General features: G+C 37.2%; 3 protein-coding genes across 4 annotated transcripts; 2 read left to right on the top strand and 1 right to left on the bottom strand.

The window, feature by feature from the left end:
- Positions 1-5912: 5912 nt before the first annotated feature.
- On the top strand, positions 5913-18211 carry LOC108671273 (ATPase inhibitor mai-2, mitochondrial). Its single transcript, XM_018158773.2, has 3 exons — positions 5913-6015; positions 16974-17115; positions 17764-18211. The coding sequence occupies exons 1-3, from the start codon at positions 5969-5971 to the stop codon at positions 17890-17892; spliced, it is 318 nt and encodes a 105-aa protein (XP_018014262.1). The 5' UTR covers positions 5913-5968; the 3' UTR covers positions 17893-18211.
- A 57-nt stretch (positions 18212-18268) lies between these two features.
- On the bottom strand, positions 18269-34939 carry LOC108671272 (ATP-binding cassette sub-family C member 4). Of its 2 annotated transcripts, none has more exons than XM_018158771.1 (25): positions 34848-34939; positions 34491-34647; positions 33627-33765; positions 33097-33207; positions 32863-32934; positions 32393-32527; positions 31755-31929; positions 31358-31469; positions 29987-30170; positions 29375-29531; positions 28229-28365; positions 27773-28026; positions 27293-27483; positions 26533-26679; positions 25986-26065; positions 22904-23054; positions 22587-22693; positions 22294-22414; positions 21726-21896; positions 21199-21326; positions 20662-20817; positions 20391-20480; positions 19993-20165; positions 19609-19738; positions 18269-19395 (listed from the first exon to the last, which is right to left on the bottom strand). In XM_018158771.1, the coding sequence occupies exons 1-25, from the start codon at positions 34888-34890 to the stop codon at positions 19018-19020; spliced, it is 3699 nt and encodes a 1232-aa protein (XP_018014260.1). In that variant the 5' UTR covers positions 34891-34939; the 3' UTR covers positions 18269-19017. The 2 variants fall into 2 exon arrangements, with proteins under 2 accessions (XP_018014260.1, XP_018014259.1); XM_018158770.1 differs by lacking the exon at positions 25986-26065 and adding an exon at positions 24918-24997.
- Positions 34940-55871: 20932 nt separating this feature from the next.
- LOC108671298 (selenoprotein M-like) lies at positions 55872-60216 on the top strand. Its single transcript, XM_018158807.2, has 5 exons — positions 55872-55949; positions 57158-57337; positions 57797-57867; positions 58570-58639; positions 59247-60216. Exons 2-5 carry the CDS (start codon positions 57221-57223, stop codon positions 59394-59396), a joined length of 408 nt encoding a protein of 135 aa, XP_018014296.1. The 5' UTR covers positions 55872-55949; positions 57158-57220; the 3' UTR covers positions 59397-60216.
- Positions 60217-60948: the final 732 nt, after the last annotated feature.

The following is a 60948-nucleotide window of genomic DNA, read 5'->3' as shown; positions in this document are numbered from 1 at the left end:
TCACGTCATTTGTGGACTCGAACAGTTGATGAACACAAAGTTGAATCTGTAAGACGAGACATATTTTTAAGAGCGCAAAATTGCCAACTCAGTTGTTTTCATGATGTAATGATAACAGAATAATATCAAACCGTGTACAAAAACATAGCGAGAGCTTGAAATTGTATTATTACCCATCGGCGGTTTAATTGCGTACTTTAGATCAAACGTAATTGTAAAATATTATCTATTACGCGCAAAACCATTCATTTAATAAATTCCCAAGTAAAAATTACTCTCTTTCATTTCTGTACACCCAACTTCTTCGATCAGATTTTCAAGTGTCAATCTCTGATTTAAAGAGAGTCGAGCTTCTGACAAGAAGTTCACTTCAAAGAGACACGGTGCAACTTACTTCGGTTTTGAGAGGAATCTTTGAGGCCATCTCTTACGCCTATAGTCTTTGGGTTGAGCAGCTATTACTCTTACAGTTCAATCGCAGTCACTTTTCCCACTAAAGTCGAAGCTGTTTATCAATGAAACGGTCGGACGAGCAATGTCTTTGATGTCAATGCGAGGGAAAAATACTTGCTGAGTTAGCATAACGCGTTTTCTAGCGCCGTCTTTTTCAGATATTCTGACTGGAGGATTACATTTGCTTCAATGCTCAGGAATAGGAAACTACTGTAATTGAAGGTTATTTTTTACACAGACGAGAATTCTTAATTTTGACATAGAAGAAAATTTCTTCAAATTTCTGGATGCGAAGGAGTAAGCTGTTGAGAAATTTTTTTTTGTGTGTTTTGCACATTTGATCGTAAAGGTTTTCAGAGAATTTCGATACAACGTCCTGGATAACTGCCACTCAACCGTGCATATTAACCGATCGATTCATTTCTCATTAACTTTAAGTAATACATATTTAGGACGATTCTTGTGACTAAACCCAAATATCACATGACAGTAAAACGCTGCATTTATAAACTAATACAATGCAGTCATCATTAAATAACAGGAGTATGGTAATTTAGAAATATTCATAAAATATTAAAAAAAACTATTTTGCAAACATGCATCAACATAAACTAATTAACTACAATTAACGTAGATTCACTTTTGCTACAAATGCTATCATTATTTGATTATTTAAAAAAATTATTATTATAATTATTTGACTATTAAAAAAAACTATTTTGCAAACATGCTTCAACATAAACTAATAACTACATCGTAGATTCAATTTTGCTGTAAATGCTATCATTATTCGATTGGTTAAATACCTCCACAACGAAATAAAGAGTCAAGTCGGAGCATGCATGGGGGGTGGTTGGGGAGAGGCTGCACTCCAGCTGCTTTATTGCTCTTATCTTTACGAGATCATTTCCAGCGTCTAATATTCAGCACAAATGAGGCTCTGAATGTGACGTGCAGTTCACTGCTGTGCGGCAGTGCCTGATGATCGCGCAGGAAGCGATTCAATAGCTTACTGAGTTAATCATAAATGAATGGTAAGCTCGGTCAATGGTTGAAAATTTAGTGCTGAACAGTTGAACAAATGCGGTCAAATGGACGAAAAGGCTTCGGAGCAAAAAAAATATAAATAAAAAAATTCACGCACAGTGTTTCTTAATTGAGAAATGTTATTGTGCTGCAGCACTAGAATACAGGTTCCTTCCAGGTTATTGTATCATCCGTTCAAAATTATAAATGTTACATTTTTTGTTTTCATGTATTAAAATGTAGCATCGAGTTTTGATGCAATAAATTAATTTGTGATCGTCGAGAAAAAATCAAGTATTACTTCAGACGAGATTAAGAATTAAACCATTTATAGAGTTTTAGTTGAGAGAATAGAATAATTACATTAATGGAGAGTTTTACATGTGAGTGCAAGAAAATTACATTAATTAGAGAGTTTTGGTTGAGAGTGTTAAAGAATTAGATTAATTATAGAATATTTAAGTCTCCCTGTAGGAGCGCGAGTGGCTCTATGATGGCGTCTGGAGAGTCTTGCTGCCGTCCCCAGACTTGCGCTGGCTGCTGGCGCGCCTTGTTTATGCTGATGACACAAGCCACAATGCTATTCCTACCAGAGTATTGAAATGACGGACAAGACAATTTGATTTAAGCCTCACAGTGCTATTCCTACCAAAATATTGAAATGATGGAAAAGACAATTTGATGTAAGCCTCACGATGCTATTCCTACCAAAATATTGGAACGAAGGAAAAGACAATTAGATTTAAGCCTCACGATGCCATTCCTACCAAATATTTAAATCATGGAAAAAACCATTTACTTACGAACTGATAGAAGTGATAAACGTGGAGTCACATTCATTTAGATTTTAGGATTATGACAACATTTATTCCGACGAACTTCGCAGGAAAGGAAATTATTTTTTTGGTTAATCTTCTCAATTACCACTAACAAGTTCAAAGAGAGCCATAACGTTACTTTCCGTTCATTAAAATACTGCTAGTATTTTCCTTACAATATTCCACGAGACATATTTATTTAATCCACGGTGTTGACACAGAATATTTCATGATTTCACGGCAGCTCAGGCTCGAGCAAATTAGCCTCCTGTTATCATCTCTTATTCAGAAACATTAAGATAAAACTTCAGTAGTCCAAGCTTCACTTAAACGAATTAAAATACAAAAATTGTTCGTGAGAATTAAATACAAATTGTTCGAAAAAAAGAATAAAATACAAAAATTGAGAATAAAATACAAAAATTGTTCGTGTTTTAACAATTTAAAAAAATTTTATTGCGCTACACTTTCATAACCTTCGCGTCGACAGATATGAGAAGCAAATTGGATTCTTTTGAATAAAAGCTTTTTGAAAGTAAACGCAAAACGGACCTCAAAGTCCATGTCAAATTTCTTAAGAAAATGTCCATGCTGACGCGACATTACTTGGTTTCTGCGGCATGATACAAAGCCACATTATTTGATATAAGGAACGATCAAACCATGGAGAATTTCATCTGCCATGAATAGAGAATTTCAAAACTGGACGGTAAGTTGTGAATATGCTTACAATTTCAGACTAAGATAACGCAAGAAATTGTGAGCAAAAATTATTTACTTCTGCTTACTTAATTTTAAGTTTTAAATTTTTCATTTGAACGAAGTTATAAATAATTTAAAATGCAAACCAACTGTCATCGAACCTTTTATAATTGAAATCGCTCCAAATGTAGAGCCGCATTAATTCAAACTTAGCTAAGGTAGATTCATTATTTTCGTTGCTGAACAAGTCATTTAATGACTCAATCATGTAAGAAAAATCAGGTTCAGCGCTTGTCGACAGCCATGAGCTCGAACAATTACCTTGAATTTGCATTGGAGACGAAGTGAGGCCATCACCATAATGGCTGAGTGACAGGCTGAGGGCGCCCTTTAGGGAATATCCCGGCGTACCGTCAACGCGGAGCATGATGTGCACGGTAAGGTTGCAGGTCCACGACATTCAGTCATGCGGTGATGTGCACGGTAGGCTTGCAGGTCCACGACATACAGTCATGTACAGGCTATTGGTCATGCGGCGATGTGCACGGTAGGACTGCAGGTTCACGCACCCAATATTCAGTATGCGCAAGATTTTGGTCATGCGATTACTGTCATATAGTGTTTTTCATCACAGATTTGAAACAAGGAATTGCAATTTTTCGAATTTAAACTCGCCGTAGCCAGAAAATATTGAGGTATTCGACAGTAGAGGCGAGCGTAATCGTAATGTGTAAAATGAAGACCTTTGGCTAACCCTTTGGCTTGCTGCTATTTATTTTCAAAATAAAAAAGCGTCCTCAGGAATTAGTTGAATAATCGAAGTTAGTTGAATCGAATGGGTCACTTACAGAGCCAAGAATCGAAGAGTGCGAGTTAACCTGAGCTCGATGTGCTCGACACGCCTGCAGCACACGCGTCGAGAAACGGATATTGCTTTGGGAACAGATGGCATGACCGTCGCGATACGCCGCGGCTTGTTGACAGTACACCGTATTTGCCTGTGGCTACGATGTAGAAAACAAAATTTCTACGAATGCGGATGTATGTTCGATAATATATGAAAACAATACTGTATACTGTAAACAATACTGTATACTGTAGGACTTTCAGTCCTAGAATGAGGTATACACGCGAGTTACCACCAGTTTTACACACGTAGTTACACGGACTAAGTACTAAAAAATGAAGAAGTTCCAAGTAGTACCAAAAGGTAGCAAAGCTCAGGTCTCCAAAAAAAAAAATTTTATATCAAATGAAATGGAGTAGTTATTATTCTAATATTTCAGAAACAACAACAGGATGGAATCGGCTTCCATACGCCTACAAAAACAACTAAACATGCACTAAAATTATGACGTTCGGTGAAAAAACTTCACTTTCTTTAGCAATCTCTTGATGAAAATTGACTAGGTATTTTCGTTAATATTGTAAGCTTATAAAAAAATTTGTTATGAATTATTACTCATATGATGGTTTTAGGTCTTGGGGCAAGAACAGTTATGGGCACATTCGAGCAAAAATAGTATTAATGCATGGTTGAATTTAACATTCCGAGGGTTCAATGAGAAGTCAGGTTCAGTTCATGCCCTGGCACTATAGGAGTTATATTGTCTGCGATAGCATAGGAGGCACAGTCGTAGGCCACAAATTTAACTATTAAATGAAGCCCTACAACCAAAGCCCAGCCTCTGTATGCAATAACTACCCTCAGCCTCAGAGCTACAAGTGAAAAAATACACGGAATACCGTAGGTCGTCAGCCAATATTTAAGATACTCGCTCAAAAGCAGGTACTTCAACAAGTGATCATGATTTCATGTTGTACCTGCTCCGCCATCCGCCTCCCTCAACTTCCTGCAGCAAATAAGGTTAGGTCCGCTCAGGGTTCTTTTGAGTGTAGAAATGTTGCAACGCGTGTAACTTAGGGCTGAACAGGTTAGGTCGGCAGAAGTTTCACTAGCTGCAATATGACCATGCTCAACTTGACATGCGAGTGATGCGACTCATCCACAGCCCACGGGACAACATTTCTTCTCGCTTCGAATCATCGATATGTGGAATAGCCTCCCCGATTACATCGTTGACGCTCCGAGTGTAAACGCGTTCAAGAACAGACTAGATAAAGCTATGGAAAAATATATGTTCAAACTTGAAATGCCTAGCACCATATCGGACCTGGTGGAAGTCTAAAGAGTAGCTATTTCAAACAATACACAGTTTGGAAAAGTTCCGGTCGAAGGACCTGTTTTTAGATCTCCTGTGGACAAGTCGCAAAAGTGCAATAATCGGCGACAAGCCACATCAGGACTACTCTTCAGCGCTATGGCTATAGCGCTGTATGTTTGAGCACGTACAGCGCTTTTGGTTTTCAGCAATTGATTTTATAAGCTACAATGCCTACTAGCGTGCTACCAAAAGAAAGGAATATGAACTGAGAGTGAAGTTGTGCTTAGCTATGGCTCTCCTTGTCAATAACCATCTCACCACCTTCCCGCATCAAATGATAAGAAGTTTTTGGAAAATTTAATTTGATCGGAGAGACGTGATAGGCAGGATGAATGGCTGTAATGTTTTATATATATAAAGTGGAGAAATGTTTAAGCGGTGACCGTATACTTACGGATCCTGTTACTAATAAGACATAATTGTAGCATAATTTAACGTCTCTAACAAGTTTGTTTGTTCGTGTAAGCGGAAATAAATTTATGGTTGTGTTTGATATTATGCGCTTCCAATACATTGGTGGCCCGTGTGCGAAAGGATTTGCTATTGTTCATCGGATTTCTATATTCGTAGTCGCAAACATAATACAGATTTAAATTCAAACGTTTAATGGCAATTGATGTAAGCAACTTGGTAGATTGACGTCGCGGCCGCTAACAATTTTGCTCATCAAAAGTCGTGAGAAGTTTCTTAGCTAGGGACGCAGCGGTTCGAGCAATAACATCTAAACAAAACCGGCCCTGTGAAATGGCACTCCGACAAATTATTCGCTTCCGTTTCAATTCATTTTCTGTGTGAGTATCGAAATTCACCTGGGGAAACATATGTAACATTAATCTATTATTATATTTTCACAAATTGCTATTTACTCTGTATTATGCACTTTATTCATCTGTCGACGTCGAGTGTCGATACAGACGATACTCGACTCGGGACTACCTAGGCTAGTCGGTAAGAACGCGAATGACTCGGTGCTAGACACTGCTAGTCGTTGGTCAATGGTCAGTTGTCAGTGGTCACCGTAATCTACAGATTCGATTGGCATTTGGTTTTTGTGTTTCAATGTTGTAGACTTTTAGTTGTGACTTAGTTAAATAAGGCTATGTAAAATCTTCTGAAACATTTTCAGAATTTTTGCTCTTAGTATATAGCTATAGTCTCTATAGATAGCAAACCTATTTTTTATCTATATGTAATAGCCTATGTATTAATCATTATTGAATGTTTATATATTTATTTAATCAATGTTGAAATTTGAATGTATATATTTATTTACATTAATCTCCGATTTATTAAGCTCCGAGTATGAACATCTTCAAAAACAGAATAGACGAAGCTATGCAGGAGCATATGTTCAGTCTTAGAATGCCTAGCAAATTACGGAGCAGGCAATAAGTCCAGCAGGCAGCAGCTATCTCAATCAATCGTCATTTATGGAAAGATCGGGTTCCAAAGGCCGGATCCCTTGTGAATCAAGTCACGAAAAGTTCAAGAATCGGCAACAGGCCATGGGCCTATTTCTTCAACGCCGACACTCAGGCTGGAATTCTAAGAATGGAAGTTCACTTATTAAAAAGCTTTCCACCGGGCCACCCTAGCTGAAAAGCTTTCTCATTCCCACAGTGCTCTTCCAGGTGAATGACTAATGTGACTATAAATGAAAAGGTGGATCAAAAGTGGACTGTGGACAAAATGTTTCAATTTTATACTAGTACATTAAATTTGTAAAAGAATTATTTAGATGTCACTTGTTTGATAGATATTTTTTATTTGTCTTTTATTTAATGGATTTTTTAAATTTTCCAGGCCTTTTGTTTGTAATGATCAAGTTTCAGTCAAGTATTTAGTTAACTAGCACTGTACATATACCATACTTGGGGGCGGGGCTTATGGGCACAACCAATCACAGCTTGAAAGCATCCCCATCAACCAATCACAGCTTGAAAGCATCCCCATCAAGTCAACCAATCACAGCTTGAAAGCATCCCCATCAACCAATCACAGCTAGAAAGCAGATAACATCACAATTCCATTACCCAACCACAGCTGGCAAGCTGAAAGGGGCTAAAATCACAATCCTATCAACCAATCACAGCTGGAATTCTGGAAAGGGATAGTATATGTAAATAATAGACTGAAAGTGTAAAGTTCCTGGCCTTTCCAAGCTTTCAGGTCCTGCTTTCCAATATGCTATGTATGTGTACTAGTTAATTTATTATCCCTCTAGAATTCCACAGTGCGTGACACTTCTATTCTATTCTATTCTTTATTCAACTTTCAAGAACAGTATCATGAGTACCATATGACACAAACACTAAAAATTTTCAATTTTTCACATGGCAGAGATTCTGAAATAATAGGGAAATTTTCATTCCCATTTATAATTTGGAATAATCATAGTGAAATTCTAGGAAGGGTCAAGGGAAGTACTTATGAAGTCAAGTTATGGCACTCTGCCTTTGGTCAAGCATTTGGCGACTTGCGGCGGTCTAAACCCTGCCCAGTCTAAACCCAGCTTGGTCTCTACCCCCATAGTCCAGGATGGAATTCTAATTTCGAAGGTTCATATATTATTTCAATCCACCAAGACCACTTTTTCTACCAAGTTACCAACATCGTTATTTGAGGCAAAAAATGAACTTCTTAAAGGCATAAAACACGTACGCTAACTTTCTCAGTTTCTATAAAGTACCTAATCACTTGGAAGTTGTAAGCCAAAAACTAAGCCTGCACCTTTCACTCAACAATTAAAATTAGTTAGTTGAAAATTTGTCTCTTAAATTGACCTCAATGAACTAAACTTCAATAAGTAATTATAACTATGCTGCAAAGCAGAGTTTTCCATCATGCACACTAATTCTAAACACGCAATTCAGAGTTCAGACGAGCAGAACTACATATCATGTTGGCTAACGTGCTACTGAATTAAACAGGTACCTAGCTTCTTTCCCGCTCCCGGTGCTGGCGGTGCATAATCTAGCGGGATGATCAATGCGGACGGTAACTGAGTCCAACTAATCATTCGTATACGTAGTGCAAGAGAATGAATAATTATGTTGTTTCTGATCAAACGAACGAAAACTTTTTCTGTTTCTGATTAAACGAACAAAAACTTCTGATCAAACAAACAAAAACTTCTGATCAAACGAACAAAAACTTCTGATCAAACAAACGAAAACAAACTTTTTGAAGATAATTTTGAAATCGTAACGTCTATTGAATTCTAATACGGATCGTTAATTTTAACGTCGTATTTCCAAAAATCAAGTATTGCATTTCTTTTAATTGAGAAACATTCTTTTACATCAAAAACAACAAATTTTTTCTTACAGCTCCTCACGAATGACGAATGAATGCTCCTCATATTGACAAATGATGATCTTACTCTTGTAGCTGAAAATTTTAAATTGAACGATTTTGTCATTTCAAAGACTCCATTGATTACAGAACTTTAGTTTTCAGAAGTGTATTCAAGAAAAGTTTCTGAAATAGTAGGAACATTTCCATTACCATTCTGAAATAGAAGCGTCATTTCCGTTCTTATATATAAACAGGATTAATAAAATACCTATCAAATCCATCCAATGTCCATCAATTTGTGATGTATGAACAACAATTTGACTTTGATTCCTATGATGCTCATTTTTACCGGTTGAAGCTGTAGAATTAAATTAAATTAAAAAATTAATTAAAATTAAATTTTACCAAGTCAAATTTTATTATTCAGTACCTACACTAGATGGTACATGCTGTAGAATTAAATTCTATTAGAAAAATGTTGAATTAAAAATCTGATTGTATTTTTTAAATTAAAAATTGATTTATATTAAATTAAATTGTATTATTAATGCACTATATGGTACGTACTCTATGTTTTATATAATGAAATAGTTTCCCATGTTAAACAATGAAAATTTTCTAAAAGACACAAAACGTTCGAAAACGCGGGATGGCAGACAAAATCATTCAGAATTTGAAGTGAATTTATTAAGATAAATTCAACATAATAGGGCAAAAAATGAAAAAAATTCAAATCTGGAATGTATAAATAGGTTTTTATAATTAAAAAAAACTTTCAATAATTTAAATCTCAGAATGGAATGTGAATCAAATCTATTTATTGTGAAATCAAACTAGACACAACCAAAACATAAGTGTGTGACACCGTCTTGTGATACATGAACATAGAAAACACAATGTGAACAAATGCAGTGAAAGAGTAGCAGTTTATCTCATAATTTTGTGTGATATCAAAAACTTTGTTGGTGTTGTCCAATTGTGAGAATTTTTTACGAAGCTGGATGTGTTTTTTTTTATTTTAGAACGTATTCATTGCAAAAATGTGTCCGCTAGCCTACAGATAAATGACTAGTTAACTTGATTAGTCGTTGGCTACACGGGATTGGATTTCAAACCACGCGCGATTTCGGAAGCACGGCAGTTTCTAATGAGCTCAGTTTATCAATTTTCATTGCAGTGGAAGGTGGTGTAACGCGGTGGTATGGTTGGTATTTCGATACGTTCTCTTATATTGACATGAGAATATATTACCTATACAGAATTCCACACTGCCCCAGACCCCAGTAGAGTTTCAAAATTGATTTTTATAAAAAAAAGAATTGAACTGTGAAATTACTTAATGACTTCCCTTGATTGCACTTGCAAAATGCCATCCATGATTGAAAAAATGACAATGACTCACTTGCATTGATTGCTGAGTCATCTTTCTGGGCCCAGGCTTCCCTGACTTCCGTCCCTGGTTTCTCTTTCAAGCTTTATGGTTCATGCCATTGTTGCAAAAGAATGTCGATAATATCACAGTCAAAAATATGCACAAATCGCAACTCCCTCTACAAATATGTAGAGTTTAAAAATTTATATAAATAAATCTGTAAAGATTTGAACTGGGAAATTTCTTAGTTGCTTATGTTGGTTCCACAATGATATCAATGACATATAAAATGACTTGCTTACTAACATTATCATCGGTTGAGCCTCAGCCAGTCAGCCATGTTTTTAGCTCCTGAGTTCAGTCCTTTCTTTCACTTTTACCTCTTAACTCATGATGTTAGAACTTTGATGTTTGAATGTTGACAATATTGTCAATATTACAATCAAAAGTATTCACAATCGGAAATAGGTTACAATATCACACAAAAAATGTTATTCACAAATGAACATTGATTGCAACACAAAACTGCTTCCATGCTGTGTTCAAGGCTTTCTTTACATATGGCTGGCTGGGCGGAGCCTGCAGTGGGGTTACAAAACAACACATATGAACATGTGGTTGCCTGTGACGTCAAACAATGCAATATTTTGCTGCACCACAAATAAATAAATCTAAATAATTAGTAATGGAAAATATGTTGCTGGAACACTTTGAGAGACAGTGCCTGAACAGAAAACTATATTATTATATCATAGGTCATCATACTGAACAAAACAGTAGTTCATTTGATTGCCACTGCTGGTGCTGGCATCTGTATGTGAATGGTGAACCTTATGTAGGTAATTTTAATTCAACATGGAATTATGGAAATACAGTTTCTATGATGAATTTTAATCATAAACATTTACCTAATGCAAGAAATTAGCAATCAATAATTCAAGGTAATTTTGTTAGTTTTGTACCAACCAAAGACTACATTAAATATGTATTGGCAACTTGGGCTCTCCCTTAGTAAAAATGTGCTGCAATCAGCTGTGTCAACAGAAGCTGCCAGAAGCACGATTTGTTGATCATTTTTTGATTTGAAATCAAAAGCTTGGTTTCAAGTCTTTTGGACTAGGAGTGTAAATTTTAGCCTAAAACCTATTCAAAGCTTTATCTCATGCATGGATCATTCTGTATATTTGTGAAATTCATTTACTCAAAAATTAGAGCAGGCACATATATGCGGTTTGCTGCAACAGAGGTGCCTTTCCAGCAGCTACAAATGAAAAAAGAAATAGGAAAATCTAAATTTATCGATTTTTTTTATCCAGGCGCTACCCTTAAATTGCTTAGAAATTTGTATGAATTTAATAAGAATTGGCATTGTTAAATAATATACCTAGATTGGGTATTACCTCTTCATAGTATAATTTTTAGATGCAAAGAATTTTATATTGATTCAATGATGTACCTACAAAGAATAATATTTATGCTCCTATGAACTATGGACTCTTAGTACTTGGGGAGTGCTTGCAGCCGGCCGCAGCTAGCAGCCTAGCTTGTAAGTCCTACGGTTGCCTAAGGCACTCTCCTGGAGTTTCTATCTGGTGAATATTAATTTCTTTTTCGGATCTCCTATAATTGATTTCACATGTACATATGAGCAGAGTGATACTAACAATGCTAATAAGTTATAATGGTTATTTTTTAATAGTGCAATTAATACAGTTCATGACCATTTCTTATGAATTAAGTTCATAGGAAATCAATTGAATATTTTTTGGTTTGGATAATCCATAAGCATTTAAGAAAGCTTGGATTGCTATTGTTCTTATGACTTTCATAACTTGATGCTAGCCATTTCATTGGACGGACTGCTTCAAAACTTTAACCAATCGGCCGCGAAGCGCCGACCGGCCGCAGCACGCAGCAGCCCGCAGCGGTTGAGTAGAATTCGTGGTGGAAGGTGTAGTGACCTGTGGCACTCCACTTATGACAGAGCTATCCAATTTCCCAAAAGGTCATTTTCTTTTATTTGTACTATAGAATGCCACCATGAATGAGATTCATAAATTACTTGCCAAATCCATCTATTGTCATTTAATTTGGAATAAATCATTCATTGGACAACAATGGAATTTTTCTACAAATGATTGATTAATGTAACCACATCAAACTTTAGGTGTTAAAATTACAAATGCCTCTTGTCATGACGGTAAAATTCATTGTGGAATTTTAGGAATGTAAGTTCACTTATTAAAAAGCTTTCCACACAAGGTGGAAAGCTTTTTTTCAGAAGTTAGATACAGCACTCTGCCAGGTGACTTAGAATGACTATAAAGTAAAAGGGAGATCAAGAGTGGACAAACTCTTTCAATTGTGTATTCTGTAGCGCCTCTGGTTTGTTAAAGAATTGTTTAGTCGTCTCTTGTTTGATTGATATTTTTCATTTTCCTTTTATTTAGTTGATATTTTAAAAAAAAAATTTAGGCCCTTTGTTTGTAATGATTAAGTCAGATTAGTTCAAGTATTAAGTTAACCGTAACCAGTACTGTGCTGGTTACTGGTATCAGTGGTATGTGTACTGGCACTCTGGCAGTACACGTACCATATTTGGGCACAACCATTCACAGCTGGAAAGGATGCCATCACAAACCTACTAACCAATCACAGTTGAAAAGGGGATGACATCACAATCCCATTAACCAATCACAGCTGGAAAGGGATATCATCAACAGTTAAATGTACACTGAACTGGAAGTAGGAAATTCCTGACCTTTCCAAGCTTTCAGGTCCTGCTCTCTAATGTGCTATGTGTACTGGTTAATTTAATACCCCTCTAGAATTCCACTATATAAATAATAATCATAAGGATGATGCAAAATAAAATGTATAAAAAATTTATTTTTTTAAAGACCACGTTTTTCATGTGGACTCAAAAGTAGAAAATAATTTTTCAGCAGCTACTGATCTCTGTTTGCTTTCATTCTCTTGGTCTTTTGTATTTCAGTTGAAATATTTTACAACATCTAAAACAAAAAACGTGGGGCGCATCTTCATTTAGGCATGCCTTAATTTCAATTTTGAATTCAACCACTATTTAGAATTTTTCTATCACTATTCGTTACTCCGTATACCTTTGATTTGATAGTGAGCTATTTAACGGTAAACTATTTAGATACTTAGTGCATTTTCTTTTCAAATGTCCTAATATGCCTCTTAAATTGATTAGATATAGTCCACGCGTTAATTTAAAATTCTCAAAATTTGATTCTTTTAAAATTTTCACATACCCTGACCTGCGTTATTCATGATTCATATCTTTACTTGCTTGAATTACTTATACACATTTCAAACTACCTATATTGGATGAAACATGATAAATCAATATACCAACAGTAAATAACAAAATTTGCTCAAATCAGATATGTCAGCAATACACTTATCAAATGTTCAATAAACCATCATATTCATCATATCAAGTAATCACCAAACAATTAAATACATATGCGCCCCACGTTTTTCGTTTTAGATGTTGTAAAATATTTTAACTGAAATACAAAAGACTAAGAGAATGAAAGCAAACAGAGATCAGTAGCTGCCGTAAAATTATTTTCTACTTCTGAGTTCACATGAAAAACGTGGTCTTTAAAAATTTTTTTATACATTTTATTTTCTACTTTTTAGTTTTTTTAAGTATTATATTTTCTCCTTTTTAGTCCGTTGCTACACATGAAAAACGTTGTTGCGAGCCAATTTACTTGACTTGACGTACGTATTGATGATACGCAGCGTATCATCGATATATGCAGTCTGAACATGAATATCCTCTCGAGGATGACGTGCATTTAAAGGTTCCCAAACTTCTGCTTGTGAGTTCCTTTAGAGTTTATAACTACTGCACAAAGGTCAACCATCCTACATAATATTCATTTTATTTCAGTTGGCCACGCAAATGCACGAAAGAAAATTCTTTTTGAAGTTCTGTAGAAAATTGTATTCGAGGGGATACATTGATGTTCCCGTATTTATCTGGGTGCGTGGCTGTAATAAAGAAAGGTTCGGTAATAAATACGCCTGGAAACGTGCAACAAATTATTGATTATTGTATTGTTATCGGTAGCTGAGCTTCCCTAAAAGTTTCAGAGTGCTAGCTAGCGGGAAAGTTGGTGAAATATCGATTGCAAGATTTGATCATCACAGACAGAGGGACACGAAAGCGAGCTAAGAAAAACGTGGTAAAAGGCTTTTAAACAACAAACCTTTTTAAATTTGGCATTGCTCAAACATACACAGGGATTGGGATATCTTCAGTTTTTCACTCTTATTAACTTGTTTGCATGCAATAAAATCTCATTATTTTTCTGTGATATTCAAAATTTTGTGGGTATTATTGAAATTGTGAGATTTTTTTTGCAATAGTTGACGTAATATTTTTATTTTAGAAGTTGAAATTGTTCAGTTGAAGATGAACAACTAATGATGATAGTCAAGAATGGCGTCACGGAGACCAACATGCAGTCGGAAATTGTGCAATGTCAGAAAAGCAGCAGCCTCTTTTAATCTTAGAGTACTGTCAAACAGTGTATTAAGGGATGGGCAGGGTAAATTGGGACAGTTGTCCCACATATCGTAGAAATGTTGTACCTACTGAACTAATCAAAATGCTGCAAAACTAAAAATAGTGACATAAAGTTGAACATTTTTATTATCTATTTAGCACAAAGCAAGTTAAGAAATCATACATTTACTTTCTTCAAAAGTTCACTGAAAAAAAGTGTGAAAAGTGAGATTCTTCAAAAGTTCACTGAAAAAAAGTGTGAAAAGTGAGATTTTGGAATAGTATATACCTCTGTTAAGGTCTGTAGCAAAACAAATAGTTGCCATATTATAACTCACATAGAAGTTGCATACAGGTGTTGGCTTAAAAACATGATTGACAGAATTTGCGTATCTCGTTCCGAGAAAAAAAAAAATAGTAGCCATTTCCACAAGATAGTAGCCATTTCCACAAGATGGGGAATAAGGGACACCCCCCAGAGGTAATAAGGGACACCCCTAAAAATTCATTTACAATAGAACCTCGATAAGCAAAGACTCCAGTTAACAAAAAAATCAAGAACAAAGAATTTTGATTACATCAGGGTGCGTACTGATCTTGGAAAATCTGGAAAGTCCTGAAATTTGATTTTTCATTTTCCAGGCCTGGAAAGTACTGGAATATCATTTCAGATTATGGAAAATACTGGAATTTGCAAATAAATAAAAAGAGGAAGTATTTTTCTGTGCTGCGTGTGTTAGCCCTAATTGCCACGGGTTGTCGTGTCACGCTACAACCTCGGGTGCAAATGATATCTGCATGCCCTTAATTTTGTTAAGTATTATTTAGGTGTCTTCTATTTTACATACGCTGCGATTATTTTACCAGGCATTGATATAGATTGTTTCCTATCAAATGCCGTCTTCAAATGCACAATTGTGAACTCGAATCCATTTTTGGAAATTATGAGAATGAAACTTGGGTCTATGTTACCAGACTGTAAGTCATTCACGTGTGCGTGTGCCTGAGATATCGCTGGTGCATGTGCAGCTTCAGCACTGGTGCACCTGCATCCTCATCGCTAGTTACTATCAAAATTTCTTTGTTCCTATAGTTTTTTATCTCATTGTCTGTAACTTCGTTGCCTGCCATTGAAAGAACTGCATGAAATGAAACGCATTAGCGGAGCGGGAAGCTCAAGTACCTCCCTGAAGTTCCAGCTAAAATATTATTGATCCAACACCAAGAATAGATATCAATTGAAGAGTGTCTCGACAGACAAGACTGTGAGATTCATGGTTATTTTTTACGGTGGTTAATTCCAGGCTGTAAAGTAGGGCCTTTCAGCTCGAGATATCGGCGTCTTTTCAAGCTCTCCATCAGCCACCTCGACCTTAAATCGGCGTCCATGGCCGATCATAAACTATGGCTCAGGCAGCCATGACCGATCATAAACCATAGATTGCTCGATCAGCCCCGCCGTCATCGCGCCCATCTTCAGCTTGTTTGGTTGCTATTGTGTTCTAATATCTATTGTGTTCTAATGCGATCTATTGTGTTCTAATGCAATCTATTGTGTTCTAACGCAATCTATTGTGTTCTAACGCAATCTAGTATGTTCTAACGCAATGTATTGTTTCTATTGTATTTTAACGTGATCTATTGCGTTCCAACGCGATCTATTGTGTTCCAACGTGATCTATTGTGTTCTAACGTGATCTTTTGCGTTCTACCGCAATCTATAGCGTTCTAACGCGATCTATTGTGTTCTAACGCAATCTATTATGTTATAACGCGACATATTGCGTTCTAACGTGATCTATAGCGTTCTAACGCGATCTATTGCACTCTAAAGCAATTTTATGCAACCCAAGGCAATCTAATGTAGCCTAAGGCAATCTAATGTAACCTAATGCAATCTAATGCATTCTAATTCAATCTAATATAACCTAATACAATCTAATGCATTCAAATTCAAACTGACACTTTCTACTGCAATCTAAAGCATTCTAATGCAATCTTAAGTAACGTAATGCAATCTAATGTAATCTAACATACCCTAATTTAATTTAATGCATTCTAGTGCATTCTAATGCACTGCAATGAAGTCAAGTGCAATCAAATAAGATCACAATGCATTCTAACACATTAATCTATTTAATTTACTGAAATTTAATTCTATTCAATTTTACTGAATTAGGGTGGCTTGAATTGGGCTGGAATGATTTGATTAGGGTTGAATTTGGTTGGGTTTAATTGAGTTGGCTGTGGTTAATTTATTCTTCTACTCGTCCAGTAAAGTTAGCTATTTGAACTGCTTTACTCTCACTAGCATATTAGTTTAGGAGGATACTATGAAGTATTGGTATAGATGGGGCCCATAGATAGCGTAAGAATGCTGGTGTGTTCTTGATTTATTAGCAAAAATTTTTGTTACATTCATTTTTTAATTTTTAGGGCTGTGTTTATTTTTTATTCTTTGAATTATTTCACATTCATCTATTTCCTATACTGAACTGTTATCACAAATACTAAATGCATATATATACTCTCAGGCTTGGCAGCCGAAGCATGGGTGGGGGTGAGGCTGGTTCAGGAGCAGGCAAGGGGGGTGGCTCGGGTGGTGCCATCCGAGATGCTGGTGGTGCCTTTGGCAAGAAAGAAGCAGCCAACGAAGAGCAGTACTTCAGGAAACTGGTATCTATCTAATTCAATGAACCTTTATCTTGAATTTCAGCGGCAGTATTTCTCAAATTTAACACAATAATTCTAACCAGGCATAGAGGTTATACAAAATCGATTCGATTCGGTACTGATGAGTAATGAGTAATAACAAATAATTTTCAAAATTGTCCAACGAATGGATTATGCAAATTTTTCAAAGTAGCCTAAACTCTCCTTGCATAAATTCCAAACGAAGAGGATGTTCAGTGGTGAGCAACTGTTATTTTGCAAATGAGTGTGTGCTGATAGATCATTCAACGTGAAAAGTACAGATGGTCATCAATGTTGCTCACACCAGTGCCATATTAGCCGGAGCCACAAAAGGACTGCAGGTTGAGACTGTAAGTTTTTTCTCAAAATTGTGATTGAAAAAAGTGTTTCATGACTACCGTTTTTTTGTAAGGAGACTTGTGTCTCTTGAAATCATGATCACATGATGATGGAAACGATGCCATCATTGATGCTACTTGATACAGTTAGTGATAAGTATATCATTCTGTTGAAGATTTTCTATCGATTCTACCGGTCACTGAAAATTCAGCACGGGCGTACTAATAACCAAATCAGATGCTCAGGAAGATCGCGTATTTAGTCGAATCTAATTTGCTTTGTTTCGTTCAGCAAGCCAAGCAGCTGAAGGACATGAAGGACGGTCTGGAGAAGGAGGTGAAGTTCCACGAAGAGCAGATCAAAGCCCACCAAGAGGCCCTCAAGCGACACAAGGAGAGACTTGATAAACTCGACGACTAGATCCCTGGCAAGTCTTCATGCATTCGTAACGCTGCAGTTGCATGTATGCAGAGATTTAAGATGTAAAGCTATATATTATTAAGCTCATTGTTAAGGGAAATAGTTGAAGAGCTTTTAGCATTACATAGTTCTCTGAAGGTAGAGTAATCGTGTCGGGAAGAACCCAAAGCCTTGAGCAGCGAATTGTCTCGTGAATGGCGCTATTCGCTTTCTTTCCCGAGCAATGACAAGTATAGTCGCAACTGTTAAATTGTTGTTGTAAATATTCAGGTCGGGCTGACATAAATGATTGCTGCATTAAAGTTTCATATTAACCTAATCATACTTATTTCTTCGTCCTTTGTGATATCAATTTATATGGAAAATGAGGACGAAATTTATGTTCAACAATATATTCGTTCCTTTAATCAAATATGAAGGCGCTAGGTTTCATCCAGGTCCACTAGCACATATTTGTATTTTAAACCGATTCTTAATTGTATCAAGAAATTTTTACAAATAATCGTAAGCGAGGCTATTCTCAGGTCCAATTCCGAAACATTGGCACCTATGAATTACCTAATACAATTCATAGTGATGAATAGTTATTTTACTTGACAAGATTATTAGAGAATCGCAAAAAGTAGAAAGCTTGACGTAGAATGCTCAACGCGTAAGACAGCAAGCTGACTCATGTAGGAAAGTAGGCATTTTCCAACTCAAAATTATAGCAATAATAAGCGCTACGCAGGGAATTCCATCATGTCTCAATTTGACCACATAATTAACACGTCGCGAAACTGATCACGTCCCTGAAGTCTTCAACGTCCACTGGTACCAAAACCAGTGAATCAGGCATATGGTAAAATTTCCTTTATTTTACGGTAAAATGTAATGGAGACTTAGTTTAACGTAAAACTGAAACTTTAACATCCAATAAGATTCACAAAGGTGTTGCAATATAATTGCCGACTTCTCATCCTTCATTTTCACATCGTCAGTATCAAAGTAATAAGAAGTAAAAGCGATTAACTATTAAAAATACCAGCCATTAAATGGACGGGAATTTATCATGGTAAGAAAAATATCAACAATCATTACACCAAAGATGAATGGACCCCGATATTTGTACGGCCTTAAATGTTTCTACAATTTAGTAAGCTCGTCGATAGACCCGTGACTGGCAGACGCAACTTCTGGGTCAATTCTTGGGCTAGATGGCGCTATGGCCTCTGAGTCTTTATCGCTTCCTCTTTCTGACGTGGTTTTAATATGGGTCATGTCCACATCTTTTGCAGTTATTAAGCTTACAGGACTAAGATCACTGGCGACGCTAACAGGGCTACGGCCTGTTGGGCTGGTGCTGCTGCTGCTCGATCTCTTGCCATCGTCGGCGCTGGCCATCGAGAAGGCCGTTAACGCCAGGTTCCTTAGGTGTGATGCAGTGGATGTACCTGCCTGGCTCACCAGCTCAGAGAACACAGATTTCTTGTCCTTGAGTAGCAAGTGTGGGGCGTCGAACTCCTGGTTAAGGAATTAAAAATATAGACTGTTCAATGGATTATTTTCTATGTAGGTATATATTTTTCCATTTTATTCTAATTTGCTGACGTAGCATTGCCAAGTCGTTCCACGAGTGTCGATTTAACGTAAAATATTCTGAAGAACTACTATATAAAAACTGATATTCATTGAATTCAAGTTTAAGAATAGACTGCGAAAAAAGCGGCCTCTTACTTTGAGCTGGCCGGCGCTGAGCACCATGACTCTGGTGCTGTCCATGATGGTGTGGAGTCTGTGGGCGACCGTGAGCACCGTACACGACCGGAACTTGTCTCGGATGGTCGTCTGGATGAGCTCGTCCGTCCTGCCATGCGAACAATCACGTGAACCGCAACACGTGAGATGAGTTATGCACTCATCAGGCAAGATTTATCATCCATAAGGAAAAGAACGTATTATAGAATAATATTGCTTCACTATTCAACTGCGGGAAAACAATCGATCTTGAATTGAAACCCCAGACGGCAAATTAGATGAAATAAATTCTGTTCTAACTCGGACGCCGAGCAAAGAAAGAAAAACACGCTGTCGACACTCCAAAGTAAGGTAGTTTCTGACTTGGGGTCGACGTTGGCGGTGGCCTCATCCATGAGCAGGATGGGGTTATGCGAGATGATGGCCCTGGCGAGGCACACGAGCTGACGCTGCCCCACGCTCAGGTTACTGCCGCCCTCCGACACCACGTGCTCCAGCCCCCCGGGGGTCTCTTGCACTGCTTCCTTCAGCTGCACCTGCGGCCATCGCGATAAGAATTGCCTATAAGATCATTAAAGGCTTAAGTCGTACGACACACTCATTAGACGGTATTTTAATCGCTTTAATTCTTATCACTATCACACCTCATCCAAATAACACTCGTTGATTTCACTTAAAAAATTATTCGAGCTGTGTAACTATAGTGTGTAACTATAGTCGTACGAATCGTATAGCGATGTCAACACGGTCCATACACTCACTTCTTCGAGCGCAAGCCAAAGTTCTTCGTCTGAATGCTGAGAGAATGGATCCAGATTTTTGCGGAATGTATCATTGAAAAGAGTTGGATCCTGAAACAAAATAAGCAAGTATTTACATGCTCAATCATTTCACGGGTACAAATATTCTTATAAAAATATGGTTAGGAAAAAAATGTTCGACAAAGTGCAATACTGAGGGAGATTCTGCAACTAAACCAAACATTTATTCACAAGTATCAACGCTATGAACATAATTCGTGCGTGAGCAAACCTGGGGAATGATAGAGATGTTTTTACGTAGCGTGTGGAGGCCCAACTTGCTGACGTCAGCGCCGTCGATGATGATTTGGCCGGTCGGCTCCGTCAGGCGGAAGAGGCACGAAATGAGGGAAGACTTTCCGGCTCCTGTACGTCCCACGATGCCGATCTGGGGGCACAAAATGACATTAAAGCAGCAAGTATAATGATAATTTAACAGCGGAGGGAAAGAGCTCACATTAGAAAGAGGAGCCGAGCTAGCAATAAAAGAGGAGAATGATGAAGTCAAATGGTGGGGAGGTTATTGTATATAAACTCCCCACCATTTGAACATATATGTAACTTAAATTCTTAATGGAATTTGTATACATCTTTCAGATAAAGCGCAAATATTGATCGATCGGCATTGTGTTTAAAAAAATCGTCTAATAGGAAATAAACGGAAAGTGCTCTGGAATTTAGAAATTAACGCCCATTCAAATCGGGTTATGTAAAGCTGCCTCTAATTTAAAAACATTGCCGTGGCATAGACGTGCGCGGGGAAAGTCACCTTCTCCCCAGACGACACAGCGAAGTTGAGCTTCTTCAAGACGGGAGGTTTGGCTTCGTCGTACTTAAGGCTCACGTCAATGAACTCAATGCTGCCAGAACGCGGCCACTGCGGGTCCAGCTTCTTGTCTAATGAAAAAAATAGTTTAAATAAATTGGAAATGCAGACATTCAACACCTTCATAGCTTAAAATTACTGAGTTTTATTACATTTCTTTATCGTAGGCACTTTTATAAAACTTAGCGATTATGAAGAGCTTCAAAATAATACTTGAATATATATTTCAGGAAAATTGTAATTTTTATGCAGGCATCGCCATCAGCTCTATTTATTTGCAGTTAACTGTTATTATAATTCTAACTTAGATTTAAATGTTCAGAAGGGTGTAAGAAAAATTATTCTAGGATTTACACCCTATGTACATCGTAGTAAGAAACCGTAAAGAAATTCTGCTCCAAATATTTGCATTAGTTCCCTACATTTGAAGCATAACATGACGCAGTCAATGGAAGGTTTTGCACGCTTACCTTCTTCAGTGGTGAGTGGCGCCTCTGGTTCCAGTTTACTGAACTCCAGCACGCGCTCGACTGACGTCATCTGGTTTTCAACCTCGGCTGACTGACGCACTCCCCACTGAAACATTCCTGACAAGCTCATGGCTGACGATATCGCCAGCCCGACGTCTCCTCCCAGAGAATCTAGAACAATGGAACCATTCATTAATTAACAAACCCTAATTCACCAAAAATTTGAAAGTTAAAAAAGTTTAACAATTTACTATTTCTCTATAGGGAACAATACCGTGCCAATATCGCATAACATTAACAATTGTTATCCAATCATTTTTATTACATAATAATCATATATAACAAAAATTTTATGAACATAAAAATGCGACTGGAAGAAGTGAGGGTAAGATAAACAGCGGGTACAGCGGAGACGAAAATATTACTTGATAAATAATAATTAATAATTACTTGATAATAATCGGATGTTGCTCTTACTAAATCACAACATGACTAGTTATGAAGGCGTCGAATTCCACAATAGTCTACATGCTTAGTGTTTCCATGAAGGGGATGATCAAGAACTCACGGCTGTTGCCCAAGAAGCTGTACGTAACGATGGCGATGTAAAGGCACGATAAGCAATCCAAGTAGATGCCAAACCAGCGCGTCGTGCAGATAAACAAGAACCAGGCTGCGGAATGTACGTCCTGGGAAAGACGGAAACGGATTAACTTGCTTTGTGCATAGCGGTTTGTCAGTAACAACACTTAAATCAAAAGCTGACGGGACTAAAAAGTTTCAGTGAACATTGGCAGTTTTGGTCTACAGATGATCTTGGATACTGAATACAAGTAAGCACCACAAGTATTTTTGGCTCACTTGAATGTCATCGAAGTCCTTGGCGAACGATTCCTGTGCTTTGAAGGCCCTGATGGTGGTGAGGCCGTGCAGCGAGGTGCTCAGGTGCGAGAAAACTGGACTTCGGGCTGCACAAAACGCGAAACTTGAATTATAAAGCATTACGAAAATTTGAATGGTTAACCCGGTATTCAACTTTAGCCTCGCAATGCAACATGAACGGCAAGCTTACTAACTTTTCAATTCCGATTTCCTCCTAATCATGGGCCATCAGGCGTAGGCTAAATTTGGTGATATTTTGAATTATACACACAATTTTAATCGAAATCATTACTCACTGATGCCCTCAAGCCGTTTGATGTCTCTGGCAGAGCCAAGGTAGAACCTTCTGATGTACCAGAATATGCCGGCCAGAATGAAGGTGGGTATGAGCAGGTAAGGGTTCACAGAGGCAATGACAGTTATGATGCCCACAATATTGAGCGAGATCTGCAATCGGGAGCAACCGTCATACCAAGTGTAAAAATTAACCTCGCTCAAGAAAGCATTTTTAAGCTAAGAACCATCAGCAATTCTATGATACATTGAGTTAATAACGAGCAAGCCAGGAATTTTGACTGAATTCTATTTTGAAATCGGCTAGGTGTGTACAGCACAAAATGTAGTGCCAGCATGACGATTTAGCAAATGAAACATTGGATTTAAATGATAGTGGAAGTAATTCAAATTTGTATAGTCAAAAATTTAGAGGCTAAAAAGGGGCTAAAAACTATCAAGTGTTACGTTTTCGTAAGACTGATTTGTCAAAACAGGGTGCTAAATCATGAGACCATTGAAAGAACATAAAACGAGACCAAATAACGATGACTGTAAACAGCAAACTGTATAGAAATCCCATCATAAGAAATTAAACACAATACGTAGTAAAACGTGCAACTGAGGAGACAATCACGAATAAAATAAGCATAGAAATCAGACAATACAAAAGCGCAATAAGAAATTAAAAAGTTTATCATGCGTAAATAAGATTAAATACGAGCAAGCATAGTGTTTTGCGTTCATAACAACAGCAGCAAAGAAAAGGAAGCACATATTAACCGTAACTTTATAGTAAGCGTTTCCAAGTCCAGCTCCATGGTCAATTAAAAAATTCTAGAAAAAAAAGTCTATAAATTAGCAGAAAGAGAATGTAAAGGAGGCATTATTAAAGCTAAATTAACGAGTAAAACACTGGCAAGAGAAATAATCACAAGCTGACAAACTAAACTATTCACCATTTCAAGTGAATACGAACTAAAGGCGTCACTATGCAAGCTAAGTTTCTGTTTAAAAAAAAATGCACGGATTCTGAAGTTACCAAGTCGGAAACAGGAATTGTAATTGTTAAGTAGCAATCAGATACAAGTTTTTTTAATACACTAGATAATATAATGAATGATAAATTAAAATAGAATAATATAATGAGCGATATTATGAACCTGTTTTCGATCATAACACGAACGTTGTTCATTTCAGCACTGTGCCCCCGAGCCAGTATGCAAGACTATGTTGAAAGTAGTTCAAGGTTCTTATTCACGAAAAACCTTCCAAATTTTATTATTAATGTATTAATGGCAAATAATTCCGAATCAGTACATATAGCTTTATATGCGCACAAGACGTCGCGCAAATTGTATCCTAGACTGGCGGAGCACAAAGTGACAAGTTACCAACTGAAAATTTACTAGCGCATAATTACAGCAGCACTTTATCTGACGGTCACTAACCAATTTTAGAATCAACTTCCGACGTTTCCGACCTAAAAGTGTATATTTTTATTTAAAAAAGTAATGGTTTATTTGAATGCAGTCATTATTGTTACCCATGATAAGTTCATCTATATATAAACAAATTTGTCCTATTTTGATTATTCCAAGTTGCCATGTCTTTTACTAATCAATTTTTATTTTCAAACCTGTTCTCTGAATTCCGATTGCACTAATTGATTGTACTTAAATTCTGAGTTTAGAAATGACGATTGAGCTGCACTCCGAAACGTTTCCGGCGAAGATATGGTGAATATTTCGGTTATTTTTACTGCTTTGAATTTGTAGTTATTTTTATATTCGAACAGCCGAGTGATTTTAATGCAAACGCTTAGAATATTAGTAAAGAAAAGGGAGAAATATAATTCGCGTGCGATTGCATTCAACAAAACTTTCAAGATTGACAAGTAAACGTATGCATAAAAAAAGCTTGCAGGACTTTATGCAGAAACCGGAACTTGTGAAATTAAGAAAAATAATCTGAACAAGTTAGTTCATTTCAGATTAGCTTGAAGCATGAAAGAACAGAACAAGACAGGTTTCTTACACATAAAAAATCATAAAGGGTGGATGGAAGCAACTCATCCACTTGGCCCAAGTCTTTGCTGAACCTGTTCAGGATCTGACCTGCAATGAAACACATTTTCTAGCGCGATGCAACAGAAAATACTAGCACCGTTCAACTATGTTCAATTTTAGCTGAATAAACACAAGAAGAAAACCAGCACGTAAAATCACATAGAATCACATTTAATTCTCGGTTAAATCACAAAAAAAGCAGAAGCACAGCCAGTTGGGCGTCGCGTTCCCCTTGGCACTACAGGAGTCACATTATTAACTATGAAGCATTTGTCGCAATTACGTCGTAATGTCACAAAGTATCAACATTAAAAAAGTTACATCAATTGAACGGTTCAATATGCAATTTATGAACAAATAGCTAAGAATATGGTTGTAAGGAGTCATACGCACGATTGTTAATAGAGCAATAAAATTTTTAGCAAAATCATGAGTAGCTTTGCTTCATCACTCATATCCTAGTACGAATGCAACGCAACTTCATCCCTTCAGCATCCCTCCACCATTTGCCATACGGGAATAACTGTTACGAGTTGAACGCCACCACGAAGAATTAGTGGCGCGAATGTTCCGCTCGCCGATCTACTAACAAAACTACTTACAAATAACTACTTACAATTCTCAAGGATGTATCACCTGACTAGATTACTAATTCATCTATCAAACAATGTAGGATAAGATATGGCTCAACTGAGCGAACACAAACGAATGGATGGCTCATATGAGAACAGACTTGTGCGTCCAATGGCTCTTACTATGATTAAGGGTTTTGACACTAGCACTCTTATCAACAGTGTCAACAAATATTCTCCCACATTGAGGAATACGAGTATATTAAAGCAAGAGAGAAAAACGAGATCTTCGGAAGACGGAGAGCGGATAATCATGCAGCTAATCAACACTTAATAGCAATACAATCTTGTAAAGCCAGACAGATTCATCAATCAATGATACATCTCATTTGATCTAGAAGCCATTCTACAGAGGAAGACAAACCACATAAAGAGTAGATAGATAATCCTAAGTAGATTCTTACTTCAAAGAAATCCCAAAAACAAGAGGGCAAGAGATCGTCTATCTGGCCCAGGTCTTTGCTAAACCTGTTCAAAACTTGTCCTGAAAAGAACAATCAATTACTCAAAGCCTGAACATTTCTTTGCATGAAACAAACTGCATACGATCAATTCAAGTTCATAACTAACTTCAGTAGGAAAAAAATGGTGCTCACTAACATTTCATTATCAATGGCAAATATGAGAGTACAGCCTCATTAAATTTAGAGTAATTCAGAAAATAAATTTTATGTTAGAATATTACGTCCCAGCCGATAGAGCCAAACGTCTTGACGGACGACGGGGAACACCAGTTCCGATTGAAGGGGAGAGACTGGCCGATTGGATGCGTGTCGAACTATTGGATGGACACGATGAGCGGCTCACCGATTGGATGCGTGTCGAAGTATTGGATGGGGACCCTGAGCGGCTCACCGATTGGATGTGTGTCGAAGTATTGGATGGGGACCCTGAGCGGCTCACCGATTGGATGTGTGTCGAAGTATTGGATGGGGACCCTGAGCGGCTCACCGATTGGATGCGTGTCGAAGTATTGGATGGGGACCCTGATGACGGCCGAGAACATCTTGTTGTGTAGTCGCTTGGATGACGTCATGCAGATCACAAAGAAGAGGATCGTGCGGCCCAGCGACAGCAGGAATAAGCTTCCCACCAACGCTGTACCAACAATATCAATTATTGTTTACAATAAGGAGTTTTCAGAGCTTAGTAGCCAAGATAGAATAATCATAAATTTCAGCACAATCCGTGATTGTGTAGGACTGCAGGAATAAGTGAAACTAGCAGCAACGGAGCTTAAGGCGTATTTTATTGGGCACTTTTATTTATTTTTTAATATGCAATTTTTTACTTTTTATTAGGTATCAAGGTATGGTTTTTAACACACAAGCGTTTTATTTAAAAAAATCTTCGGCCAGCAGAATAAATGCAGTACTTCAGCTTAGCAGACGGACTGTCACCCAATTTGATGAAGCAGAAATACTAAACCAGTTAAGACAGTAAAGGTAGAAACGTAAGAATCAACGCTAAAGATATTCAAAACGAGAAATTGATTACGTTTTTGACATCTTCTTCACTGAAGTGAAGGTAAAAATTCATCACTTAAACCGTGGCGTTTAAAAAATGTACTGTTTTGAGAACATGATATCTGGTCTCTACCCATATCATCCACTACATAAAAACTGAATATATTAATTGCGGATTCAAATCACACAATTACATTAAACAAACGCAATTGAGGCTATATATACGTATATTACTGATTGCTCACAAGTGTAGACGATGATGTTGGTTTTGGTATCGAGGTAACCTGAGGGCAGCGTGGGCTCTGGCGGCGACTGCGTAGAGTTGAGGGTAGAATTGAGGGCAAAGTTGATGGTAGTATTGAGGGGAAAGTCGAGGGCAGAGTCGTGAGTAGAGTTGAGGGCAGAGGTGGTCCGTCGAAGCTGCTCCCCGTTGGTCCTGGATAGACACGGTAAAACATGAAAAGAAACGAGCAAAAGGAGCTTCGACCACTTGCTTTTTGCTGAGTTTACCTCATAGTTAAGAAATTTTAAGCAAAATTATGACCAAACATGTTTTCGCAGACATTGTCCTGTCTACCGTCAACTGTCCGAAGGCGCAGGCCCCCTGGAGGGGAAACGAAACAGAGTGGCCCGCCACTCACCAATAAGACAGCGTGGCCCGCCACTCACCAATAAGACAGAGTGGCCCGCCACTCACCAATAAGACAGAGTGGCCCGCCACTCACCAATAAGACAGCCAGTAGTCAGTGGTCGAGTAGAGCACTTGCGTAGCGACGCTCGCGAGCGCCAGCGCGAGGCACACCATCCAGTGGCCGCCATTAAGGAAATACTTGAGATAAATTTTACCGGATACCGAACCAGTGGAACGCAGTTCGGTGTACTTCTTATTTTCGGGTTTGACATCGTCAGCTTGTTTATTTTTAGACGAAGATTTCCGCCAATTTTCCTCCAAGGTTTCGGTCGTGTCGTCCATAGCATCCTGTTGGTGAAAATATGTGTGATTGATGAAGATAGCCAATTGTAACTAGTTAGTATTCAACATCGAGTACTCTTGCTGACGTACAACATTACAGAGCAATGACCAACGCGCGTACAAGATGGAGGTACAAACGTGACCTAAAAACGTGCATTAGTCCCAACACAGCTGATGAGTCACGTAAGTATACAAGATGAGTACACACATGAGTGTAGTCGAGGGATGTGACGGAGCCGGCGATGCTGAGAGCCGAGTCGTACATCATGGGGTTGTCCCCTTTCTTCCGTAGTGAGCTGCTTCCTATGGACCTGATGCTTCCTTGCCGGCTCAAATTCGACCCACCTGCATTAATTTTCGAAAGTACTTAACATTTTATAGATTTCCTGAACTTCAATAGACACATGGGAATATACAAATTATAAAATAATATCAGTTGAAAAAAGTCATTCATCAGTCATTGTTAAGTTCTGGCAGTTGATGTTAAGTTCTGGCAGTGATCGAGGACGCACGTAGTGTTTGCGGGTCCCAACTTTCTCACTTCTTACTATGCCGGTTTGACTTATCTCGCGAATTTTGTACCGAAACGATTTCAGTGAAAGGTTCAATGTTAGTGCAGTTCAATCAAAATTGTGCGAATAGTGAGAAAAACGGCTAGTACAAGTGTTTTATTCCCGACAAATTCTAGTGCGTGAAANGGTGGAAGTCTAGTAGCTTCTTCAAACTATCGCCAGTCATGAAAAGATCCGGTCAAATGACACGAGTTTAGATCTATGAACAAGGCACGAAATGGAAAAGAATCGGCGACAGGCCACATCAGGCCTACACTTCAGAGCCGACATCACTATGTTATGTTATGTTACTAAGTCACACTAACAAATAAAAATTTCTCCTTCACCCACATCAGGCAAGTCCTAAGGGGAGGCTCATCAAATTTTGTGCTTCAACGGCGAAAATCGAACCTATGAGCGATATTAACTTTTCTTTTAATTAAACAATAATTTCTCAAATTAGCATTTGGTTTTCACATCTTGTCAGTACAGGATGACCGAGTAGCTAAGACCGCCAAGAATTGGAGCAGCGAGTTGGCGGAATCGAAAGCCGTATACAGTTGTGAAAATTTTGGTCGAGATCAGAAAAGTGACCAGGTGGATAACAACCGTCGAAATGCTGCCATGGCTTTATCAACGCTTACTTGTGTCAGTATTTATTCATACTTTATTTACGTAGCAATAGGTTTTATTCACTGCTAGAACACCACTCTTACCACCAAAGAAAGTCTACGCCTCACAAACTCTGAACGGCAATGGAGATAATACTGTAAAATCAGGCCACGGAATGAAGAAAAACGCACGTCTCAACGCGTTGTGGAGGTTCTTGTTGCTGATGTGAGGAGGCAGGCAGATCGAGCCTGCGTTGGAAGCATCGTCCTTCTCCTCCTGCAGGAGCGACGTGAAGTCCAAGCCTTTGTTCACCAGCTGGTGGTAAGTCCCAAAAGCTTCACATTGGCCCTGAAAGAACATCATTCTTGTAATCTTTAACAGATAAGTCCCTATAGTGCGTGGATGTGAAGAGTTTTCAGCGTCAGCTATACGGTCGTAAATAAAAGTGGGAATTTTTTCTGCTTATGGTGTGGTGTGATTTGGATAACTTGACCAAATAAAAAATTTAGATTCTTAAATAAATTATGATGGCAAAAAATATATAAATGACGTGTCGATTTTTATACCGCTGCATTATCTTCATTTGTATATATGTTCTTCAAAATAGTGAATTATTAAGGAACTATGGGATTAATTTTTTCATTAATTTGACTCCTCTCAAAGCCAAAAATATTTCGATCTAAAATATTATATTTTAGACCGAGGTTATGCACCATTGGATGAGAGCGAATAGCTTGATAATGCTTGATACCTTCATGACTCTGACGATATCAACCTAGAGAACAAAGGATAATTTCAAGAACCTCATTGAGAACGAGGATGTTATCAGCGGCGCGGATGTACTGGAGCTGGTGGGTGACGAGGATGACAGCTTTCTGGCGCAGGTGGCCGCGGATGCAGCGGCGGAAGAGGTGGCGCCCCACGACGGTGTCCACGGCGCTCAGGGGGTCGTCGAGCAGCACCACGTCCCCCGACATGTACACCGCTCTGGGGTAAGACGTTCAATATATTGTACATGGTAAGAAGAATGTTTTCACTGATATTTATATGAATTGTATACATTGGTATAGAATTTATATTTAAACACCAAGAAGGTTGGGGGGTAACACATTCAAAATATTTTACATGGTAAGAAGAATGTTTTCACTAATATTTATATGAATTGTATACATTAGTATACCATTTAAATTTGAGTACCAATGTTTCACTAATATTTAAATAAATTTTATTCATTGGTAGGTATGTAATTTGAATATAAATACCAAGAAGCCTTTACCATAAATAAAAATCCAATCTTATTTTATTTATGTGTTTGAAGCCTGGCGCCATAAATAGCTGTAGGAGCTGTGCGAATAATTGTGGTACTTGACGTATAGGGAAATAACATACGTAAAAGGGAACATACTACCTGGACATGAAAATTTATTCAAAGTAGGAAAACAGTAATTTAAATTGGAATGCATACATTTTTGAATTGGAATATATAGATTCGTAAATTTAAATCTACAAATTTTTTAGTATTAGCATGTGTACAAATTTTTAAATTTGAACATATGTTGAATTAAATTGAAAATGCTAAACTGTTGCGCATTTTAAACGGCTAAAAGTTGCAAAACTGTATTTTTCAACTATACGTTGTGGACAACGCCGGGCTAACTATTGAAAGAAAGTAACTTTATCGGTATATATTAGAGTAATTTTATTGATATATCATGACAATTGCAAAATTGCACCGTACGCAATGATTTCGATTCCATGAAGCACAGAGAAACCGGTGTAAATCAGCCCTTCGCTTTGTTATGGATTTGACATTCAGAGAGGAATATTTAAAAAATCTGTCCATCCCTCTGAAATTTAGAGCAAACGTATTCACGTTGTTGTTGGAAAAATTGTAAAATTTGAAGACGTCCCCAGCTAAACGTCATATATATAAATTTAATGGATGCTTAGATGGTGGACGCAGGCATACACCGACCGGTAATCAAGTTTGGTTAATTTAGAAAGCATAAATATTAAAATAGCCGATCCTGAACAAGTTTACCGCATTGGGAAAGACACGAATATAATAAATAAGCTTATCAGATCAATGGTTGATTTTATATTAGTATTATAAATAATAAATACCTACGTTAATTAGATCAATAGATGGTTTAAATCAAGTTCCACAAACTAACCGGGCCAGGTTGATGCGCGCTTTCTGGCCGCCGCTGAGCGACGTGCCGCGCTCGCCCACAAGCGTGCGGTCGCCTTCGCTCAGCAGCTGCAGGTCTGCCTCCAGCCCACACACTAGCACAAACAATCCATCAACTCATACATAAGTCATAAAATATTTTGTTTTATCTAAATATGAACATATTTACACGATTATTCATTAAATTATTTATTTCTGGATGAATATGACAACTGAGTTTACGATCATTAATATCAGATGAGTAATTTTTACATGATTCTTTATTAAAATATTCATTTCTGGATGAATATAACAACTGATATTATGATCATTAATATAAGAGAGTAATTATAAACCATACTAAGTAATATCCTTCATACCACCAGAGCACATCTGCGTACCTTTAATGACCTCGCCGTATTTCTTCTCGTCGTATTCTCTCCCGAAGAGGATATTTTGTCGGACGGAGCCTGAGAAGAGCCACGGCTCTTGCGAGGCGTAAGCGATCTTCCCTTTGACGGCAACGGTGCCTTCGAGCGCCGGCAACTCCCCCAGGATGGCGTGTAGAAGGGAACCCTGAATGACAGCAACGCGAGTCTTTAATTAATGGCTGATAAGCAGTACTAGATATAAATAATAGAAATTAAACAGATAAATTAATTAAAAATAATAATGGCTCTGTTCTGGTGACTGACCACCTCCAAACCAGCCCATGGATGCGTGTTAAACGACAAGCCTCTCACGTCACAACGGAATATAACCGCCCAACAGTTTACCTCGGTCGTCCCCTATGCTCATGGTCCCGCCACCCGCCGCCTCTTGCAGCGGGTGGCAAGCAAATATATTACCTTTGCAACCTCGAGACCGAGCAACCTGATGTTGCTCCAGCTGAAGCTCCTGAGACCCAGGAGGACTCCAATTGCTCAAACAACAATTCCACTTTTCTTTCCAGTCACCCATTGTACACGTGTCTTCATTAGTTATTTACTGTGACACACTTCATATAAATTGAATTAATAGAGGAATAGTTATGCCCTACCTTGCCTGAGCCGACAGGCCCCACCACAGCGAGCAGCTCGCCCGCCTGGACCGAGACCGAGATGGACTCTAGGGTGAGGACGGTCGCTTCTTCGGTCCACTTCGCTGACAAATTCTCGACTTGGACGCTTGCGCTCTGCACGATAATAGGCAGAGAATTAAATATCAACACTTGTTTTCTATGATTGAAAGTAAAGAAAAATAGTAAACTAAAGAATCTAAATTTTAGTATTTGTCAAGTCTAGCCATACGGAAAAGAATTCGCTTTTATTCAAGAATGTACAACAAAATTGAATTTCCAACTCAAAATATAAAATATAACTCAGATAAGGTCGAACAGATAATACAGAATCCAATTATATTTTCTAAATTTTTGCCCGAGCATCAATGTATTAGTGCAATTCTACTAGCAATACTATGACCGTCAAGTGCCAACGAGGAAACAAGCGTCCGGCCAGCAGCTCCACGCACCTCATTAGGGCCGATGTCCTCGACGTGCTCAACTTTAAGTCCACTGCCAATCTCCTCTAATTCGAAGAATTCCTGGAAATGGTTAGACGGATGCTTTTATTTACAATTCCTAAAATTTAATAATATTACTTTCTCCCATCACAAGAGAAATATTAGAGAAACACTAGTTTTTTAACAACATTGGCAAAAAGATTTCTTATAAACCAATGTCGAGGTCAAATAAGCGGTTCTTACCTGTAGACGCCTACAGGAAATGAGCGTTTCAGATCCCATTGAGATCGCCATGGGGAAGAAGAGCGTCATGACGAGCCGCACGTTGTTCACTAGAGCGCTAGTCACGAACACCTGCCAACACACAATTTAGGATAGGAATTTGTTATCTAGAAGATCAGTCCTACGCATCTTTAAAATCTAACTAGAAGATGGCATATAATTTGCAGATTCCATGATCTTTTCTGTGCTTACAAAGAAATAACATCAAATTGTCAAATGTTAATCTGACGTTTTGACGATCTATTTCTGAATGAAAATCATTGCATTGTTAAGAATATGTGAAAGTAACTTTATTCGCACATCGATTACCGTTAATTTCTATGCGAAATCAACTTTATCTCGTATCTACGTGATCACGAACAACAGAAGCAGATATAATATATAATTCTTGATGATCATCTAGGTGATTACGAAAAACAGAAGCATATATAATATAAAATTCTTGATTATCATCTGCGAGATCACTAACAGAGGCAGGCAGATAAGCTTACCTTCTCGGCGGTGAGAGCGTTGCCCGTGACAACGTAGGTGAGCAGCGCGAGGAACACCACCAGCTTCGCGGACGTGAAGAAGAGCGACATGTTCACGGCACGGTAGTAGTTCGTGTGCATGATCACGTCGATCTCTGATCTGCACATAGTATCAGACATCAAATAAAGCATGCGTGGTATTTGAACTGTGATTTTATAATGACATAGATAGTGAAAAACAAACGAAATTATAGGTCTCTTGCCATGACATACTCTAGCACTCGCCTAACCCAAGTACTGCAGTTGACCGACCCTTCTTGATATCAAATTTGCTGGTCTGGTCTACCAAGCTTCCTTGCGAGTGTCGCACATGAAAGCAAGTTCGTTCAGTAAGACAGATGTATTGCATATGTGATGTGGCAAATCGTAGTTATTAGAGCTTACAAGTTGGTGGTCTTAATTGAATTATTTTCAGGGTAGCGATGCAGCAATAAATGTTACTGGCTGCGCAAAAATTCACGATCCAATTTTCCATCTGCACAGTCTTAGCAATAGTTATTGGCCCAAATGTGATTTACAACTTTTAATTGAGCAATGATAATTTCCCTAAGAATTATTCAGATTGTTTTTCCTAGAATATTACCATGAAACAAACAAACGCGGAATTATCGCAGAGATAAACGAAATAAATTAGATTATTTCTCTTCAGACGCACGAGATATCCCAGTATAAGAAATTTATTTCGGCCATGATTTACATTCTGATGTTATAAAGAGCTGTCTGATGGAAATAACAAGCGGCACAGCCTGCGAAGCAGCGGCCAGCTACAGTTACACGTTAGTATTGCACTGCATGCAAATATTACAAGACTAAAGTTTAACTTACTTCCTGAACTTCTTGACCATCTCTGCGAAGGGCAGCTCCCAGGCGTACATCTTGATGACGCGCATGGCGTTCACGATCTCGTTCATGACGCGCACGCGCTCGTCCGTGCGCTGCGCAGTCTGCAGCCGCAGCCGCGAGAAAATCTTACCCATGAAGCCTGTAATACAATACGTGCTATTTATCTTAAAACATGATAGACAGATTTATTAACATAAATTAGCCGAGTCGCAGGCATAACTAGTTTGAAGAGTAGTTCATGGGCTAAATATAAATCTTTGACAGACTGTGCTCAGTGGTTCACAACTGACTGAATTTACTAGCTAGCTTAAAGATTTTAGTAAGCACAACTGAACTCACTTTGTAGGGGAATGAAGAGCACGATGACGACGAGGCCTGCCATACAAGCCCAGCCTAACAGGTCCCACAGCAGCAGCGTCACGATGATCAGCTATAAGAGAATACAACTGCCATCAGTCCAGCCTCATTACTGTAATATTACAAGACGGAGTGGAGCGGAGGGATTATTATTTAGCTTCATTCTAATGAGAGGCAGAGTTAGCCGATAAATAAAATAGACTCAGTTTATTTGTTTTGCCATATGCTTGCTAGAGAATAGAAATACACAATTGGAATACGACTAATCCCATACAAAAAATAACATGTATAAAAAAAATTTTTAAAGACCACGTTTTTCATGTGGACTAAAAAGTAGATAACATGTATAAAAAAAATTTTTAAAGACCACGTTTTTCATGTGGACTAAAAAGTAGAAAATAATTTTTCGGCAGCTACTGATCTCCGTTTGATTTCATTCTCTTGGTCTTTTGTATTTCAGTTAAAATATTTTACAACATCTAAAACGAAAAACGTGGGGCGCATCTTCATTTAGACATGCCTTTATTTCAATTTTGAATTCAACCACTATTTCGAATTACTCTATCACTATTCGTTACTCCATATACCTTTGATTTGATAGTGAGCTATTTAATGTTGAACTATTTAGATACTTAATGCATTTTCTTTGCAAATGTCTTAATATGCCTCTTAAATTCATTAGATATAGTCCACGCGTTCATTTAAAATTCTCCAAATTTGATTCTTTTAAAATTTTTACATACCCTGAGCTGCGTTATTCATGATTCATATCTTTACTTGCTTGAATTACTTATACACATTTCAAACTACCTATATTGGATGAAAGAACATAAATCAATATAAGAACAGTAAATAAGAAAATTTGCTCAAATCAGATATATCAGCAATACACTTATCAAATATTCAATGAACCATCATATTCATCATATCAAGTAATCAACAAACAATTAAATACATATGCGCCCCACGTTTTTCGTTTTAGATGTTGTAAAATATTTTAACTGAAATACAAAAGACCAAGAGAATGAAATCAAACGGAGATCAGTAGCTGCCGAAAAATTATTTTCTACTTTTTAGTCCACATGAAAAACGTGGTCTTTAAAAATTTTTTTTATACATGTTATTGAGTACTATAAGTAGACCAGCAAAGTATCATGGATACCAGCATTATCTTACATAAGAAATTGGTTCAAGTCTTGAGGAAATTAAAAATGAACTGATGCTAAAAAATCTCTGGTTTGTCACTATGCATTCAGGCATTCATCAGCTTTACATCAATTATCAATATGTCATCATTAGTCATGTGTGTTAAAGTTAAACAGTGTTATTGTTATGTTCTTGAGTCATCTTGACAAAGTTGACATTGTCAAGTTCACAAGTTGTTAACTGATTTTCGGTGAAAACAACGCCGTGAGGTGAATTTTGGAGTAAAATTTGAGTGGTACTTTTAGCTACAAATAAATTTCTCCGAGCTAAAGCTTCCATCTCTTTTAGACGCACAAACTCCTACGTAAGCAAAGAAAAGAAAAACAAAAGTCAGCTGAACAGGTGGCAAAAAAATAAATAACGAGTATAACGGGAGCAAAGCAAGAGTGCCAACGACATGAACGAACAGGAAGAAGTTGTAAAATTTTATAAATTTTATATTTTAATCACTTAATATCAAAAGTTTCCTTTGAAAAAAGCAACTTGTTTGTGTTCATTAAGTATATCACTGAAATTCAATGTTTACAAAATGTGAAAGATAAGATTCAAGCTTCATCCTGGCACATTTTTAATTTATCATACTATAAAATATACTGAGTCGCGACAGCTGATATACTGATGTAATCTTGCCAGAATTTATTGTGTAACACAGATATATCGTGTTACTTATAATTATTTCCATAAAATTCAACAAAATACATCGTAGCTCCCTCCATTTTTTAAACATCCACAGATGTGGGATTTTACACATTAGGAGCCATACGAGATGTTGATTGACGGGTACTAAATTGAATTTCGAGAGCCCATCATTTGAATTTACTGATCGAAATACCTCGTTCTTACTCTCGGACAATTTTGCGGCCGTCTTGTTCTCCCTCATAGTGCGGTCCACCCGTTTAGGTGCTTGTACACGGGGACAGTACTGGCGGTAAGAAAATCAGAAAAATGTCAAATGTCTGCCGCTTGTCTATCCCGCAAGTAAGCTTAGATACGAGAAAAGTTTAAAGTGCCGCCGTGCCGGTAACGACTAGATATCGGCACCTTAAACTTGTCTCGTGTCCAAGCTTACTTGCGGGATAGACACCAAGCGGCAGACATTTGGCATTTTTCTGATCTACTTTTTAGATAGTCGGGCTTCCTGGCGTATCCAGCGCGGTCCATTCTTTGGGATGCGCCTCTGTAAAGATTCCGCGATTTTCTCTACTAGGGTTCGCACATTTCTTCTGCCCGTTTTTTCGTTAAGAGAAGCGTTATCCAGACAATGCTTGCCAATTCCGTTCGGTCCGCTTCGAATTCCACTAAGCCGTTAACGTATGACGTGCTGCCGTACCGTTTGCAGCATCTCAACTAATAACTTTTCACGAGAAGGCTCTTGCACAGACGCAGCATAATGAATCTCGTGTACAATGCCTTCTTCGTTGGTTATAATCGAGTCTAAAATTAACGACATCAATTCAGATTAGCTGACTTTCATCTCCAGTAGCGCAAATTAATATCAATACAGAGCCGTTTTAGTACTCCTAAACAAGGCAAATCGTAAGGGTACTCTCACTCTCACAATGGATCGAATTTAATAATCAGAATAGTTTGATCGTAGAACTGCTGTGTAGAACAATTAGCGTTTAGGATCCTATGTCGTTTTACGATCTGCGTGTAATGTCCGGTGGAAGACAACAGGCATGGAAATAGTCAACCTTTCATCGCAAACCGTCCACTTCAACGACTCGAGAAATTTCGTTAAATTAGCCATGTATGAAACCGGCTACAAAAATCTCAGCAGGAGTAAACATATCCACATTAAAGTAATCTACACCAAAAATTTGTTGGCATAGAAGAACATGATCAACAATGCGTCAAAACAAGAGTGTGCAAGGCTATCTATATCTATCACTTTGTAGAATCATAGGCGGCGTCCTGAACAAAATCTTTGTTTTATGCTTTTATTTTCTGAGAATTGAAATGAAACCAGTCAACTGCGCCATCCCTTTACTGAACTGACACAAGCAGCACACGATTGACGATACCGACGCTGTGTATCCACTTTACAGCTTCAGCTTAGTCCTCCTCCAGTGACGCCTCTTGGCGTTGTACCTGCAACAAACAAGCATCGTTAATTAGTATTATAACGAGTCAATGAGTGACGATTCAAAATTACAGCTGAATTAAAATCAAATGGAGGGAAATAATTATACAACCCATTAACAACTTTTATCAAGAACGTGCGGTACCCCATCTACTCATCAACAACACCCACCTGTCAAGCAACTATGAATAAAACCTAATTTCACTTACAGTGGGGGGAAATAAATATTCGTACACTTGAAAAATCGTATTTTAATGTATGTAAGTACACAAACTGAACAGGCGAAGTGATTTATATTATGTAAAGAGGCGCATTGTATTAAAAAATAGCATCAATAGAAATTAAATCTCAATGCAACAAAAATTAATGCAACATGTTAACTTCTTCGGGTCAAAAAAGTATTCGTACAAAACAACTTTTGACTAATATTTCACACCAGAACATTCCAGAATGTACTAGAAACATGTAGCACGTTCCAGTAATGTAATCAGTAACTATAGTTAACGTATTTTGCAACTACCAGATCATTCTGCAACTGCCCGTAGTACAAGAAGGTCTCAAAAATGGCTAAAGGTATTCTGTTGAGCTGAATAAAGGGTATTCAACCAAGTATTAAATAAAATAATGCGGATTTATTGTTTTGTACGAATACTTTTTTCACCCGAAAAGTGAACATGTTGCATTGTTTTTTGTTGCATTGAGATTTAATTTCTTTTGATAGTATTTTTGAATACTATGCGTCTCTATACATAATTTAAATCATTTTTCCTGTTAAGTTTGTGTACTTGCATACATTAAAATACGATTTTTCAAGTGTACGAATATTTATTTCCCCCACTGTATAATTACAATATATTCATGCCTGAAATTGCAATCACAGAAAAGATCAATCGCAACTTGCGACACACTAGATATTATAAGTCTTCTCTCGCGAAAGTTAACCATCGAATTTGCTTCCAATTTCTTTAAAAATGTTTTTCGTTCGTCTTGCGAAAATCATGTTTAGGAACTTCTCGCCGACCGTCACGACAGTCGTGTTGCCTCGCGTTTCGTGTCAAGAATGCCGGAACACTGTTAAATCTACCTCCAACCCCAACGAACTCGTGGTCACAATCATGAGATTTTTTTTTTTTTTAATGAGGAACTTGAAATTTTTGGTGTGGAGATACATTTCAGAAAAAAACGTATTATTAACAAGGTTTCTTGGTTACAAACGTTTTAATGGTAAAAAATCAAATGCAAGCTGGCTTTCTGAACATATATGTTCCAAGTTGTGACATAACCATGAATTCTAAGTAAAGTAATGCCAGGTTATTTGCTTTTCCAATCATCTTATCATCTCACTCCAACATGGTTCTATTCAAACCCAACAAGAAGCGATACAACATCGGTTGCATCATGGAGCATAGTTGGTCACCAATTAAATTTTTATATGAACGAAATCTGCAGAATATAGCTATAGAAATTTTATTCTGTGAAAAGGCACTATTCGGTGAACCCAGTACTCGTAAAACATAGCAGAAATAAGTACAAGACAGTCATCCAAGAATTGAAGTGAACTCACTATCGTTGAGAGTGAAATATATATATGTCTGCTATCTTCAAAGAAAACAAGCGTGTTTACTATAAAAAAAAAACAAGAATACTAGCAGCTTCACGCACATGTAACTTCTGAACACTAATACATTCAGCAATCAGGTCAAAATTGTGATCAGCAACTTACTTGATCTTATTGCCAGTCATATTTCTGATCCAAGGAGGAATAGGCCTGTTTTGCTTCATCTTCTTTGCCAGCTTCATCTTGATACGGAATGTCTTGTTAGACGCCTGCACATCAAGGGCAAAAATTAGATTTTTATCCATAAAGTTCACCCATTAGGTCTAGCATGGCACGCATGTCAGTTCAAATCACATTATTCTCAACAAAATGCTTTCTAATCAGACCAGTTGTGAGGGCAATGAGCCACAAGAAAAATCAAGTGAATGAAAAATACAGACATAAGAGGCACATCTGCAGCATGAGAAGCGATTCATATATGTGCCACTTATTTTCAAAAGTACCTAACATCAAACAAAAGAGCTAAATGGTCTTCAAGTAAAGATAACACAATTGAATTGAGAGTCTTCATTGAGACATTGACTGTCATCAGAGCATATGAATTATAACTCATTTAAATTTCTGCAAAGTTTGCTTTGAGCCTCCATGCTGAGCTACCACAGCAAGGATGTTAGATTGAAGCATGACGTGTAGTTCTGTTGTATAGAAGGCAGTGACAGACATTGTCATGAGAACTACGATTTGAAAGGGCATGTGGTTGCAGAATTTCTCCCTACAGCACCTCAAGATTTGGTACAAATTTTGAAACATTTAGTCCAATAATTGTAAGTTATAGGAAAAAAAAAACGGAATTTTTTCAAAGAATGCATTATATTTTCTATTTCCAAAATAGAACATATTCAATGGTCATGAGCATGGGTATAAAACTCAGCCCATTTTACAATTGGCAGATCAGATACTTCATATTTTTTTGAAGTTTTAGTTTTCAAATATATATTTGTGAACTATTGAACCAATTCACATATGCAGTTCCATAGGAAAAATTGTAGCAGAACATCTTCTCAAGTCAAAACCACTTCCACTTCTACCTGAGAATTTTATCCATGCACATCAGCCTGGAAAATTTCAGAATCAGCCAGAAACACCACTCCAAAGCGGAAATAGTTATGAATAGTGTGCTGACTTCATGGGAGTTTTTGCAAGGGCTAAGGAGTTGCGCTTGGTCCAGCTCTAAATTTTCTTGTGTTGGGGAAGAGGAATGAACACGATGGAAACTTTTCACAGAAAAGTACAAGGAAAATTTCACATTCATACAAGGAAATGCATGCAATTTTCTTATTTGTCTTAATTCAAAAGTTCATGGAAAAAGAATTGCAACCTCAAGGGTACTAATGTCGATGAGACAGCAACAAGAAACTTGAGTATGTGCCCTAATACACAGCTGACAGTAACAAAAAGTGAACAGCAAATGCTTCAGGAACTAGCCATACCAATTGCACGACCAGGGTAACAAGCCCCAATGCACTGCCAGGGATAACAACAAATTGGACAGCAAATGGTAACAGTACTAGCCATACCAAGATGCCAACAATTAGTTGCAGAGACTAGGGGAACAAGCCCAAATACACTGCAAAGAATAACAAAGTGGACAGCAAATAGCACTGGAACTAGCCATACCAAGATGCCAACAACCAGTAGTGGAAACAGAGAAACTAGCCCAAATGCACTGCCAAGAATAACAAATAACGAACAGTAAATGGTACGGGAACTAGTAGCACCTTGGCACAAAAGTTTGATTACTCCTGTGTATGACTGGATACATATTTCATGATATTTTTCAATTCCTAAGAGTACCATTTTGACTACACATTATTTTGATGAAGTTCTTTTGTTTAGATCAGTGACTAGTTACTGGTTGAATACATTTATTTTATGGTTGATATATGAAATCTCATTTGAATGTTGTAGCCGGGTGGTTATTTCAGTATTTTTCATTGCAAACCAAATCTGTTATTCATTTGTTCATTCAATGTATATGTTCTAATTCAATACCATACAATTCTCTTCATTTCTTCAGACATGGTGAAAAATTCCAATAATAATATTTTTCATGCATGTGCTTGATCAGTGACATTGTAACTAATAGAAGCAGGAGAATACTTTCATTCACCTAAATTGTTGCCAGAGACTAAAGAACCTGACATAAGCACTCCATTGCGCCAGCAACAGAATGCACCACAACAATGTGATATTATTTTGTTAGCTGAAGGATTTAATTTATGGATTTCTAAGTAATGCATAGACACATTTTCAGTTTGTGACTAACAAGAAATCAAGAAATCTCCTTGGCTGTGATATTATCAGTAGCATTAAGTTACAATAGTCTGCTAAGCTCCACTTGTCATCCACTAGCCCCAACCAAGTTTAGACTTATTTCTGCGATATGTTCATTATAAATTATTACTTGCTCCATAATTTATTTTCTTTAATGTGCAATTATTTTGTCAGAGGACTTTGTTTCTATGACGATAATTGTTATGATTTACTGTTTGTACATAAATAAGTGCTGTCAATCTATGATACCGTGATGATGGCTACGTTGCCATCTTGTGTGAGCAGGCTAGACACCTGCAAGGTAGATGTTCTATAAGAAGTTGATTATAACTTGTAGTTGTTGCCAAAAGGTTGATCTTTTCCTTACTAAGATTTCATTGATCAACAGGGTTGGTGATTTTTTTTATTTATTTGATTTTTTTTTATTTTTCAGCTTTTTGTCTCTTCGAGAGGTTATTTTTTATGTTGCAATTAGCCTACTAACAATAACAGTATATGGATCATAATGGATGGCTAAAAAGGGCACTTATTGCCTTCAATAATGGCTTACAGGCCAAGGTAGTGTTTACCACTTAGAGATTTTTGGGTAAACAATTATTGATAAGTCTATTCATTAGCTTTGTAAGTAAAAAAGTCACTAGATTGCTTTAATCGCAGATTCACTAGAAATTTAAAAGCGAAGAAAACACCACAAAAATTTAGCATATCTCTATTGAAAACATTTTGGAGGCCAGCTCTATTGTCAGTTCGATAAATCTAGAACACAGATGAAGGCAGAAAATTAGTTTGAAGTTAATAAAAAAAAAAACACAGAAGTTAAAAAACTAAATTTACAGACAAAGGGCAGAATAATAAAGTAAGTACCTATCTATTCACAATTTCTAATGGATAAGAACTATAGGCAGCATTTAAACTAGGCTCTTTAAAAATGTACAATGATTTCAAAATACGCAGATCGGAAGCATCAGAACCATAAGCTAAAACCTTAAGTCTGTGTCAGACACTGGAACGTTGCACTGTTCGGCGTGAGTGCGCACAGCCGAATGAGGAGGGTGCGATAGTAACTGCCCAGTCCTATAACTCCTCCCTCTATGCTCAGCGACCCGAGTGTAAAAGTTGAGTGCCGTCATCCCAACGTATGCAGATGCACATCGTGCACAACTAAATTTATAAACTAGGGACGATCGCATATGAGAAGGAAGGATACTCTTGGACCTACAAACGAACCTATTTTGAAATTATTCACCAGAAAGATACGAAGATTAATGTCCGGGAAGTAATACATAAACAAAACTTTTGATTCTCATGACAACTTTGGAAGCATGGCCAAAGTATGGAAGAGAACAGTAAACAACACTTCTACTATCAGGCTCTGGAACAACTTCCCTGTATAGCTTAGACATGAATTTCTTAATCTGGGTAAACACCAAGCCAGAAGGAAATCCATCAAGCGAGAAGATATTGCACAAAAATTCAAATTTAGAATGCATGGAATGGAAAGTCAAGCATATATGAAAGCCGCGGTATAATAGTGTTTAAAGCCCATTTAACTTGAATCTAAAAGGACAAAAACTAAAAAAAGCTGGTGCTTAGGCCAGTGAAAGTTGGTTTTCTGTGAACAGATGTTTGAAAATGGCCATTAGATTTAGTAATATTGCAGTCTAGAAAGAACAAACTATTGTTTGATTCAAGTTCCATGGTAAATTCAATAGAATTTTGTTGCAAGTTTAGGTAATAAAAGAAAAGTTTTACATGAGAAGGATGCTTGAAAATAAGAAAGGTGTCATTGATGCATCTGTTATAAAAAATTGGCTTAAAATCAGCAGGACAATTGGTCAGCCATGAAACCTCATGAAAATGGGTCGCCTGCCGAAGACCACCACTGCCCTGGATGTAATGGACCATCATGATTCCTGCCTTCCGGAATGTAGCCTTCAACACTTCAAGCCGTCCGTATCTAGGCCATGGGTCAAACCAGCCCTCGGTCGAACGGCCACTTGTCGAAGGACGATTAATTTTGGAACAGAACTATGCTATCTGAAACCTAACCTCAGACGCGGTGAACATGAAATTACGTAATTTAACGACACCTGGAAGTCATATTCGATCCGTGGCCTGGTGGTGCACGGCAGGTGGTGGTCAAGGCCGGAAGAGGACAAAGCCAAGTGGTGCACGGCTGATTGGTGTATGTCCGGAGAAATCCAAGGCGTTCGATTCAGGGCTTATTGGTGCAAAAAATTGGTGGTGCACGGATGCGCTCCCCATGAAAACACATAAAAATATTCACAAAGATTGGGCCGAGGGGAAGACCCATGCCCAAACCGTCAATCTGTTTGTAAAATTTACCAGCAAATATGAAAATTAAATTGAGAACTGATAATTCTAGCAGGGATTTAAAATCCCCTCATTCGGCTGTGCACACTCATGACAAACAGTGCAACATTCCAGTGTCCAACACAGACTTTAAGGTTTTAGCTTATAGTTCTGGTGCTTCCGATCTGCGTATTTTGGAATCATTGTATATTTTTAAAGAGAAGCCTAGTTTAAATGCTGCCTATAGTTCTTATCCATTAGAAATTGTGAATAGATAGGTACTTACTTTATTATTATAATTATTTATTATTATTATTATTCTGCACTTCTGTGTTTTTTTTTTATAAACTCTAAACTAATTTTCTGCCTTTACCTGTGTTCTAGATTTATCGAACTGATGATGGAGCTGGTCTCCGAAACGTTTTCAAGATATGCTAAATTTTTGTGGTGTTTTCTTCACTTTTAAACTTTTAGCTTTGTAAAGTTTGTGTGGAGCAAGCTAATGAGCTGAATATTGACAATTTAACTGGTTTCAATATACAAAAACACTTCAGGAATGCAGATCTTCTAAACATTGAACAGTCACACAACAGATAGGTAGCTGATAGCACAGTGCACAGCACTATCAGTACATCTACTAGTTTTATGTCCTATAAATCTACCAGACTCTACCCTCTATACACACCGACTAGTAGTGACTGAGTGACTGACTGCAATGTTCCCATTTAATTCAGGCAAATTAACCAATACCAAACATAAACTGAACAATAACCAAACAAACCTCAAACAACTTGAAACAAGACTTAAGTTATGAGAATAGCTAACACTGTTTGAAATAAACATGTGCACAATTCAAACATTTTATTTCCATTCACTGCATTCAATTATTTTATATATAGTCTTATAATTGTAATTCTTTTGTTTCTAGTTTCAAATTCACATATATACAGATTGAAATTAAATAATTTAATTATAATACCAGTACTCTTGTTAGGGTGGAAAAGCTTTCTAATTGCCTAAAACGTCAATACAATCTCAACCTCTCAATATACAGGGTGGAGCAGAAGCGATTGAGCAGTTTTAAGGTATAATAAAAGAGCAATGGTGGTACATAAAGAAGAAAGTTTATTTTCCTAGAGGTTAGCATAACATACCATTTAGAATACTTATGTTTTGAAAACAATATCTGAATATGGGGCTGTTAGCTGAAATACACTGTGAGAGTCATTCTCAGAGGAGGGAATAACCATGACAGTGAATTCTGATCGCTATGCTGTAATATTGCAAAATTTCTTGCAGCACAGGATGGAAAACATTGTTGAAAATAAAGCTGTGGGAGACGTGTGGTTCCAGCAGGATGGGGCTACAGCTCACACAGCCCGAATATCACCCAATGTTTTGAAATGCATGTTCCCGGACTCTGAGGGGTGATTTACAGTGGCCTGAGAGGTCACCTGATTTGAGCATTTTCGATTTCTTTATTTGGGGACATCTAAAAGAAAAGGTGTTCAGAAGTTGCCCTCACACCCTACCACAGCTAAGGGAACGGATTATTGCAGCAGAGGTTATGGAAACACCTCGCAATATGTGTGAACATGCTGTAGGAAACTTCCACGAACAACTCCAACAGTGTAATGCAGCTAACTAACACCATCTTCCTGATATTGTTTTCAAAACATAAGTATTTTAAATGGTATGTTATGCTAATCTTGGGAAAATAAACTTTCTTCTTTATGTACCTCCATTACTCTTATTTTGCCTCAAAACTGTTCAATCAGTTCTGCCCCACCCTGTATAAGCTAGCTAACACATTTAAATTGTATTTTGTAATTAATATATAACAAATAGTCAAATAGTTAAAGACTACTTATAGCCTTATAAGAATTAGCTAAGCTGCTAGCTACGTACAATGTATTGCACACTTGATGCCTCTGTACCAAAAACATTCAATTTATTGGAACCTAATACACACTTAAGGCAACAAGTTTATATTCATTCATAGTACATTTATACTAAACCATGAATAACAATACCTCAATATAATTTAAAGACTGCCACTCAATATACTTAAATATATGAAAAGATAAAATAGGTCGAAAAAATTGGAAAAATAAAAAAAATCATGATTTTTTTATAAAAAAATCAAGCGATTCAATCATTTTGATTTAATCATTGTTAACCCTGCTGTTATGTGACTCTTCAATGTTTAGAAGATCTGCATTCCTGAAGTCTTTTGTAATTGAAGCCAGTTAAATGGTCAATATTTAGCTCATTACCTTGTTCCATACAAACTTTACAAAGCTAATGAATAGACTTATCAATAACTGTTTACCCAAAAAAATCCCAAAGTAGGTAAACACCACCTTGGCCTGTTGGCCATTATTGAAGGCAATAAGTGCCCTTTTTAGCCATCCATTATGATCCGTATACTGTTATTGTTAGGTTAATTGCAACATAAAAAATAACACTTCAAAAAGACAAAAAAGCCAGAAAAATGAAAAAATCAAATAAATAAATAAAATCATGAAAAAATAAAAAAATCACAAATTTTTAATTTTTTTATTTAAAAAAAAAATTTTAAAATCACCAACCCTGCATTTTCCACGCTTGATATGAATGACACGTGTTTTGAAACACAAGTCATTCAAATTTGTGTTAAATTGTGTCTCCAAAATTGGCCTATTTTGGAGACACAATCTAATAAAAGAAAAAATTCATAGCTTTATCAATTTTACTTGTATTCCACTTATATTTATATAGTAAATTTCTTAAAAAAAAAAATTTTTTCAGCAATATACTTTTCTTACAGATCAGAGGAATCTTTTTGTGCACATACCCAACATTGTTAGGTAGGGTAAATGCACCATATTCCGACACTGTGGGTAATTCTGACATCCCTCAACTTTTTCCTTTGTATTAAGCTTGGTCTTAGTGCCACGCATGCGTAGATGGTTGAAATAGTGACGTCATACTATTGCACACAAGATTTCTGCAAAACACTAGGTTTAGCGGAAAATGTTAAGATCCGTAGAGCAAAAGTCCACGTCAGCTAGTGGAAACATCGAAACATATGAAAGTTGATAGTTGTCCTTGCTTTACTAAATAGTGATAAACTGTTTGTGTAGAAAGAATATTATGGTTTGAGACTTTTAAATAAGTCTGAATATATTAGGAATCCTTTAAGTATACTTTTATTTGCTGATTTGAAGTGGAAAATAAATTAATAGATGATTGATTCAAGAGACGGTTTTAGATACATAAAAACTAATTCCAACACAGGGTGTTGGAATAAGGTACAACACACAGGATGTTGTATTCTGACAGTGTCAGAATTACAAATTATGATTTTGAAGTGCTGTCAGAATTAGTCTCACAATATGCCACATTTAGTCACACAGTGTTGGAATTCAGCAATTTGGTAGATTTGAATTCTAAAGGCTTTTAAATAAATATGGAAACAGTTTGTGACATTTCATCATTGCTGGCGCATAGTGTGGTGTTTTGAGAGTGACATAAACCAATCAGAACTTGAGTTGCGCATACAGTGATCTATTTAATATGGGCATTTATTTCTTGCTACCTCCTTAACCCATCAACGCCGCTTGGCAAGTACACTTGCCACTTGCGAAAAATGAAATTACTACAAAACAACAAAAGTTGAGGTTTGAAATGGAGTCTCACGGTAACAAGACGAGTACCGAACGCATTCTGAACGAGTAACAGCGGCGTCAGGCGCTTCATGCCTGCTCAGTTGGCCTTGGAATTTGATAGTGTGAGCCATGGCGCTACTACGTCATAAAAAACGTAGGTTGTCACTTGTGTCAGCAAGTTAGAACTCACTACTATAGTGAACAGTTTTCTTAAGTGAATGTCCTAATGATATATATATGCAATTTTTTTATTCTTATATAATATGACTACTATATTGTGACGTGAATATAGGTGGCAAGTGTACTTGCCACTCGGATATAAAAGTAGGGAACCGCCCTTTTTTCCAGATACCAATGGAAAATTAGTATTAATTTGTTTAACTCTTATTCAAGGTTGTCTCTAGATGAAATTCATGACTTCTTCTCATTGCAAGACTAGATGCAGACGACCAATTTGAAGTCAAAGTAGCAATAGAGCCCCCAGAAGAAACACCTGAAGCTGCAACAGATCATGACAGTGATGCATCAGATGATGAAGTTATGTGCGATCCCAAGCACCTTCCGAGGAGAATTTTGCTTGCTAATGTTCTAAATAAATCTGTAAATGACGGTCAACTCAAAATTGTATCTAATCCAACCTCAACATCTACCAGCCATGGATCAAAACGTCGAAAAAGGATGATCTACACGTGGCATACAGATAAAAGCAAGATTGAAAATCTAGTACCGGATTTTAGCGATGCACCTGAGGAACAGTTAGTCAACGCCGCTGAAACAAATCCATTGGAGATTTTTGAGGAACAATTTTGGACACAAGATTATATTGAATTTTTATGTGAACAAAGTAGAAACTACGCTCATCAGAAAGGAATCCCTGTAGCGATGTAAATGCCGAAAACATGAAGGTATTTTTGGCCATTCTTATTCTCTCAGGGTACAATAAGGTTCCTCACAGGAGACTGTATTGGAGTGAGTTACCTGACACTCAAAATAAATTTGTTATGAATGCAATGAGACGGGATGCCTTTGATCAAATAATGAGATGCTTGCACTTCAACGATAATACGAAAATGAATGACGATCGATTCTACAAGGTGCGTCCGCTTTTTGAACACTTTAACAATGCTATCAAAGATGAGAAATGTTGTGAATACTACAGCGTTGATGAAATAATGGTTCCATATTATGGAAGACATGGTGATAAGCAGTATATTAGAGGAAAACGAGTGAGATTTGGGTTCAAGCTTTAGGCAATCAGCACGTCTGATGGGATTCTGCGGCATGTTGAGCCCTATTGTGGTAGTCATTCCAGAATTTCGGATAGGGGTTTTGGTTTAGGTGGTAACGTTGTGCTAGAAATGATCGAGAAAGTGAATATGAAAGCCGCACAGCACGTTGTATTTGACACTTTCTTTGGTTCAGTTTCATTACTAGAGGAACTTGCACAGAGGAAAATTGCTGCTACTTGTACTCTAAGAGAAGACCGACTATCTGGTGCCCCACTTAAAAAGAGAACAATTTTGGAAAAAGAAGAAAGAGGAACTAGTGATGAAGCATTCACAGGCTGCATCTAGGTGCTTGTACACGGGGATAGTGCAGACGGCTAGTAAATCTGGCTAGTGTCGGTCGCTTGGTGACTATCCGGCTAGTGAGCCTGTACACACGAGGAGAGTATAAGGTGCCGCTATCTTCTCGTTCCGTCGTTCGCGCCCGCCAGTGAGTTGTTAGAAGCCGCCGAGTGAGGTCTGTGAAGATGAATAGTGTGATCACCTTCAACAACTCGAGTCTGTACGTCTTTTTTATACTCCATATTCTAGCCCTTAAAAATACAGCGTCGGGAACAACTAAACCCTGCCTAATAAGGTCTTCTTTCCGTTTCAAAATACTCGTTTCTCTTTTCACTTTGTTGGAGTAACCATCATGGAAAACATTATACTTTAATTCATATTTTTGGAATATTTCAAAGAATAATTGAATATCGTCTGGAATCCACTTTGTTGGATTCCTCTTAGAACCATTATTGTTCAAACAAGCCATGATTCGCATGACCCAAGATACTTCACAGGAGTGGCACAGATGCTCTCACCATGGCTGCATCAGCGCTACTAGCCACTTCTCCAGCCAAGATATCAACACATCGTTGTCTCTCTCGGCCGCGCCTCGGGCACTTGCCGGCGCATGCCTCTGAAGCGGCTGAACCCCTATACACAAGGCTAGTAGCGTGGACAGTTCAAGCGCCGGATGAACTAGCGGCTAGTACTATCCCTGTGTACAGGCACCTTCTTGGTTGTAAAGTGGAAAGACAACAAAGTGGTAAGCGTTGCCTTTAACAAACTTCGCGCAGATCCTGCCAAGAAAGCAAAAAGGTGGAACCAAGTGGCCAGTAAACATATTTATGCTTACCTACCACACTCAATCTACGTTTATAACCAGCACATGGGTGGTGTGGACCTATTTGATCAACAAGTAGCGGCATACCAGTGCAGAATAAGATCAAAGAAATGGTGGTGGCCTTTTTTCGCTTGGACTGTGAATGCACAGGTGGTAAATGGATGGAGAATTTCTAGGAAAAATGACAAGAAAATCAGCTTATTAGATTTTGCTCAGCAACTGGTGATATCAACTATGACTAAATATGGGAAAGCTAAGGTAAAACCAGGTCCAGTTTCAATGCCTGTTGTGAATACAGTGCGGTACGGCAGTCATCATCATTGGACCTACAAAGGCAAAAGTCCGTACAACAGATGCTGTGAATGTGGCGCCCGTACCATTTATTTTTGCAGTGTGTGCAACATTCCTGTACACCCAGAGTGCATGAAAACCTTTCACACGAAAAAATGAACTTTGAGTGGGCAATACATGCATAGATTCCATTGGCAAATCCGTTTATGTACTTTAGATACCTACCCACTCTGGTTATCTCTTCTCTTGGACATATGATTTTTTTATAGCCAGGTGGCAAGTATACTTGCCAGTCTGTATTTCGAGTGATAATAAAAAAAGTTAAATTTTTTCGTCACAATACTTTAGAAGGTACCTAAATAAATCAGTTAAATTGAAAAAAAGTGTTTTAATAATCCGCAGGGAATTGTCGGCATTAATGGGTTAAGGTGTAGGAATAGGATGTTCTTACACTATGTTGTTGAATAACAATTGTTAAGTTAATAATTGTTATTTGTTAATATAACTGCATGATCAGGCATTCAGGCTGCAGGGTTCCAAATCAAATTGAAACATTTGAAATTTTGAGCCAAATGTATACTAGCAAATAGGGTAAACGCGGCATATTCCGACATTGTGGGTAATTCCAACACTTCGACTTTTTTCCTTTATATTAAGCTTTTTCTTAGTTCCATGCATTCGTTGATAGTTGAAATAGTGACGTCATACTTTTGCGCGCCATACTATTGCCAAAACACTAGGTCTGGGCTATCTTGCGGGAAAATGTTGAGATCCAAAGAGAGACAGTGCATGTCACCCAGTGAGAACATTGAAAAATGTGTCAAAGTTGATAGTTGACCTTGCTCTACCAAATAGTGATAAACTGTTTGTGTAAAGAATATTATGGTTTGAGGCTTTTAAATACGTCTGTGAATATATTAGGAATCCTTCAAGTGTACTTGTATTTGTTGATTTCAACTGGTAAAAAAATTAATATATGATTAAATTAAGAGATGGTTAAAAGATACATAAAACTAATTCTGACACAGCTTGGAATTAGACACACACAGCTCATTCCAAGCTGTGTGCAAAAATTAAAATTTTCTTAATTAAAAGCTTAATAGCTCTCAATTAAAAGCCTAATTAAGTAGTGTTCAATATTCAATACTCAATAGTGTTCCAATTCCAAGCTGTGTTGTATTCCAATACAGCTCACACAGCAATCGGAATTCAAACACAGGAGTGTCGGCATTACGAATTAGTAGAGTTTGAAGCGTGGCCAGAATTAGTCTCACAATATGCCAAATTTAGTCACACACAGTGTCAGAATATATGGATTTGGTAGGTTTGCATTCTAAAGGCTTTTAAATAAATATGGCAACATTTTTGTGTTGTTTTATTGTTGCTGGCGCGCATGGTGGCAATCCATAGGTTATTCAAAAGAACCTGTTCTTATGTCATTTTGAACCGATCAACGCTTCTTTACGGACCGATCGTAAAACACCTTCACCGGCAAAAGCTTTTGCACTTCTGAAGAAAGTCAGCTGACAGCTACACTGGCCGTGGGGCGTGGTGGACCGAATTTGAATTTGAATGCATCCACTTGAAATCCTTTGGCGCGTAGTGCGGTGTTTTGAGAGTGACGTAATGCAAACAGAACTCGAGTTGCGCATACAGTGTATTTTTTGTAACCATTCATTTTCTGCTACGTCCTTAAAGTGTCGGAATATACCGCGTTTACCCTAGCATTGGGCCATTGGCCACTTTGGAGCAGCAAGATTTCAATCATAAGAAGAAAAATTCCTATGTAGCATAGGTCATGAAGCCAAATTAATTATACCAAGTTAACCTACCAAAGCCAATTTAACATAGTGGCATTTGGCAATAAATAAATTCATTTGAGAACAAATCAATTTTCAATTTCCTTATAGCTATAGGTATAGTTCAAAATTTTATTAAACATTGATATGAAAATGCTGGAATCCAGGATAATTTACTGTTCCACACATTGTAATAAAATACAAAGGAAAAACTAAAAAAACATAGGTAGGCCAACATGTCACTCACACAAAAACACTCAAGCCTCTCAGTCACTGGTTAATCACCGTTAATGGTTTGCCATTTGTGAGTAGAAGTGACTACAAATACGGAATTTTTAACCAAGAAATAATTGTCAGGATTGTCAAGGCTGACGCTGGCTTTATTGCCTAGCTTTTTGATTTATAGATATGCAGTTAAATTTTAGACAATTAATCTTGATTAGGTATGTAAAACGAAAAGTTCAAAACCATGACATCTCATGGACATGGATGAAATCGTTGAGGAAAGGAATGACCATTGCCCCCTAGTCCTTATAACAACATCGGCATCTCGTATTTTCCTAATAATAAATTTACATTAATCACAATCAACAGACTAATATACACATTTGATTTATCAAAAACGTACCATGATCCCGTTTTCACAACTCCTAGAACGGCCAACTGAATTAATGGGAAATAATTTCGTCAACACGCGATGTTGCCACAAGATGCAAGTCAAACTTTACAGCTCAAGCAAAACAACCGGAAATTTTTTAATTAAAAAAGCCCCTGCTGCCAAAAATCAATATATCTACGAATAAGCAAACTGATTTTTTAAAGCATTTGAAATTTCAAAGAATTACAATACCTTACGAATTTAAAATCGACTTTTTCGGTTGCGATTATTCTACCGATTTATTTATCATCCATTCGAAAAAGGGTTGCATCATAGTCACAATCACTTGCGGTCGCTGTTACACTATTGATTTATAACTATTGTAACTATAACAAATTGTTATAATAGAACTGTTGTAACTCCTGTTAATATATCACTATTGTAAATATAAACTATATTTATAACTATTATCATTACACTACTGATTAATTATTATAAGTTCGTTCCTCAAGAAGTCTCACCTTAAGGTGAACAGAAATTACGGCTACACACTAAAGCCCCTCTCACACACGACGTGAAATGTCGCATGCGTCAAAAAAACACGCAGCGGTATTTCACGTTGAACCTCGGTGGACATACGTAATCTTCACTGCTATTCACATACGACTGCTTTTAACGCAGCGTCAAATTTGACGCATGGTGCCTGCGTGTATTTTTTCAAAAACTACTGCGGCATTTGCCGCAACAGTTTAACTTGCACTGGTACTTAATGTATGTAATGTCACACAGTGCGGCTTTTGACGCACATCCTAGTCTGGTACAGACAATGGGGCCGTAGTTAAGCAGTGAAAGGCCTCAAACCATGCTCATGTACCCTTATTTACCATATTAGGTGACAGACGACTGCCAAAGTACTTTCAAACGCTATTTAAGACAGATATATGTCTACGGCAAATCACCTAGTCGACACTTCTCCGGACCCGCCAGCGAACTCGCCTGCGGACTCAAACGCACAACCTAACTAAACGTTCAACTGAACCACTCAAAACTCCTTAAATACTGAACAGATCTGCTCAAAATTTGGAATATAATTAGTTATTTTCAATGTTATTTGGTTTATTATAGCTATGTCCCATTTATTACACTGCACTTTTTCAAGTGCTTATTATGATACTGGTAACTCTCGGTACACAAGTTATTATTTGTTTCAGTTTTCATTGTCATTGCCGCTGTTTTTGTTTTTCAGGACGGCAAATGGTGGCCCAGTGGTAGGGCAAGGTGGCCCAGTGGTTCAGAGCACCAAGATTGGAGGAGAGAGGTGCGGGTTCGATCCCAGCTCTGTGCGTCTGTTTCTGGTCAGAATCGGCAAGGAGGCCGAGCGGTTAAGCACAGCAGAATTGGAGCAGTGAGTTGCGAAGTTCGAGCCCGCAACAAGCTGTGGATGTTCTGCGATGTTAGGAATCGGCGACAGGCCTACGGCCTAATAAACGCTGAAACCGCTATTCATTTATTTATTTATTTTATTTATTTATTATTAGCGGAACTTTGCAATTGAAATAAGCGAAGCTGATTGGATGTATTTGAAAATTTTGAAGGGGCAAGTATTATGCTTCCTTCCGCTCCTAGCTGCTTCTGAAAGCCTGTGCAAAAATTTTTGAAAATATATCGACTAGTTTGGGAGATATTTCAGGCTTTCCGGAATTAATAAACAGCCTCAAAACCGGGCGCAGGAATATACGATTCTACATTTATATTTGGTTAGATATTGTTGTGTGTAACCGTATAGGTATAGCTAACAAATGAAATCCTTTTAACAAATTATGCATTATTTAATTATCAGCGTTAGATAGTTAGGAAAGTATTTGTAAAGTTTCGTTCAGATCTGTCTAGTAATTCTTAAAAAAATTATATCGTTTCGAACTTTCGCCCGTATAGCTGTAAAAAAATAGCTGTTTCGCCCGTAAAAACGATAAATAGCGGTTTCAGCATTTATTAGACCGTAGGCCTGTCGCCGATTCTTAACATCGAAGAACATTCACAGCATTTTTGTATGATTTTGAGGTCTCGAACGCGCAACTCACTGCTGCAATTCTGTTGTGCTTAACCGCCCGGCCTCCTTGCCGATTCTGACCAGAAACTGGCGCACAGAGCTGGGATCGAACCCGCACCTCTCTGCTCCAATCAGCGGCAATACTTTCAAAACTCGCTAAGTGAACGTAAGTACTTGCGCTCTATTTTCTTTTCTCTGATTGGTGGATTTGACTTGAAAGGCCGTCAAAGATTGGCTGATGAACTTACGATCTCTTAACTTTTTTGAAAGTATGGGCCCAGTACTCTGAACTGTAACCATTGGGCCGCCCTGCCCGAAATCGAAAAAAAAATCGTCGTGACATTAACATTATCTTTACTTCTTTATGGATATATGCGCAAAATTTTATCGAGCTATGTTGATTCAATGTTGATTAGCCTGTCCTGCATTTTAGGTTCACTGTTGAACATTGAAAAGTTTAGTTGCCACTAGTGCCACCTATGCAACTAAGTAAACAGAAAATACACATAATTATAGAGATGAATTTTTTTTATAAAATGCAAGTCTGAGAAAAATGTCAGTTAAGAGAAATATAACTACTGAATTCATTCTTCATTACTTATTAACTAAAAAGGAAGATTCAGTGAAACGAGGGACTGAGAGGCATTTTCATGTCTCAAAATCCATTTTGTGTTGAACTGATGACCCAGCAGTCCCTGCCATGTTCCGTGCAGTCAAATTCGCGGTCTTCGCCACCTGATGAATTAGTCAGTGACTGGGAGCCCTAGTCAGTAGTCACTAGTCAGTGTGCCGAACGACGTTGTGGAAATAGGTAAGTGTCGCTTCATGCGTGCTAGCCGTGTCCTGCTAGAACCGATTAAACTATTTCTCTAATATATATCGCTCGTAAATACTTTTGATAGGCTTAACTTATTAATTTTAGTTGGTTAATGTATAAACATCTGTTGGTTATTTCAACTATGGCTTTAAATGAATATGTAAGCCCGACTAAGCAGTAACTTGACTCTTGAGTAAGGTAACGTGTTCATTCCCAGTTTCCCATGGTGATAATGATGGAGCGTGTCAGCGTGAGGGAGACCACCTGCTACCTGGCAGTGGCACTGACCAATAACAGCTTGTCACGCGTTCTATGCGAAATTTAGTTTCCTTGTAATGAATAATCTTCTCTTGTAATAGTGAATTAGTGATATATGAATCGTGGAGTGTCTCGTTTCTCAATTTTATTTATTTTTTCATGTCCTTGAGTCAGACTTCAGTGATGGGTGAATTATTTGAAATTGAAAGTTCAACTTCTAAGTTGTCTGAACTTTAAAGTTTAGACAAGAATTTCTCTAAGTCTAAGCAATCAAGGGAAAAGTGAAATTGTCTTTGATCATGTGATGTAACCTGCAAGTTCAAATAATATTTTCTTTTCGATTGATTCTTAAATCAAGTCTGAAATAAAATATTCAATTGAGTAAAAATAGTATCTGTTTGAATTGGAAATTTATGTTCCATTTAGTTCCAAATTTACTTCAAACCATTTGGATTTTGACCTTACTTTGTACAAAATTTTGAATGTCAAATTCAAAGCTCATTAAGTACCTATCTTAAATCTGGATGACTGGATCTCCTCATAAAACAAAAATACAAATATAATTTTGAATATGAATACATATTCAAATATGGATGTATTTCTACATTATGACCTATTAAGCAATCAGTTTATATTATAAATGCATTTTATTAGACTTAAATTTATTCAAATTATTATTTATATTCAATCCAAAGGACAAAGGTTAACACTTTTTTGTAAGACTTTAATTACCTACTAAATAATATTGTATTCATTTGGTAAATGAGCAGACTGAAGCCCATAAGATAATTAGGTACTAATCAATGAGCCTTGATCATACTCCAAATTGTTGCTGTGATTCAGGGCCCTTAGTATTTGATAGATGTTATTGCCAGATAAGATTTTTCTCTCCCACTCTAAACTCAAAATTTGTGAAATAATAATAAATTTTTTTTCATCTGCAGGTTTTGTTGTTCATTTCAAAATAATTTAGAGGAGTGACCATCAAGCGGTGAGCTCTTAAGAGCATGTTGCTACAAGTGCCTGTAGTGCTGGCACTAGTTGCTCTGGTCTCCAGTGTGAGGGCTGAGGCAGAGGATGCTCTACCCATCCATGACTTGAAACCTGCCAGAGCTAAAGTTGAGGTGAGTGAAAGCATTACTTTGTGTTGCAGAGCAATTTTTTATTAAAATGATTAGCATACAATTATCCTAACATTCCAGAGAGGAAGGCCAAGTATATTTTCCGCTGGGCTTAACATTACTCACAGGCTTTACTACTTTCATTTCTTAAAATTTTATCAACCTTCAAATCCCAATTACTTTAATTCAAAGATCTAAAACTTTAATTTTAAGCTACATTCAATGCCTGATGTCAGTTGATGAAATTTCCCTGAAATAAGTTGTGTAATGTATCAAGTGCTGATGGTAGAACATAAAGCTAAATTAATCAGCATTCATTGTCTGTTACCATGTTGTGAGCATCAAACATGAAGCTATATTAATCAGCATTCTGTAACATCAATGTTTTAACTCATTATTTGTACTCCCAAAATATAGCAGGTCTGCGTGGTATGTTTATTAATGCAATGTTTTTCTCCTCAGAGCTGTAGTGGATGACAGCTGAATAGGCTTCCTCAGGTGAAGAAATTCATCCATGAGGATGTCCCACTCTTGTATCCTTTATTAACTCTTTGCTAAAAGTTACCCCAGACCTCATTCTCCAAGGGTAACGTATGAATTTCATTGTGTACTTTGATATTTTCTCAAATCAATTTACAACTTAGTGAATCTATTATTGATCAAATTTGGTTTACAGATTACCTACAATAATTTATTGGACTAAATTTTGAGCATCATAATGGGAGTTTTTGTTTATAAATGTTGACGTTCTTTTCCAAGCAATGTCCCAACAATTTGCATGTATAATATATATAGTTGGTTGAATCATTTATAAATTTCACTTGAGATGTGTTTCAAATGGTTAAATATTGTACAAGTTTAATTTGAGATGTGTTTATTTGTTAATCTCATTCAATGTTGTAGAAAATTTTTGCACCATAATGTCCTGAATTAGAATTTTCACCACAATGGTGTGAAAAGTTTAAAAGCTGTTAGTTCTTAGTATGCAGAGTTTTATGATACAAGTGTGGTTTAACCAAGTCTTCTTGTTCAGTTTCGGTTCACAAGGGTTTTAGATCCCTTAGGCCGGTATATTGTATGAAGTTTCTTTGGATTTTATTCATCTTAATAAGAATGTGATCTGTACAAAATGCTAGGAGACATGACATATATTATTATCTGTCACATAATCATAGGTTTTGACCTCATTCCTATTATTTCTTATGGTGTTAAAAATCCTCAACTTCATGCTTCAGTCATAACGTCGAGTTTGTGAAAGTTCCAGGTGCTCCACCAGTTCTCATCTTTTTCAACAAGTTTGATCAGGCATGTCTATTTTAAAAATTTGAAAAAAAAGAGATATCATTGGTTTCTGTTATGCTTACTGGAGGAATACAAATTGGATCGGAGGAGTTGTAAAGGATGAGGCATAGCAATGTATTATTTAGGAAAATGCCATATCGAGTGGTTGCCATTCAGTTAGAGAGCAATAAAAATCTGGTGGCAGATGGCCAGCACATCTGTTATGCTGGCGCCGCAGGTGTGGATTGTCTTGCTACACTTGTGAGGGAAATGTTCCTTTGTCTACTTTTATATTAAAAGTTATCTTGAAATCAGGATAGCTGTGAACCATTTTTCACGAAGCTACCATTATTGTGGTTTTTTCTCTGAAACTTGAATTTATCCCATATTTTATGCCAAATTTATTTCGTTCAAATTAATATTTTTTTTTATCTTGGTATTAGTTTAACATCATATTAACTGGTCGAATTTTTTTGTGTATGTGCCAATTTAATGTCTTGCCAGTAAAATTAAAACTCCGGTCAGTAAATCTAGAGAAGGCGAAAATTCTGAGGTTCTTTCATTTAATAGTGGAATTAAATGTTAATGAAGGACTGATGACGTCATGCTTCGTATACATTTATGTGTGCAGGAGGTTGAGCGCGTGAGTTTGAGCAACCTGAACCAGCAGCAGTGCAATGACGTGCTGCTCAAAAAGGGCTTCTTCAAGAGGAAGAACGCCGATGACCCCGTGCCTGAAGAGTTCTTGGAGGGCCCCTACACCCCCAAGCAGGAGCTCTAACCTTCGTGGGAGATGTCGGGAAGTGCAGCAGAAGAACTTACACCCTGAAAGCATTCAATTTAGAAATGTGTGTTTGTGTTACTCATGATTTCTTGTATATTACATTCTGATCTGTGTCTACTGTTATTTAATATGTATCTGAATTTTATGTTAGTGGCTATGAAAATTCACATTAGGGAAAATAATTTGGTGCATCTGGATACAATTTATTGCGTATCAGTATTGTCACTCATCTTTACAAAAAGTTATCTAAATTACGTTGTTAATTTCATTTTTATGTCGAGCGTGCGGCAGTATCAATTTGTCATGAATTTCAATCTGACCTTTAATTGAAGAGACCCGAAAAATCGTCCGGACACTTTATTTTTTGACTAAAACTTCCAACAATAATGCACACACAATTTTATTTTTACATCTCAAATTTTGTCATTTTTTTCTTTTTTTAAGTGGCATGGTGGAACTCCTTTATTTAGGGAATGCTCTACATCATCTAGCTGGTAAAATAAGCTATTTATATACGAATTGAATTATTGATTTTCCACATTTCCTTTACGTTGTAAACGCTCGTTACGCTGGAAGGGATCAGTTAGTATATTCATGCTCCTAAAAAACAGTGGTTTCCTGTATGATGAAGAACTGCCATGGATGTAAGTTAGCACGACAATTTGCCGGTGTAATGTGGTGCACTCACGACGTGGACAGTCGAAAGATTATCTCTGACTGACTACTGAATCTCATTGCACTCTACGCACTGGTACTTGGAGTGCTTTTTTACAACCATAATTTTTGTGTTGGGGTTTTTGAAATAAATAATTTTTCATTATTGCTTTTAATTTCCAAAATGGGCGCAGTAGGCTGAAATTAATTGCCATAACGTCGTAACTTATTACGATACATATCTATGTGTCTTATTCATAAAAATGTTCTCTGTAATGTGGTCTCGTTATGCACTTTGTGTTCATGCACTACGAAACTACGAAGGGCATGGCGTTTTGTTAGGTTTTTGCCGCTAATCGAGTGATTTATATTTGTTGTCATAACATTCGTTGAAGTACTTGGAAAACGAACATCGTAAATTAAAAATGTTTTCGATATAAACCCTTAGTATGATTCTTGATCATTGGCTTCCCTCTGCTCTTCATGGATTAAGTGAGATTTAGCACTGCGGCACGGGCAATCAGCAGTGTACTGTCTAGTTAGGCTATGAGCCTATGTGAATTGCGTACCTTTAAAAATAGTGCAATTAGCTGTAACCTGCGGTCATTTTCCGTAATTGGACACTTGAAATGTGATTTAAAATCTACCTTTATTACATTAGGTGTGAAGTGTGATAAATAACTGTTTATACCCCACTTTTTAAAAAATCTCTGGTTTGTCACTATGTCAGTCTGTCAGACCCACTTCAATCATGCCTATTGGCAAAATTAATTTGGAAATCACAAGTTAGAACTTAACGTCTTGAAGGATTGTTTCCTAAATTCCTATCCTAACCAGTGGCCAGCATAGTGGCAAACCAGAGCTTTTTTAGAATCAGTTCATTTGTAATTTCCTC

This window comes from Hyalella azteca, unplaced genomic scaffold (assembly GCF_000764305.2).
Source record: "Hyalella azteca isolate HAZT.00-mixed unplaced genomic scaffold, Hazt_2.0.2 contig2483, whole genome shotgun sequence".
Classification (NCBI taxonomy): Eukaryota; Metazoa; Arthropoda; class Malacostraca; order Amphipoda; family Hyalellidae; genus Hyalella; species Hyalella azteca.
This window is presented reverse-complemented; position numbering and strand designations above follow the sequence as displayed.

What these genes read in the sequence shown, in the direction of transcription:
- LOC108671273 (XM_018158773.2), top strand. Translation starts at nt 5,969, where the DNA reads ATGGCACTCCGACAAATTATTCGCTTCCGTTTCAATTCATTTTCTGT. An exon ending in CGTTTCAATTCATTTTCTGT is followed by an intron (nt 6,016 to 16,973) that starts GTGAGTATCGAA and finishes ATATACTCTCAG; the next exon opens with GCTTGGCAGCCGAAGCATGG. An exon ending in AGCAGTACTTCAGGAAACTG is followed by an intron (nt 17,116 to 17,763) that starts GTATCTATCTAA and finishes TGTTTCGTTCAG; the next exon opens with CAAGCCAAGCAGCTGAAGGA.
- LOC108671272 (XM_018158771.1), bottom strand. Translation starts at nt 34,890, where the DNA reads ATGGCAGGCCTCGTCGTCATCGTGCTCTTCATTCCCCTACAAA. An exon ending in GGCCTGTCGGCTCAGGCAAG is followed by an intron (nt 31,930 to 32,392) that starts GTAGGGCATAAC and finishes GCTGTCATTCAG; the next exon opens with GGTTCCCTTCTACACGCCAT. An exon ending in CAGCTTCTTGGGCAACAGCC is followed by an intron (nt 21,897 to 22,293) that starts GTGAGTTCTTGA and finishes CCATTGTTCTAG; the next exon opens with ATTCTCTGGGAGGAGACGTC.